The sequence below is a fragment of the Helianthus annuus genome, chromosome 16 (genome assembly GCF_002127325.2).
Source record: "Helianthus annuus cultivar XRQ/B chromosome 16, HanXRQr2.0-SUNRISE, whole genome shotgun sequence".
NCBI classification, from domain to species: Eukaryota; Viridiplantae; Streptophyta; class Magnoliopsida; order Asterales; family Asteraceae; genus Helianthus; species Helianthus annuus.
This window is the reverse complement of record NC_035448.2, coordinates 193,009,179-193,081,267: the sequence shown is the minus strand read 5'-3', so window position 1 is coordinate 193,081,267 and position 72,089 is coordinate 193,009,179. Positions and strand designations below refer to the sequence as shown.

At 39.5% G+C, this 72,089-nt stretch overlaps 3 protein-coding genes, 1 long non-coding RNA gene and 1 pseudogene across 4 annotated transcripts; 4 read left to right on the top strand and 1 right to left on the bottom strand.

Annotated features, from left to right (window-relative positions):
* Positions 1-20,039: 20,039 nt before the first annotated feature.
* LOC110920275 lies at positions 20,040-20,711 on the top strand. Its single transcript, XM_022164494.1, has one exon. It carries the CDS (start codon positions 20,040-20,042, stop codon positions 20,709-20,711), a length of 672 nt encoding a protein of 223 aa, XP_022020186.1.
* Positions 20,712-39,817: 19,106 nt separating this feature from the next.
* LOC110915061 (AP2/ERF and B3 domain-containing transcription factor RAV1-like) lies at positions 39,818-41,396 on the bottom strand. The gene is made up of 2 exons (XM_035985056.1): positions 41,022-41,396; positions 39,818-40,644 (listed from the first exon to the last, which is right to left on the bottom strand). Exons 1-2 carry the CDS (start codon positions 41,274-41,276, stop codon positions 39,853-39,855), a joined length of 1,047 nt encoding a protein of 348 aa, XP_035840949.1. The 5' UTR covers positions 41,277-41,396; the 3' UTR covers positions 39,818-39,852.
* A 3,670-nt stretch (positions 41,397-45,066) lies between these two features.
* Positions 45,067-45,669, top strand: LOC110920274 (annotated as a pseudogene).
* Positions 45,670-47,128: 1,459 nt separating this feature from the next.
* Positions 47,129-53,941, top strand: LOC110917908. Its single transcript, XM_035985697.1, has 5 exons — positions 47,129-47,377; positions 47,888-47,954; positions 49,504-50,636; positions 50,763-51,189; positions 53,299-53,941. Exons 3-5 carry the CDS (start codon positions 49,511-49,513, stop codon positions 53,939-53,941), a joined length of 2,196 nt encoding a protein of 731 aa, XP_035841590.1. The 5' UTR covers positions 47,129-47,377; positions 47,888-47,954; positions 49,504-49,510.
* A 296-nt stretch (positions 53,942-54,237) lies between these two features.
* Positions 54,238-70,187, top strand: LOC118488029. Its single transcript, XR_004883299.1, has 3 exons — positions 54,238-54,361; positions 68,911-68,977; positions 69,931-70,187. It is a non-coding gene; the product is annotated as an uncharacterized LOC118488029 (long non-coding RNA).
* The last annotated feature ends 1,902 nt before the right edge of the window (positions 70,188-72,089 follow it).

Here is a 72,089-nt window from a genome sequence, read left to right as displayed (position 1 = left end):
TCAGTGTCTGAAGCCGCAGGTATCTATCGATCTTGTTATCGCGGATATACCGATTACGTGGTAGTATCTGACACCCTTGAGGGTTTGGGTGTTATAGGTAGTGGGGCGGCTGCGGGTCCCCCCGTTGTTGGTGAGAAAAGAGGATCAGAGCAGAAGGCTGCTGGTGGTGGTGAACCAAAGCGTCGGAAACTGCAGTCCAAAAGGGCGGCTCCGGCGCAAAAGAAACCTGCGGTTGCTGCTGGTAAGTATATCTTTTTCATTGTTTTGTATGTACAATGTGTTGGATTAACAATTGTTGCTCTTTGTGTTGCAGAATCCCAAGATGCAGGGTTTTCTTTTTTTGACTTTCCTTCGTCTCCCTTGCATACCGCTGCTGCGGGTGCGGGGGTGCCGAAGGAGCCTGTTGTGCCCAAGGAGCCTGCGGCTCCTTTTATTGGGCCGGTTCGCGATCCCACCGTGGAGAAGACGGTGGAAAAGACTGCTGCCCAGATTTTCGATACTGTAGATTCCTCTGACAATCTGATCTCTCCTAATGAGGGTGATGGATTGGACTTGAGGTTTTCAGATGCTGGTAAGCAGAAGTCCGATGCTGAGGTGCGGCAGCATGATGCTGAGCCGCCTAAATCTTCTGCTGATGAGAAGGCTGCTGGTTCTACTTCTGGTGGTGCGGGTTCCGATGAGTCTCCCATTCAGCCTGGGGAGTCTAAATTGGAGTACTATTACCGCACCTACATGCAGGATCGCGGTACCGCGTATCATCGACCCCCTGGACTGTTATGCAGGGGGATGATGTTTCTAACGATCCTTCCGCGTGTAGGGAGATTCTGGGTGGTTTGGGTACCCCCTTTGAAGTCGAACGGGCCCGTGCCGCGCCTCGTGAGCTGCGCATCAACCAGCTCTCTACAATGTTAGTAGGAACTTCCATTGTGGCGAATGCCATTTTGGAAGACTACAAGGTGCTGGGTCGCCGCGAGGAAGGAGCTGCTCGCTTGCGGGCGGAAGCAGAGGAGTTGGTCAAGGCTGCTCGTGCGGGTGCGGAGCAGCTTGAGAAGGATAGAGCTGCTTTTGAGAAGCAGAAACAGACCTCGGAGTGGGCTGCCACTGCTCAGCTGAAACAGGTTCGTACTCTTGCCAAACTTCTTTCTGATGAACACAAGAGTTGGAATGAAAAGTATTCCAATGAGCGCAAGAAGTGGAATGAATCTTGGGCTAAGCAGAATGACAATCTGTTTCGAGCTCGTTAGGAGTTGACGAATGCCAAGGCAGCGAACGTTGCCTTGGGCAAAGAGAAAGCTGCAGCTGAGGCGGTTGCGGTTAAGGCGCAACAAGCAGAGGCCCTGGCTGTTAAGGCGCTGGGAGAGGCCAAGGAAACGGGGGCCCGTACTGCGAAGGCCCTTGATGAGGCCAAAGAGAGGGAAAACCGCACTTCGAAGGCTCTGGAAGAGGCGAACGCTGAGCGTACCCGCTTGGGTACGGTTGTTGCCAGCCTTCAGGTATGAATCGTTATTTCTATTGTATTTTTCTTTCTGCTTGTTTGCGAGTGTTCACTGATTTTGAGTAAACTGTTTTTTGCTCTTTGAAAGGCTGACGTTAAGGCCCGGGAGGTCGCAGTTAAAGACCTTACCGCCCGCGTATCGGTTGCGGAAGAGCGGGCTGATGCTGCTGTTGAGGCTAAGGACGCCTTGACATCTTCTTTTAACCAGCTTGAGGCTGACCGCGAGTGGATGCGGAGTCACGGTATCGCGCGTGTAACTATCCCTTGCCTTTATATTTGCTTGGATTAGTACCCGAGTCTTATCATCCTTTTATTGCAGATTGTTCAGGCTATCATGGATGCACCTGAGACCGCAACTGGTTTGGACTTGGTTAAGGAACGTGCCCGCGATGCCGGTTTTAAAGCTGGTTATAACCGCTGCATTGCTCATATGAACGTCATGTCTATAGGCGGTGTTATCGAAGAGCGATCCGGGTTTCGTGACGTGGACACCGAAGGTCGCCTGAACGCGGCTGTAGCCGCTTTTTATGATACGTCCCTCGCTTGTGTGGAGGAGTTGGACGACTGTTTAGAGGCTGCGGATTACGTTGACCGGCTGCGGATGCTGTATGCTGATGCAGAAGAGGAAGATCCCGCTGGTGGTGCTGGAGATGGTGCGGGAACCAGCGGTACAAAATAGAGTTTAGGTTGGCTAGTGTACCCCCTTTTTGCTTTCCTCTTGTATATGATAGGAACTTTATGTAAATCCCTTAAGCATCGCGTGGGTGCTTGAATTTTTTGAATATAAAGTTTATTGTTCAATTTGTACAAATGTTTTTAATTCTTGCATGTCTGAACGTATGTATGCGGGTCTCTACCCATTGTGAATGGGGTCGAGTGTACTCCATACTGTTGCGGTATGAGTATGCGTCAATTCCATTGTTTGCCTTTTTGGGCTCAGGAATTGTGTTAGGTTAACAAAAACTTGTCTATCCGGCCGGATAAACACTCAAGTCTGTTTGCCTTTTGCTGGCCTATTACAATATTTGTGTGTGGTTACCACTTTGTATGGGTATCGCGAATGAAGATTTTGCCAATCTGTTTTTGGGATACCGCAAAGTGGAACACGCATTTGTAATAGTAGTAACAAACAATAATGTATAAAATTACTTATTTATTTATTTTCCAATGGCCTGCGGCCCGATAGGTTACATAGAAAATGTAAGAACATGGCTTACATATAACAGCGTCGAAGCTGTTGTGCATTCCATGTTCGTGCGATAGGTTCGCCTTCTAACGTTTGTAATTTGTATGCGCCTTTCCCGAAGACCTCTTTGATGAGGTAGGGTCCTTCCCACTTGGGGGCAAGTTTGCCTGGGCGCTCAGCATTAGATGCTTCATTGTCGCGTAGGACGTAGTCTCCTGGATTGAAAGTACAAACGCGGACGCGCGTGTTGTAGTACTTTTCAAGTTTGGATTTATATTTGGCCTCGTTGATGGCAGCGTTTTCGCGCCTTTCTTCCAAGAGGTCCAAATCGATCCTGCGTTCTGTGATGTTGTCTAGTTTTTCAATAGCCAACATTCTAGGAGAGGGGAAACCTACTTCCGCGGGGATCACCACTTCTGAACCGTAGACTAGGCTGAAGGGTGTTTCCCCATTGCTTGTTTTTGGGCTTGTACGGTGAGCCCATAAGATACTTGGAAGTTCGTCGACCCAGCCACGCCTGGCTGTTCCCAACCGTGCCTTGATGCCTTCGACTAGACTTTTATTGATACTCTCGACTTAGCCATTCCCTTGCGGGTGTGCCACTGATGAGAATATGTGCTCAATATGTAGTTCTTTTAGCCATTTTTGGAATTCGTCGGCAGCGAAGTTGGTGCCGTTATCGGTGACAATGCACATTGGTAAACCGAAACGGCAGATGATGTGTTCCCAAATGAATTTTCTTGTTATCATAGCAGTGGTTGAGGCAAGTGGTTTTGCTTCTACCCATTTTGTGAAGTAATCAACCGCTACTATGATAAATTTGACCGCACCCGGAGCGTCAGGGAAAGGTCCCACGACGTCAATTGCCCATTTCTGAAAGGGCCATGCGGTTGTGATGGGGACTAAGTTGTTCTTTGGCCGCAAAGTTTTTGGAGCATGACGTTGACAGTCAATGCATTTGCACAACTCTTTGACGACATCCAAGTGCATGCCGGGCCAGTAATACCCGGCATTCATGATTTTGGCCACTACCATGCGTGGTCCGGCATGTATGCCACATATGCCCTCGTGTATTTCTCGGATGAGGTATGTGGCATCCTGCGGGTTGACGCATCGCAGGAGTGGCCCTAGGAATGATTTTCGGTATAAGATACCGTCTCCCATCTGATAGTGGCACGCTTTGTGTTGTAACTTGCGTGCCTCTGACTTGCTTTCGGGAGTCACACCTGATTGCAGATATGCGATAATAGGTGTCATCCATGATGCTGTACCGTATTGAATGACGTTGACTTGGCGCAGGGGTACCGAAGGATTTTGCAGAATTTCGATGCGTATCTCCTTTGCCAAGTGCTGGAAGCTGGTGGATGCGAGTTTTGATAGTGCATCCGCGAACTTGTTTTCACTTCGATTAATATGTCGGATATTGAACGAAGTGAATTTGGATGTTAGTTGCAGGGCTTGCTCGAGGTAGAGGATCATGATTTCCCCTTTTGCGGCATAGTCGCCGCGTATTTGTCCTGCAACCAACAAAGAGTCGACGTGTGCTTCCAGGTGTTGCACGCCGAGTTTGACTGCTAAACGTAGTCCCGCTAACAGGGCCTCGTATTCTGCCTCGTTGTTTGTGCTTTTGAAATCGAGGCGGATTGCATATGTAAGCTCTTGGCCGTCAGGGCTGACGAGTCGCAGACCTGCGCCCGCACCTTCCTCGTTGGAGGCACCATCGGTAAATAGTGCCCATGTTTCTGAGGAAGATGGCGTTGGCGCAGGATGTTGTGCTTCTTCGCATTCTTGGATGCGATTCACCGGTACTTCGGCGGCGAAATCAGCTAAGACTTGGCCTTTAATCGCGGGGCGCGGTTTGTAGTGTAGCGTGTGCGCGCCCAGCTCAATTGCCCATTTTGCTAATCTCTCAGAGATGTCAGGTTTGGATAGGATCGGGTCGATCCTGTAATTGGTTAGCACTGTGATGACGTGATTTGCGAAGTAGCGTCGCAACCGTCTTGAAGCATGCACCAATGCTAGCACCAACTTCTCCATTATTGAGTACCTCATCTCTAGGTCGTTGAGCATCTTGCTGATGTAATAGATGGGTGTTTGAACCCCCTCCCGTTCCACTATCAATACCGCACCCACCGCGTTGTCCGCGGCGGATAGGTATAATATGAGTGGCTCATCCTTGCGTGGTGCGGTTAAAGTTGGGAGTTGTATCAAACACTCCTTCATTTCCCGGAAAGCGCTTTCAGCCTCTGCGGTCCACTGGAATTGTTCTTTCTTTAAACAGTTCCGCAGGGTCTTGATGAAAGGATAAGACTTAGCTGCATGGTTGGCTAAGAATCTGTTGAGTGCTGCTAGCCTGCCGGCTAGTCGTTGCATCTCTTTCATCGATGAAGGCGATGGCATGCGCTCGATCGCCTGAACTTTCTCCGGGTTTACCTTGAATCCATCTTTAGTCACGATGAACCCAAGGAATTTGCCTTCTTCCATTCCAAACGAGCATTTCCCTGGATTGAGCTTTATGTTAACGCTTCGCAGAGTCTGGAATGTTCTTTCAATGTCTGTGAGCATGGTATCTTCCTCCATGCTCATGACGACTAGGTCGTCCATGTAGATTTCGACACTTTTGCTTATTTGGCCGCGGAAAGTGTCGTTCATCAGCTTTTGATAAGTTGCGCCCGCGTTACGCAACCCAAACGGCATTTTTGTATAACAGTAATTCCCGGTGGGAGTGCGGAATGCCGTTTTGTCTTCATCCTTGACTGCCATTTGTACCTGATGGTACCCTTTGTAGCAATCGAGGAAGCACTTCCATCTGAATGGTGCGAGATTGTCGACTTTTTCGTCGATTTCTGGAAGCGCATAACAATCCTTGGGGCATGCTTTGTTAAGGTCTTTGTAATCGACGCACATGCGCCAGCCTCCGGACGGTTTTTCTACCATGACTGGGTTGGATAACCAAGTCTGGTATTTAACTTCCCGCAGGATGCCTGCGAAGAGCAGTTCTTCGACCTGCTCTTGCATCGCCTGGTTTTTAGCGGATCCAAGGTGGCGTTGGCCTTGGATCACCGGCTTGATACCTGGTAAGGTATTCAAGTGATGTTGCGCAATATCACGCGGGACTCCTGTCATGTCTGCGGGTGTCCACGCGAAAATGTCTTGGTTCCTGAAGAGAAGCTGCTTCAGGTGTGCTTTGATGGTCGGGGACAAGGTGTGGCCCAATGTAACCTTTTGTTCTGGGTATCTCGCGTTGAGAACCCATTTTTCTGGTTGGTCGTTGGGAGTGGGCCTTGCGACCTTGGTCGGACGTACTTCGTCCGACATCATGACGTCCCTGCGGGCATAGATTATCGCGACCCCTGATTCGGTTGGGAAACCGACCGCAGAGTGGGGGACGGATGTAATCATATTGAAATCTCATTGGGATTCTCTCCCAAGGAGTACGTCATATCTGGAGGTGTGAGGTAAAACCATGAAGTTTACCTCTTCTGTTCTTGTGTGCCTTCCGCTGGTAAGGCGCACAGGAAAAGTGATCTGGCTCAGGGGAAAGACAGTTTCCCCTGCGAACCCGGCCAATGGGTAATCTACTGCTTGCAACCGATATTTGTCCTCCTGGTCGAACTGGTTGAAGCATTGTTCGTAGATTATATCAGAAGTACTGCCCGGGTCGATGAATAGACGCTCGGTGCAGTAATGTGCCAGTTGGCCTGAAATAACGACGGCGCGCCTATCGCGCGGTCCGCCTCGGACTTTTGGAAAGACGACTTGTTCGTCTTTCCAGTCATTGTCCGGCCTTCTCGCCGCTTTGCACGGCCTACCTTTGCCTCCGTTGATCATGTGAGTGGAAGCCACGTACATGGTTCTCTTTCCGGAGGAGGTACCTTCGCCATGAGGGGTGATGCGCTTGGTGGGTTTTTGCCCACCTGGCAGAAGGTGTTGCAGTTTCCCCTCTTTTAAGGCCCGCTCAATCTCCAACCGGAGACTGATGCAGTTGTTGGTGGTGTGGCCCGAGTCCTTGTGATACTCACAGTAGAGTGTGAGGTCCTGATTTTTCTTGGACTTCATTGGTTGGGCTGGTCGCAAGAATTGCGGGTCCGCAAGAAGGACCTCGCTTGGCGACATGGTGATCTCAGTCCAGTTGCGGTCCCGAGAATCTTTCTTTGGTGCCCGGTTGTCCCGTTGAGGACTGCGTTTCCTTGGGTCAAACGGGTTGGTCCGCGGGACGTACGATTTGGAAATATCGGTATTCCCTACGTCCCGGTTGCGTTTATTGTTACGCTTGGACCCTTGGTTGGAAGTTTCGGCCTGGTGCTCCGCCTTTGCCATATGCGGTTCGAGGGACCGCTGTGTCTGGGCATATGTCTTGACTGCGGCCATGACATCTTCCCATTTTTTAGGCAAGCCTTCTTTGCCGGAGATGGTTATAACCATCTGCTTATCGTTCACGGCCCTGATGAAATGGTTCCGTGCCATTTGATCTGCCACGTCGCCTATTTCTAGGCACTCTTTATTGTATCGGACAACGAATGCTTCTAGGGATTCGTTGTCTCTGCGCCAGATATTCATGACGTCCAACGAGTCACGCGCGTGACGTCGTTGCTGGCTGAAATGAGCGAGGAACTTTGCATGAAAGTCTTCGAATGAGGCCAGTGATCCCACTGGCAAAGAATCGAACCAAGCCCTGGCTAGACCCGTAAGGTTCTGGGGGAAAAAATTGCACCAAGTGGGTTCGTCCCACTGGCCATTGCACCCTGCGCCTATGAAAATGTTCATGTGGTCGTCCGGGTCGGATGAACACTGTATTTCCCAACGTTGAATGGGAATTTTGTTGTGGTGACATGGGCGTGGGCTATTCGCGGGGCGAATTTGGAGTTTTCGGCCGCAGCCTTTGGTCTGTAGGGTTTATTCTCAGGGCGCTTTGCAGCCCTGAGGTATGTACTGCGGGGGTGAGTGGGAGGAACATAGTTGCGTCCTCCCGGTCTGCTGCAGGTGTCATGCAAATCCCCACAATATGTACCGTCGTCCGGGTCGGTACGACCATACCCTTCGGTGTATGGTTGTGGGCCCAACCGACTTTGAATTCCAGAGCCATGTCGGGATGCGGATCGTTGCCTGTCCTCAACGTAGGGACCTAGGCGGGTATGCACTGGTCCCCTGGTGTGGGACCCGTATGCGGAATCATCCTCGTTGATTGTGTGGACCGAACAGTAAGACGATCCGCGGTCTTCACGTCGGCTTCTCGAAGCTGGACGTGAATGTGCCCTGCCTGCGTATTGTAAAATACGATCGGCGGGGGTGTGCGGTGCTGGGGTGGGCCCAGCTTGTATCTGCGCTTCCGCACAAGCGCGGTTGTATGTTGCTGTCAGCAAGGCTGCCTGCTGGTCGTACCAGGCGTGAACGTCTATGCCTGGTGGGATCGCAGATGCGTACTGTGATAAGTCATGTCCAAACGTAAGGGAGGGACCCCTTTGTGTGGACGTGCCGATGTGTCCGGGTTGTGGTGTTGAGGGATTGACCCCTACCGGACTTGGATTTGTGGGGTTTTGGTTATCCCCAATATTGTTTTGGTGATCAGTCATGATCGTGAGAGAGGGAAAAGGATGGTTTGAAAAGTGCTAAGAGTAGCGGTGGGCGCCAATGATGAAACAATGGTTAACCGGGCAGGGTTAACTCACTGGTCTCGTCAAGAAGGGTTAATCCCTTCCTCTCGAGGATCGCCGGCTGGATCACCGGTAGGTTGATCTCCTACACAAGGAAACAAACCGTGACTCGTAACAAGGAGGATGGGGTGGGGGGTGCTCCTTGTTACCACTCTCCGGCGTGAGAATCAGTAATTTGCTTGGGAAGCAAAGTAAGATAGTAGTAGTAGTGAGAGAGTTGTGAAGAGATACCTCCAACCTGGTTTGGGGTTGGTATTTATAGCCGAGGAGTGAAGGAGGAGGTGGATGGATAGACTGACGGCATGCTGCCCCTTTGCAGGTGTGTCAGACATGTCGGCCGGTGAGACGACGCCACGTCAGTCTGTCGCTTACGTAGACCTGACAGGTGACTGCCATTGGTTCCACTTGCACCGTGGTGTCAGTCCCACTTGTTCGAGCGTATAGGATGCGGTGCGAGCCGCATCGCTGCCTGCGGTAACATCTGATGTTATCGCGTCTCTTGCTTGTGATCAAGAAATACGCGAGATGCGGTGCTGGCCGCATCGTCGCCTGTGGTGACTGTTGCTGTTATCCAGCTTCCTTGTATTGATAGAAGTGTTCACTGGACGCGGTGCGAGGCCGCATCGCTGTGAATACTTCCGTTTTCATACATCAGATGTGATGCTATGTCGCATCACTCTACCGTTCTCATGTTCCAGGTAAGTCCTCCTTCATCACTAGATAGATTGGATTCAACCCTTGTGTCGACGCGTTCTCGCATGGGCACAAGTAGGTTGTTGGCTGGTGGGGGTTTTGATAAGGGTAATGGTCACTCGCGGTCGATGCTGACGCGAGATCTGGGACCATACCCCTTCAGTTTCTCTTTCATTCGACTCACCAGGAGTACTGATTATCGGTCTTAAGTTGACTGTATGGTGATTCATGTTGATTTTCAAGTTTTACTGCAAGATGCCAAATGTTGAGAATATAATATAATTACAGTAGAAAACAAAACCATTAATTGAACAAACAGGCTATGTTGAAGGACAATAAGATTGAACACAATGCACCATTATAGACTCATTAATCAATGATACCAATTACAATTTGATCCGCACAAACTTAAATCTCTCAAATTTGTTCTTTGCTCACATACATCAAAGTGAGATCGACCAACCATTTCTTTAAAATAATAAATTAGATTTTTGTTAATATTTTATTGTAATTTTTAATAGTAAGGGTAATTTTGTAATTTCACATCCACTTAACATCAAAAACTAACCTCCATCCGCACCAGAGACTATCCGGGAACGAAATTGCAAAAGTTGGGGACTATAGCTGTAATTTTAGAAAGTTAGGGACTAAAGGTGAAAAATGAGCAAACCACAGGGACTATCCGGGCACTTTTCTCTATATTTTAGGTTACAACTTCCGCAGTTTTTAAGCTAATGTTGCGCCATTCTCCTTAGATGTAACCAGAGAGAAGAACGGGTTTGAAGCTCCACACTGTGCCGGTTGGAGGATTTAGGCCAACATAAATTGGAGAATCAAGAGTCAACAACTCTATCAGGTAATTTTATAATCTGTTTGTTCCAATTTTTGAATGAGAACCAGCAAAATGTAAATTTATATGTTTATTTGATAACAAAATATTTTATGTGAGGTCTTTTAGGTTTTTGATGAAATGGTAGATGTGTTAGGAGTGAAGCCGTTGTTAAATTTGTTTTTGTTTTATGATTGTTATGTTAACCATTGACTTGGGGCTCTTTCTATGTCTTTGCCAAATGTGTAGGCATCCATGGCAGAAGAGAGAATTTGGAAATGGTCGGGTCAAAAGGGGGTTGTGGAGGAGCAATAAATGGTTTATTGTACCTAATTGAGTTATTATGTTTGCCCGGATCTAATATTTATTCTTCTTTTTTGTTTGATCCATGAAGGTCTTCTTGCATTAGTTTCTTATAATTGCTTGCTTTGAATTTATAGAACGGCGTCTGCGTAAAAAAAGCCAATGAAAAGATGTTGAAACTGATAACACAAAGAAAGTTGACAAAGGGGAAATCACAGTCGTTCTAAAACTTGACTTGCGTTGTGCCGGATGTGCCCGTACAATTTACTGAAGGTAGTAAACATAGATCAATCTGATATTCAGTTTGGTTATGTGTTGAACATCCCTCTGTATACATACATACCAGGTGCAACTAACATATCTATTTGTATGTGTGTAGGTGTGGAAACTGTGAAAGCCGATTGTGCGACCAACAAGCTGATAATAACAAGGAAAGTAGATCCCGCTCATATCAAGGAGCGAGTCGAGGTGAGGACCAAGAAAACCGTAGAAATGATACCTCCTAAACCCAAAAAGGATGAGGGGGTGTAACGAAAGACGATGAGAAGCCACCGGTTGCAAAATCTAACAACGAGAAACCCCAAAGAGGTATCATAGATCATTTGAGTAAAGGACATGGATTTTAGCTCACTATTTTTGTATTTTTAATAATTAGTATGAATTTTATTTTATTTTTTGTTATTTTTTATTTTCACATCCCTATCGTATGTATATACGTGTAACTTTGTTTTTCTAATGCCCTTCTATGAAGGGGTGTCTTTGGATATTAGCTTAAATGTATAAGTTACCTTTTATTTTTGTTGGATTGAAATGTCTTTTGTAAATCTTAAAAATTTGAGTGTCTTTGAGTGTCTTTGTGAGTTTGAAGTTGTGATCAAAGCGGGTAAACGTGGTCAACATAAGTCAACTAATAGCTTTTTTAAGTTTTTATTATTCGTAGACGAATATTAAAGAACTGGCCATCTATTATAATGGCTACAGTTGTTCCATTCCTGGTCTTTTGCATGTTCTTTCGATTATCACATGGGTTAAAACTATATGGAAAAAGAGGTTTTGTGCTACGTCAAATATTGTAGTTGTGGTGATGTTATAAGTTTTAAGGGCTGGAAGGCGTATAAGCGACACTCTTGGATTAAAAAAGCGTGCCTTAGGCGCAAACCAAAATGCCTTGTGTGACATAAGGCGCAAGGTGTACAAAAGGCGCAGGTGAGGCGCATTTTTTAGGTTAAAATTTGACCTGAGGCGCAGGTGAGGCGCGCGCCTTTTTGTACACGGGGTGTTTCTGTGCAGCTGAGTGTTGTACAACAGGCTTTTTATGCTGTACATTTCTGTTTTTTTTTTTCATTTTTAAACATATATAAAGCTTAATCTTAGCTAAATCAATGGTAGTGAATGCTAAAAACCTATCGGATATATAAAATAATTTATATAATCACTTTGCGCCTTGCGTACGAAAAGCTCACCGCTTTTGCGCTTTGCGCCTCGGTTTTAGACCGCATCGCTTTTTTGCGCTTCCCACTTTTTTAAACCAAGGCGACACTTGGTGAGCAAATATAACTATGTTAACATACAACGTCACTTTTTAATATTTTTAATTATTTATATTGAACTAATATCCTTCATATTTGCGCATTGAGACTTTAAGTAGTCTGGAAGATGCTTCCTTACAGGTTATTAGTAAAGCTAACCGTGCCCAATTTGATCAAAGCCTATCGTGACCCATTAGAACAAGCTGATCCCTCCTATTATCATGGAAATAGGACCCACAAAATGAAACGTAAGCAATATTCTAATACAATTTCTTGGTTTTTCTTATGTTGATTTTTTAAATCCATCTAATCTTTTAATAGGATGTTGATTTCTTGTAGGTTTCTAGAGTATGTGAACACTATGGTAGCCAGCCCGCGCCATTACGTATGTCTAATATTGCTACTTACAGGTGCTCCATTGAAAATTGGTTATTGCGTGTAATGAGACATTCATTGTACTTGAACAGATAATCCTATAGTGTCTATTAATTCCTTCCATTTAGTCTCAAATAGAAGAATCACAACACTCGGACCTCATAACAGTATCGTAACCTCAAACAGGATCACCGGAAGTGATTGGTGGCAACCACTTCCCATCCCAACTACTACCAAAAGGCACACCATACCCCAAATTTTGCCTATTAATTGTTGCTATTCCAACTCATGTAGTCATGTTCTTAAAGAATTAGCATAGGACATACCTCTGGGGCATAGAATAAGACAATAATGAAGCTTGCTGAGATAAACATTCACGCTTCAAACTAGAAAGCCTATGGTCATCACTTCATTTTGATGGAGAACCCCTTTTAATGACCAAGAAAGAAAAACCAGCACTAAAACACTTCAGGCGTCTCAATAGGTGTGTTCGAAAGTAGCAGTGCATGTGTTTCCCTTTATGCCCTTTTGTCCGTGTGGATAAAAAAATGAAAAAGCTTATATTTTGTTAGACTGTAAACAAACATGCAACTAATTGTACATATACTAGCACTAGAGGTGTGCATGGGTCGGTTTGGTTCGGTTTTTACTATTAACCATAACCATAATCGCTAGTTCGGTTATGGAGTTTTGGTAATCATAACCATAACCAAACTTCGGTTATGGTTAATCGGTTATGGGTCGGTTTTGGTTAATTTTGGTTAAGTAACCAAGCAAGGTTTGAAATAAATAGGGTTGTGCACGATTTGAACTTAGCTTGAGCCTATTTTATAAGATAACGGAGAGTAAATTTTTTGGTGAAACTCCCAATTTATGGTTCTTTTTAATAAGGTAATTCTCAAACAAAAACAATTATGACCATAACACCTTAGTTCTTTATCAAAATAAATGGGCATCTACATCAAGATCATTTTATTACTAACATACTTTTATCTTAGTAAAAACTCTTTGTATGGTTTTGAAAAACACAAATCCATTATATAAAATTAACATCACAAGTTCGGTTCGGTTTCGGTTATATCGGTTAACCAAAACTTCGTAACCATAACCATAACCGATTGAGCAGTTATACAAAGTTTCATAACCATAACCATTGGTTATATTGGTTATCGGTTATTAGTGGTTCGATTATGTCGGTTATGGTTCGGTTATCGGTTATGGTGGTTAATTTGCTCACCCCTAACTAGCACTATTTATGTTTGTAGAATCGACTTTTGCACACATATATATGAAATCCCGCCGCGTAGTCGTATAATAGTACAAATCGCGGTTACTTAAGTTTTCACGCTACCGTAACGCGCGGCGGGTGAAAGTTCTAGTTTACTATAATAATGTACTTTAGTTTAGTGTAATTTGCAAAACTATAATAGATAAGTAAATGTCTCGTAATTTCTTTATAAAACTAGTTAAGTTTACTGAAGATATACATATTTCTGATTTTCTTTTTTAAAACCATATCAGTTTAACAATAATCAATAATCAGAGTAGCCTGAATGGTTCTTCTCGTCGTGTTGATTGACTTTGTGCCTGTCCCAAAGCCGATTTGTTTATTCACTTTACTACCATTTGTGCTTCCATTTTCTTTTTATATTTTTGATAAGAGTATTTTATATATGATATGGATAAGAGTATTTTATATATGATATGGCAAGGATTAAGAAAATAGATAATAAAAAACGATTTTTCCCTTGAAACTCGTATTTGGTTCGCACTAAAAGCCGCTTATTAAAATAGTAGGTATCTTTTTTTTTTAATTTTGTAACGATAACAAGATAAGTATATACAAAGTTTGTGAACAGATTCTACTATAATAACATGATTTAAAGGAAAGTAGCATAAAATAATTTGTGGTAGCCACTAGGTCAATTTTATTATTATAATCTAAACTAAGGGGTGTCGGTATATATTTGTTAAAAGTTTTGGGAGTGGTAGGTGATTTTTCCTTTAAAATTTAGAAAAACAAAAAAATAAATAAGTAGGTTAGCAATTAGGCCATTCCTAATGGTTAATGACCCCTTATGAGCATTTTCCGTCACATTAAAATTATAATGTCTCTTAAAAAGTTGTGTAATGGTTAACGCCCCTTAATGCTCTAATTAAATCATTAGTTTCCAATTTTTTTTTTATTGGGCATTATACTAGAAATGTCCCTCCATCTCCATGCTCCTATAAAGCCTATAGAAAGTGGTGTTGGGGGGCATTATCTAGCCACTTCACTCATGGTCTTATAAGTATTGAGTGATTAACATGTTTGATTAGGTAAGAGACTCTGAACCAGTAAAAAAACTGAACTGGCTCGGCCTGATTAATTGGTGGTGGAGGAGGTGGTGCTGGGTTGAGGAGGTGGTATGTGAGTGGGCGGCTTACCAGCTTAGGGTTTTAAACACATATATATAAATGGATAAACGGGTTAAATTTTTATTTAGCATCATTTCAAAACTTAATAGGTTTTTATTAGTGAAGCAAACACACACTTAGAGTTCACAAAGCAACCCTAAAATGTTATATCATATATGAATACTAATATAGTATTGTATTTATATAAGAAAATAGAATAGTAAACATGCCCACTTTTATATGTTTACAAGAGGGGTTTTTTTTTTTTCATTTTAAGGAGAATAAGAAATATATAATATATAAGAGTCATATTTGCTTCAAATACAACAACAACAACCATACCCAGTAAATCCCCTAAATAGCAAACTAATGGTAGAGTTTGAGGAGGGTGGAATGTAAGCAAACCTTACCTCCATCCCTAGAGACAGAGAGGCCGCTTCTAGATAGACCCCCCGACACTAGTAACAAGAATAGAGACGACTAAATAACAGACCTAAGGTTGTGGATGGGCAAAATAGTAAGGTGGAAACATAGAGAGAAGTCATAAGACCATAAATAGCCATAGCTGTAGAAAGATAATCACATGCAAATAGGAACTCTAAGCCCCTACAAATCAATAAAATTAGGAACCCCCCCCCATCCCCCCCTCTCTCTCTCTCAAAAGTCATTAACCTTAATCTTACGTCTCCATAGACCCCTATCATGTATCATGTCCGCAGAGAGGTGCAACTCTACCAAATCCTACCTAATCCGCTCATCCCAAGTAATTTCGGGCCTACCTCTACTCCTCCCCTCCACAGTCAAGGATTCCACTGCTCTAACTGGCGCTGTCAACTGTCTCCTCTTGACATGTCCAAACCATCTCAATCTCCCCTCTTGTATCTTCTCCGATATACTAGCCACTCCTAACCTTTCCCTAAGAACTTCATTTCTTATCTAATCCAACCTTGTATGCCCACTCATCCATCTTAACATCCTCATCTCTGCTACTTCCATCTTACACGCCTGTGTCTTCTTGATGGCCCAACAGTCTGTTTCATACAACATAGCAGGTCTAACTGCAACCCTATAGAATTTCCCCTTTAATTTAGTTGGAAACCTCATGTCGCACAATACCCTAGTGGCTACTCACCATCTACACCATCCAGCTTGGATGCGATGAACTACATCACTATCTATCTCCCCATCACTTTGTACAAATGATCCTAGATATTTGAACTTAGTTGTCTGCAGAACCATTTGACCGTCAATGGTAATTTGAGTATCGTCTATGTCACCTGCTCCATTAAAATCACAATATAGATACCCAGTCTTAGAGCGACTAATCCTTAAACCCTTGCCTTCCAAAGTTGCTCGCCACTCCTCTAATCTCACATTCAAACACTATTTCCTCTCCGCCACTAATACAATATCATTTGCGTGAAGCATGCACCATGAGACAATCTCCTGAATCGATATAGACAACTCATCCAACACTACTGTAAAAAGAAACGAACTCAACGCAGATCCTTGGTGGAGTCCTACCTCCACAGGGAAAAAGCTGGTATCCCCTACTGGCGTACGTACATTAGTTTTAGTCATTAAAATACAAATCCCTGATTATGTCTATATACTTCCTAGGAACCCCCTACACTCCAAACTATCCCAAATTAGTTCACGTGACACACTGTCATATGCCTTTTCAAGGTCAATGAATACCATATTTGCTTCAAATAAATTAGGTAAATATGACATTATGAGTATTTTAAATCATATATTTAACATTAAGCTCATTAGTTGCATAAACATAGATACTATCTAAGTTTTTATTGGTAAATTATCCATTTAAGAAATTAATCTTTTGACTAAAAATTTAAAATTTATCGATGATATTTTTATTACCATATTTTCGTGACACTCATGAAAACCTAGTTACTAACAAATTTATCATGTTTCATTTTATATTAGTTACTTATTAAATTCTTTTATATCTATCTATTAAAAATTGTGTAAATTCAAAGCTACATATTGTAGGAACAATTCGCGTATAAATAAAATAAAACGATCTTATTAATTGCTTACAATACAGAAATAAATGAAAGCAGTAAAATGCAGAACAATTACAACTGAAAAACTAGAATACAAGAACATAAAGATGAAACAGAAAAAGAAGTGAATGAGGGTTGTGTTTAACACAGGGCCCTTAAAACAAATTTCGAGTCTCCCAGGAGAGCTCGTTTTGTTTCCCAGGATACAACAGCTGGAGCAGTAGTACTGTCGGAGCTGGCTCGAGGACCCGAAGAATACCTTGAAAAGAATAAGAGAAAGATCAGAAGCGTGTAGAGGGAAGTTTGCATAAGTTGCAGTTATTGCTGATGTGTTTCTGCAGTGAATATGATGTTGTATTTATACAATATCCGAGTTGAAACAGCCAAAAACGAATTAAATGAGAGAATTAAATTACATTAAACGTCTTCAATGCACTTTAATTCGTCATTTAATTTTCAATCAAAACCGTTGACTCGTCTGTTTCAAGTGCTGAAATGAAACTTCTCTCACATTAAAGTCTGGAAGCTTCTGTCGCGTGCGCGCGCGTGCAGGACATACACTCTGGTGCGCGCTCGCCACTTTGGCTTACTTTCGTGCGTGAGTAAGTCTGCACCACCCTTGCGCGCGTGCGCTAGTTTGGCTCACTTTCATGCGCGAGTAGGTCTGCACCACCCTTGAGCGCATGCGATCATGACCGGCCCTGAGGGTGGGCGGGGAGGACCACCGGCCAGGGCCCGATATTTCGAAGAGCACGGTATTTTAAAAAAATTCGATATTTATGGTATACCCATACAAACACCAACATAGGTCCACTTACAAAACTATTTTCGTGGTTTATATTAGTTATTAGCCCATTGTCATTAGGTTTAGACTAGGGATGAGCTCGGTACCGTCCGGTTCCGAACCAGTACCGGTACCAAAAATTCCCAAAAGTGGGTACCGGTACCGAATATACCCGGTTCGGTACCGGTATTTGAGGGTAAAAACCGGTAAATACCGGTACCGAACCGGTACCGTACCGCACCGGTACCGAAAATGTCAAAAGTCGGTACCGAAAAAGTATTTGGTCCGGTAAATTCGGTACCGGTACCGGTTCGGTACTGGTTCAGTACCGGTACCGGGTCAGATTTGCTCATCCCTAGTTTAGACCTTTAGTGAGCTCAATACTCAATTTCGTTAAGGTCTATGGGCACGTTTTTTGAGCTCGAACACGGTACATAAATTCTCCGGGCCGGTCCTGCGTGCGCTAGTTTGGCTCACTTTCATGCGTGCGCAGGCCAGTCACCGGTGAACCTATACGAGCACGTCACACAATCGCGCCGTATTGGCTCACTTTGGTGCGCACGCACGCGTCACTTCACTGTCCATGCACCAGTGCGCGCAGACCAACCTGGTCATGCTCCGTGTACTCGCGCGCCTGCCAACCACGTCACCTTCCAAGGTTTACCTGCCACCTGGTCCTTGCAGCCCATGTGCTTCACCACGCGCGCGGGGTAAAAAAATACAAAGGCGGCTCTCAAGCGTTGCGAAGTGCAAACTGCGTCCATCAAAGCGCCACTTTGCGCCCATCGCCCACGCGAGTGCGAGTTAGGCGAGTACACTAGTGTGTGCTTCCATGAAACATTAAGGATGGAGTATTCTCACTTAAATACCCCTTTAAGTTTCATCTCTCCTTTTACGTGGGACAAGGTACTACTTTCCTAGTATTTCAGCATTCAATGTTTCAAACACCAAACTTTGAGCATCGATATCTCATTCATTTTAGTTCCGTTTTGGATGCGATATAGTTCGTTCCGAAGCTCTTCCAACATAGAATACAAACCCACAAATAAATATATGAAATCTCCTTCGTTTCTTATATTTTAGTCTAAAAATAGGAAAAATGCATTTCCTATATTTGTGAAAATTCCTATTTTAACAAAATTTCCAAACACATATATTTGAGATTTATAAATATAAAATACAAATTATCATAACTTTATTATTCTAAAAACAGAAATATGATTATACTTCAAAGTAGACTTGTTATCACTAAAAACAGAACAGAAATATGATTATACTTCAAAGTAGACTTGTTATCACTAAAAACAGAAATATGATTATACTTCAATGTAGACTTGTTATCACTGATATGATTATGTGAATTAATAAATTGATATAATGGGTGAATTAATATATGTCCAATATTGCAAGGGGGAGGGGTGGTGATCACTCATCACTCACAACTTTTAATCAAGTTCTGCCATGTCATTAACCATTATTCCATCACTCACAACCTTTTTTAATGGAAATTGTTGGATTTTATAAAAAAAACCCTCAAATGGTCATCTTGTCAACTGAGACATCGAAATTCAACGCGTGATAAATATCACGCGTGGTAAGTTTCACGAGTGATAAACGATGGTGACGGCGGTGTGCTAAAGTTTTTCACAAGTGATGGGGGTTCCATCACTCACCACCCCGGGTCCCCTAACAAGCTAACACAATGCAAATCAATTATATATCGGATGAGTAAATGTTAGAATAATGAAAGTTGGCTGCTTGCCAACCTTTCGGGTTTAGTGAGAAAATTGTGATGAGAGCGTTGACCACGACCTTTTGAATGGTCAACCGTTGGCTTTAATTTGGTCAAACCTTGTTAAGAACATTACAAAACACAAATTGTTATTAATTAGATCTGTCATCTATTCGTAGATTATTTAATTTTTCACGCTTTAATATACAATGCATGTGGCAAGAGTACCATTCGATAAATGGTTTCAAAGGAATTAACTAAAACCTATGGTATTGAGAGATGAGATTAAATTACAGTAAACACATATTCAAACGTCTAGAAGTAACTTCCCAACAAAACAAAACACAATAAATAGTTTTTGTATTATGTTATAGCTAGATGACATGTATATTTTTATAAATATATGTTGTTTAGTAACTAAAGTATGACACCAATTGAATAATTTGAAAGCACAAAATCACTTTAAAAACAAAACACAAAAATAAATACTAAGACGAAGCTTGGTTAAGCCTTCTATATCGCTAGAAGATATTAAGAAAAATTAAATTTTCATTCTGAAATATTATTAGCGTGTTTTGACATATCTACAATGGAAGAGAAAACGTTATGACTAAGTATGCTTACAAAAGTGTCATTCAAGTCACGAATAGTCTTTTTCATGAAAATACATAAAGCAAATTGTATAAGATTTTGTTGAAGATGTTAATCAAATGAACAAATAAAAAAAACTAACCAAACAGCATGAACAAAGGCGCCGTAAGAATTACGAAAAGTCAAGTCTTTGAATAGAAAAAGACCATTGGCCCAGAGATAAGAAACCACTTCCTTCTATTGGTCAGTAGTGAGACCTTTCCTTATATAGAAATTATAATATATTATATTAAACGGTGGTTGTTCGAGGTTCCTTTATGCGAGAAATTTCCAGCCTTGTTTCTGTTGGAAAGACACAAGAATGCAACTGTAAAGGATCGGCTGGGGGTTGATGCTGAAAGTTTGGAGCTGAAGTTCATGTGGACTAGCCAACCGTCTACGTCTATGGAAATTTCGGAACTGCAAGAGCTCTCGGATGCCTTGTCGAGCTTCGCATGCGGTTTGGGTGAGGACAAGTGGAGATGGCTACTGGATCCTTCAGGCTCTTTCTCGGTGAGTAGTGTCAAAGATAAGCTTCAAAAGTTGATTTTCGTAGACTTGAAGCTGGCATTTGAGTGGAACAATTGGTCTCCCAAAAAGGTTAATTTCCTGATTTGGAGATTAGTTCAAGACAAGATTCCGACATACTCGGCATTGGCTAGGCGAAATGTTATTGTTCAAGACAATCGTTGTAAAATGTGTGGTGATGAGGCTGAAACGGCGATACATTTGTTTGTCTCGTGTTCGGTTGCGGAGCAGATTTGGGAGTTTGTATCTCGATGGTGCAGAATACATCACGTTTTCGCATTAGAGTTAAAAGATTTGGCAAATATCCATAAGAGAAACAGAGGATCACAGAGGTGGAAAAAAGTGGTTAATTTGGTGACTCAAGCGGCTATATGGGTGATTTGGAGAAGCCGGAATGGTGCGGTTTTTGAAGGAAAGCAACCTCATGTAAACAGGATGAAGGAGGAAATCAAGATGTTTGGATACATGTGGCTAAAGAGTAGAGTCAAGGGTATAAATATATCATGGGAGGATTGGTGTGAGTTCAATTTGATAAGTATTGGTGTATAATGTGATGTAGTGTTCTTGTTTGGTGTAATGTATTGGGATATCATCCGGCTAACAATTGGTTGCCCAGGTGAAAATGGAATAAAATTTTGTTGATCTTTCAAAAAAAAAAAAACTCCTTATATATTATATTTAATAGAATAGAATATATTTATAAATAGGAATAGGATCTTTGTAATTATGATTCCTTAAATTATGGGATTATAGCTTGTATATATGTTTGATCCTATCAATGAAAGAATTCAATTGAGCCATAATATTCTTCATGGTATCAAAGCCTAAGCCCTATTTTTTTTTCTTCTTCTCCTTCAAGTCGCCGCCGTCTGCCTTCCTCTTTCTTTCGGCCGGCGATGTCTACCTCTCACATTCACCCTGCTGTAACAGTCAACAACATCAAGAACTTTATTCCATTAATTCTTGATAGCCAAACAGAGCACTACAACACGTGGGCTGAGCTCTTCATTCTCCACAGCAAAGCCTACGATGTGTACGACCACCTTCAACCACGGGAAGCCGCCACATCTTCCTCCACTGCCAAAGAAACCGCTGATAAAGAAAAGGATAAAGCTCCGGTCACCAAACACACCTATCTTGAGTCGTGGGAACGGATTGATTCCATTGTTTTACAATGGATCTACGGTACCATCTCTCAAGACCTTATGCACACCATCATGATCACCAATACTACCGCGACGCATGGTGTCGTCTCAAAAACTTGTTCCTTGACAACCAAGCCGCTCGCACCATTACTACCCAAAACAAATTCTTTAACAGTCGACTTGATCAGTTTCCAAACATGGCGGAATATTGTCAACATATGAAACTTCTTCATGATCAACTCACTAGTCTTGGTTCTACCGTGTCCGAAAACCAACTAGTTCTTCCCGAGCAATATGAGAGCATATCTCTCATCCTTCAGCAAACTCAACCTCTCCCGGATTTTTACAACACACGCTCGCGCCTTTGTCAAGTTGAAGAACGGAAAACTGTCCAGGCCAAGCTAGCCGCTCAAACAGCCGGCACAGCCCTTAACACCACCACTGAGCAACCAAGCCGCCCACCCGCCGATACCCGAAACAATTACCGATCCGACAACTCCTCCGATTGTGGGCAAGGCCGAGGCCGTGGCCGCGGTCGCTCGAACTATGGCCGGGGTCGCTCGAACTACTCCCAACAGAACACCTACCCACCATACTTTTGGCCGCCTCCTCCCTGGGACGCCAACATACCTCAACACCAGCCCCCTTCTTGGGCCCATTGGTCGCCACCCCCTTGCCCATACCCATCAAACCCATCTCCCACCCAAGCAACCCAGTCACACTCATCGGCCCAAGGCATCCTTGGCCCAAAACCAAACACTCAACCATCGGCCCAAACATACACCACCGGCTACCCGTCGTTCCACTTCAGGCTATTGCGTTTATCTGGGTCAGAATCTTTTATCTTGGTCATCCAAGTGCCAGTCAACTATTTCTCGCTCCAGTGCCGAGGTAGCATATCGTGCAGTTGCCAATGTTGTGGCCGAAATTTGTTGGATCCGTAACCTACTTCTAGAGTTGCGTCAGCCCGTCTCGAAAGCCACTTTAGTATATTGTGACAATATCAGCGCCATCTACCTGTCCAGCAATCCTGTTCAACATCAACGCACGAAACACATTGAGATAGACATTCATTTCGTTCGTGAACATGTTCAACGTGGTACGATCAAAATTCTTCATACCCCCACTCGTCTTGAGATTGCTGACATCTTCACCAAGGGCCTACCACGGGTGTTATTTGATGATTTTCGCTCCAGTCTCAACATTCGCCCTCCTCTTGCTTCGACTGCGGGGTGTAATAGAATAGAATATATTTGTAAATAGGAATAGGATCTTTGTAATTAATGATTCCCTAAATTATGGGATTATAGCTTGTATTTATGTTTGATCCTATCAATGAAAGAATTCAATTGAACCATAATATTCTTCAATATTATTATGTTTCATAATATATCCATAAGTGTCGTTTAAGTGGATGGAATGGAATGGACAATGCATTGCTTTCTCATCGCAAGCAGAAAATATGATATTTAATCATAAGAAATAATAATGGCTAGTCAAAAACCATAATAGTGAATACCGATACTGTTTTTGATAATGATAGAATACTAGCAATGACATTCAGTTACAAGCATTTGGGTTCGTCACGGTACCACAACAATAACGTCACCCGCTATGGCCTACGATAACTAAAAAACTCTCACTTGTGAATACGATTCCTTTTCCAAAAAAAAGTCTACACCGGAACATTCACAAAAAGAAAACCACACATTCAGTTTTTTAAGTTAACAAACGAAAATTACTTAAAAAAAACGAGATTCTCATAATAAATATGTATAAGGCTTCATTTATTTTGATCATTAAAGATTTTGACATATTAGTCCCGACAATATTAACTTTTAACATTTAATCGCTAAAACTTTTGACAAAATAGTCACAATAATATTAACTTTTGTTATATAATTTGTGTATAACATTCAGTTATTACCGAAAGAAAAAAAACCAACGGTTAATAAACAACTTTTAAGTTACTTTCCATTGCAAAAAGAAAAGTGGGAATCGAACCAACACTCCAATGGTTAAATACTACCAAAATTCCCACCAGGACACCTGTTCTTTTCTTCTAACATTCATTTAATATATATATTGAAGGATCATGCTAATCACACACGCCAAAATAATTTTCACACCCCTAAGCGCTCCGCTTTGGCCAAAGCGCGGCGCTTAGGGCGACAAAAGGTGATACGAGGTTTCGAATGACTGACTGAGTGACAGACTGACAGACATAAAGTGTGACTAGGTTTCAGTGAGCCCGTGAACCCTAAGCGCCGCGCTATGGCCAAAGCGCGGCGCTTCGATCCCACATTCTGGCTTTAAATCACTGGCCAGACAACGGATTCATCACTCGAATTGTTTTCTGTCGATCTTCTTTGCTCTATTAGTTAAATTTTTTGAAAAAACGATGTCGTGGTTCAGTAACTATCTTTTCGGTGATTATTCTGACGAGTCGGTTGTTCCTGATTCTTACGAGGGGACCGCTATTTCTGACTCGTTTGAGAAACCGGTGTCGTCCAACTTGAGGGAGACAGAGGTTGTCTCTGGCATTCGTTATCGTGATAACACGGTGCAGCTGGATTTGAATACCCCTGTGGAGGACCCTTACGCACAACAAGGTTATTCGAATTTCGGTTACGGTGGCGAGTATAGCTTTGTACAGCAGGAGTGTTATCCAAACGAAAGTTACGGTTGTCAACAAGGTTATTCGAATTTCGGTTACGGTGGCGAGCAAAGCTTTGTACAGCAGGAGTGTTATCCAACCCAGAGTTACGGTTGTGAACAAAGCTTTGAACATCAAGTCTATTCGAATGTCGGTGACGATGGTGAGCCGGAGGATGTGTCTGTTGACGAGGAAGGTTGTTACCCGGTTACATTTTCGTTTGATACAACGCAGACCTTTTCGTCACGTAAAGAGATGGTGCGTTGGGTACAAGACACGGCAAAAGACAATGGTTACCTCATTGTGACAAAGAGGTCGAATAAAAGAGGAGAGAATTACAAGATTTGGTTTCAATGTACTTTTGGTGGGGAGCATAAGAGTGTAGCTACACAGAGGAAAACGGGTAGCAAGAAAATAGGCTGCCCGTTCGAGATGATCGGGTTTTCGGAATCATCCGGAAGTGTTTGGAGGATCGAGGTGACGAAGGCGAAGCATAACCACACTCCTATTGAAAACTTCGAGGGTCACGCGTATGCGAGAAGGCTTTCTTTGGAGGACAAAAAACTGGTTAAGGAGTTGGCAGAGCAAGATATTCGCAACCAAAGTATTTGGCGAACGCTGACAAAAAACAATCCGGCTAGAAAGCTTATTCCGAAAGATATACACAACGCTGTTCAGAAGATCAACGCCGAAAAAAATGTAGGTAACTCTCCGATGCAAAAACTTGAAAACATTCTTATCGAAAAAAATTACACTTATTACATGCGCACGAATGAGATATCGAACGAAGTTGAAGACGTCTTCTTTGTTCACGAAAAATCATTCACTATGTGGTGTGCCTTCCCGCATGTGCTAATGATTGACGCCACATACAAAACGAACATGTACAACCTGCCATTTGTTCAGGTCGTAGGCATGACGTCGACAAACAAATCGTTTACGGCTGCTTGTGCTGTAATTTCCGCCGAGAAGTCAGAGAACTACCTATGGGTGTTGCAGAGGATCAAGTCTATGCTGGCAGGAGGTATGGAACCGCGCGTGATTTTAACAGACAGGGATTTTGCGCTAATGAACGCGTGTGAACAAGTTTTTCCAAAAGCGCATAAGTATCTTTGTCGGTTCCATATTCAACAAAATATTAATAAGAACAGCAAGAGGAAATTCTCTGACAAGGAGTGGAAAGAATTCGTACGTACATTTTGGACATTGTGCGAATCTACGACCGAGGAAATTTACATGTATAACTTGGAAAACTTTGAAGCACAGCTGAAAGAGGCTGACCGTGAACGTGAGTATTTCTTACATAATTATGTTCAAATTTTATATAATAACAAAAACTGACTATTTACGTTTTTTAATTTTAGAGGTTTATGATTATATGAAGAAATCCTGGTTGGATCCGTACCATGAAAAGTTTGTATCTTGCTGGATTAACCAAACTATCAACTTTCGCCAGACTACGACCAACAGGGTTGAGAGCATGCATGCAACATTAAAAAGTCACTTTCCAAGTCATCGCAACACACTGGATAAACTTGTACTGTATGTTGATCATGTTGTTGCTAAACAATACGCCGAGATTAGAAGTACCTTTGAAACAAGCCTCCGAAAAGTGATGACGCACCACAAGAAGCAGCCCATGCTTGCATATATTCTCAGAAAGGTTTCAATATATGCGATTGAGCTTTTGAGTATCGAACTAAAGGGTAAGGAAGACGGGGCATCTTCCCCCTCACTTCACCCAAACAAACAAACACACACAAACAGTGCGATTTACACACACTCGAGCAAATTTCGTTGATTTTCAGAGCTTATCTACATTATAAAGGTTAGATCTAAAACCCTTAGTCTTCGTGTATCATTTCATTCGATTATATTGCATGATTGTTGTTGATTTGAGGTTGATCCGCTGCCATGGGGGGTTCTGTTCTTCAGAATGAAGAACCAAAGCGCCGCGCCTAGGCCATAGCGGGGCGCTTTGGTTCATGTTGATTTTTTTTTTAATTTGTTTTATTAAATAATCTGTTTAATTATTATTATTAGTTTATTAATTTTAATTATTATTTGTTGTTTAATTATTAATATTTGTTTAATAATTATTAATATTTGTTTAATTATTAATATTTGTTTAGTTATTATTATTTAATTATTATTTGTTTAATAATTATTATTTGTTTATTTATTATTATTTAATTATTATTTGTTTAATAATTATTATTTGTTTATTTATTATTAGTTTATTAATATTTGTTTAATTATTATTATTTAATTTTTATTTGTTTAATAATTAATATTTGTTTATTTATTATTATTTAATTATTATTTGTTTAATAATTATTATTTGTTTAATAATTATTATTTGTTTAATAATTATTATTTGTTAATAATTATTATTTGTTTAATAATTATTATTTGTTTATTTATTATTATTTAATTATTATTTGTTTAATTATTAATATTTGTTTAATTGATCAACGTGCAGGGATGGATTTATCCGATGAGGAGATTGAGCATATTGATGAGGGAGTGGAGGGGGGCGAGGAGGAGCCGGAGTGTCCGTATCTTCAGTTTCCGGTGGGGTCACGGGCGAGAGGGAGATGCGCTAGGTTGCGCACTATACCGATTGGGGAGCACGTAGGTATAGACTGGGAGCTGCTAGCTACCGTGGGGGAGATCGAGCGGGCGCGAGAGATAGTTGGGCTAGATACTCCTTGGTCGCGCCTATTTCAGTTGGCGATGGAGGACTCGTACCCGGAGCTTACGTACGAGTTTTGCTCTACGTTTACATACGCGCCGCATCCGGCGGATTACGTGGAGGACCCTTTATTTCCGGTACACGAGGTTACCTTCCGTCTGGCCGGTCAGCAGTTTGAGATGAGTGTGCGGGAGTTTGCTGTCCACACAGGTTTGTACACTGAGCCTGAGCTTGATACTGATTTGTATACGCAGGCTGTTACGATGATGGACAGGCAGACGCTTATTAGTTTCTGGAGGGCCATTTCCAAGGTTCCCTTTGGGAAATCCTGGCAAAAGGCCACCACCATTGTAGATCCCTTGTACCGATACCTGCACCAGGTGATTGCGTCGACTATCGTGCCGCGGGGTTCCAGCAAGGAGAAGGTCAACCTTAGTGACCTTTTCTTTCTTTACTGCCTACTACGCCGCCAGCCCTGCGATCTAGCAGCCAGCCTGGCAGAGTACTTTGCTACTGCATACCACCGGCAGCTCCGCGGGTTTCTTCACACTGGCTCGTTTATCACTGCCATTGCACGATCGCTAGGGATCGTGCCCGAGCTAGATCCGCTGCTGTCCGATCCGGTCCCGTCATCTAGGTTGGGCCGCGCGTCAGTATCCGCTATGCAGATCACCCGTACCTTTGATGTCGGTCTGCGGTTCAGGGGTGCTGACGGGCTGATTTTTCAGCCAGTGGAGTTGCCGGAGGTCATCCCGGTTGTTATCGAGGCGAGGCCTGGGATCTTAGCCCCTCCTGATGTTCAGCAGGCCGCTCGGCGGGCTCAGCGACGGGCTCTGGGCATCGATGAGCCTGAGGATCAGCCTGAGGGTCAGGCTCAGGCTCAGGCTCAGGCTCAGCCTCAGCCTCAGCCTCAGGCTCAGGATGATCCGGCGCAGGAGGACCGGGTCGAGGAGGTCCACGTACCACCAGTTGAGCCAGCTCCTGAGCCTCCACAGTACCCGCAGCACGTTTACGCTGACCTACCTCCGGTAGCGCGTGAGGTGGCTCGGGACTTCGACCGGCGCCTCAGACGTCAGGGCGCACTCATTGAGTGGATGGTCGAGACGCTCGTTGAGCTACGAGAGCTCGCTGCGTTGCCTCCACGTCCCCTCCCACCGTCCCCACCGCACGAGGATTAGTACATTTAGTTTGTTTGTTTAGTGTTTTGTTATGTATTATTATTGACTCAGTTGTACCTTTTTGTTGTGTATTGTATGTACAAACTGATATATATATATATATTGCAGTTAATCTTCTATTTACATCACGTTGGTTCTGGATTGTTTACGTTTAATGCTTTCTGTATATTTTATTTAACGTGTTCGCTTTATTTAACGCTCGTTCAACTTATTATATACACCTTCTGTAAAAATAACGACGTAACGACGTAATTATAAAACAACGTTAATTTAATAAAATAACGACATTTTAATTCAAAAAAGGCAACATTCAATCATTCAAAAACAAATTCCCATTCATAACGGCAAATATCACATAAAAATTTTTTACTTCAAAAATATCTACCATACTAATTCAACCAAAAATCCCTACAAAACTAACCAAAATCAACCCAAATAATCCCCACCCCAAGCCCCAAGCCGTTTGTCTTTTTGCAAACCCAAAGCGCCCCGCTATGGCCAAAGCGGGGCGCTTTGGCTTAGTCAACAGACAAGGACTGACAGAAGTCAGTCCTTGTCTGTTGACCAAAGCCAAAGCGCCCCGCTTTGGCCATAGCGGGGCGCTTTGGGTGTGCAAAAAGACAAACGGCGTGTGCGAATAGACCTAGCCATATTGAATCAAAGACATAAAGAAAGAAAATCAGTGGATACCATGATGTCATATGACGTTCACTGATTTGTTAACTATAACTATAACCGAACGCTGGTATAACTATGGTTATAGTTAATCAGTTGTGAAGTTGGTTATTGTTTAGTTTTGGTTAATTTTGATTAATTTACCAAGAAAGATTTAAAATAAATCGGGTTGTGCACGATTTGGATTTAGCTTGAGCGTTTTTTTCATAAGACAACCAAAACTACACTTTTTGATTAATCTTCCGATGTGGGATCCCTTTTAATAAAGTAATTCTTAATAAAAATGTTACTTAAGCCTTTGATGTGGGGCAGTGGAATATTCTAATGTTGTACGGAAGTTTATACGATCATAACACCTCAATTCTTCATCAAAATAAAAAGACATTTACATAAAGATCATTTTGTTACGAACATACTTTTTTGTTAGTAAAACACTTTTATATGGTTATTGCAAAATATAAATCCATTATATAGATTTAACATTACAAGTTCAGTTCAATTTGGTAAAATCAATTAACCAAAGTTTCATAACCATAACCATTACCGGTGAGCCGGTTAAACAAAGCTTCATACCATAACTATTGGTTATGACGTTATGTCGGTTATGCCTAGGGCTGTTCACGAGCTGATCAGACCTTTGCTCGTGCTCGGTTCGTTTACAAACCGATCCGAACCGAACCGAACGTTTTTTTCAACCGAGCCAAAGTCGAGCGAGCGTCTTTCGATCCAAGCATTTTTCAAATGAACGCCGAGCGACTATCGAGCGTCGCAAAATAAACAAGGAAAATGACGATGGGAGTGTTAGTTATTAGAATAAAGTGCAGTTTTCGTCCCTGATGTTTCATCCAATAGAACACAAGTAAAAATTTAAGGGGGGGGGGGTAGTTGCACGGACCTCCCATCCGCCGGAGTATTGCAACTCCGCAAGCTAGCTTAGCCCCATAGCTGCCTGGCGGTGATTACCCACGGTGAAGAGCCCCAACACCCCATAAGGGCATTGCCGGGAATCGAACCGGTGACCTCAAGAAGGGTCTGGGTGAGGCACAAGTAAAAATTTAACAAATAACAAGGAATACAAAAACACTCAACTAGTTCTATCGAGATTAACTAAGCGGGAAGATAAATCGTCGACCGATTGAAACATACCCTTGTTCTATCGAAAGTTTGAAATTGAATGAATCGATTGAAGCAAAACCCTGACGAGTTGGCGTCTTGGCAAGTGGCGATGGAGAAATCGGATAACGATGGCCAATGGGGGCTTTTGATTAGAGTCTTGCACTTCTGAATCAAATAGTGGGTTGAGACTTGAGTATTGATCGACGACGCTTCACATTTTAGTATTTGAAATTTTGACCCAATTACTCAAATGGACATTTAAGTATTGGATAATGGACAATTGGTATTGAATTTCAATTCTAATTACTTAAATGAGTTCTATCTGGATCTTGGACCAAACATTGTTAATGTTGGTCTCTAGTCATTTCATTAAAAATGATACACACACAAACACAAATATATATGTATATATATATATATATATATATTAAAAAATAAATCGAGCCAACCGATCCGAACCGAACTGAGTGGACCTTTGCTCGTGCTCGGTTCGTTTACAAACCGAACCGATCCGAACCGAGCATTTTTTTAATCGAGCTGAATCGAACGAGCAAATTCCGAGCGTTTTCCGAGCGAGTATCGAACGAACGTCAAGCGCCGAGCAATTTGAACAACCCTAGTTATGCCTTGATTATCGGTTATGGCAGTTAATATACCCATCCATAATATTTTTTTTTTTTTTGAAAAATAAACTTCATTAAAACAACCTCTGACTCAAACGGGCAAAAGGCCAAACACTACACGGTTCCCCCGACCCAAACAGGCAAAGGGCAAAGAAATTACAAAATATACATAGGGTATTTACACCATTCCGACCATCTAATATAAGTTTGAAACACTACGACTATAGGAAGTCAACCCACAAAACAATTAAAATAAATACATATGTAAAAGTAAAGTATGTAGAAAAATAGTAAACTGCCTTAAAGACATGCAACGTACAAGATTCTTTATGTTTTTTGCTTCATCATATCCGATGGTATGCGCATCATCAGTACATGAATGTGTCATGCTCATGCATCAATCATGAGCATCATTAGATTCCATTGAGTTAAAATCTTTCTTTTACCTTGTATACGTTTTATTCTAGAATAGGCAAAAAGAAAAAAAGAAAAGAATATACCTTTTCTTTAAATAGATACTAAAAACATTACAGAAATATTTCGAAAATAGCCACTTCTAGTTGTGTATATACTAACATACATGTATTAACTTTATTTCGCTTAGTCAGAAATGTACATAATTTGTCCTTTTATTTCGCTTATCTCCAGTGGTATGTTGTGTCTCACTGTCTCTCTATCTAAGAAGTGAAGGTTTCAATTCATGTAAAGTGTGAGTATATATGGTTTAAAAGAAGTATTTAAAATAGGTTAATTTGTCATAAAAAATCAAAATAAATACATATGTAAAGTAAACTATATATTAGGCGAAAAATAGAAACTCAAAGGAGACGACAAAAAATCGATTTACGAAAGAAATACTAAATAGGCCAATACGCTAAAATAAATTAGATACTTCGTTTTTGTAAAACCCCTTCTATGTTTAATAACGTATAAATATATAAAAGTATTATTATTATTATTATTATTATTATTATTATTATTATTATTATTATTATTATTATTTTATATGATAAAAAGGAAAGTCAATGAACAGTTATTTATTATTATTAAATTCATATATGAAAATAACGGTGATTTATTATTAAATTAAAATTAGATGGTATCGGGTATAGGTACCGGTCTCAAATTTACCAAACTGGTGTATTTTCGGTACCAGTTCTACACAGGTATTCACCGGTTTTTACCCTCAAATACCGGTGCCGTACCAGTACTGACCGGTACCGAACCGTACCATACTAGATATATTCGGTACCGATACCCACTTTTGGGGATTTCGGTAATGGTATTTTCGGTACCGGTTGGTACCGAGCTCATCAAATCCTGTAGCAACGCAGCAATGCAAGTAATTGCACCGTTTAGATTACTTTTCATACACACAGTAAATAAACTGTATTTCGTTTGAATGAGGTTTTATATACACAACAACTTGTTTCGCTTTCTTTTTTGTCTTTTTCTGTAATGAATGAATTGTAGCATGTAAAATTAACTTGGATATTTAGAATATTGATGAGCAAATCGTATCAAATCCTGTAAACGAACCGGTATCGTATCGGTACCAAATTTACTATACCAAATCATTTTCGCTACCAAATTGGTACCCACCTTTTGGTGTTTTCAAAATCGTTACTTTCGATTCGACACCGGTCTAGCAGCATACCTGTATTTATTGATTTTTATCTTCAAATACCATACCGTATTGTACCGAGCATTTTCGGTGCCGGTACCTAATTTCGATGATTTTCCGGAACCGGTACCGAGCTCATCCATATTTTAACGTGTTAGCACCGTAATAACTGAACTGAAAACAACCAAATTTCAAACGTGTAGGACGTGTGGGTCCTATTATTATATATCAGGTTATTTAAAATCGTTTTTATGACGGAGTGACTATCCTTACCACGTCATTTTATTTATGTTTTGATATTCGGTATCTGTTTGCCGTTGCTGACACGCCTTTTGTAGTCATTGGGTCCCGCCGCAACGCGCGGGCAGAAAATAACTAGTTATATTTAAAGCAACTGATGATGAACAGTATTGAACAGTATTCATAGATTTTTATAATATTTTTTTCAATTATTTTATTACCTAATAGATTTTTTAATATTGTTTTCCAGTTTTAATTATTTTATTACTTAATTATATTATTATTATACATATCATAATTGATATAAATTTTAGTATGTTCTTTTGACGTGTCTGATTTTATTTATGTTTTGATATAAAGTTTTTTTTTTCTAAAATCTTGTTTTTTTGTGAGTGGTAATGTACAAGTAATCGTTAGCACAATCGTACATATTTTTTTTTATATATTGATGTTGTTACCCTTTTCGTTATTCCAATAATATTATACATATTAAAAGCAATTGATGATGAACAGTATTGAACAGTATTCACAGATTTTTATAATATTTTTTTTTCAATTATTTTATTACCTAATAGATTTTTTAATATTGTTTTCCAGTTTTAATTATTTTATTACTTAATTATATTATTATTATACATATCATAATTTATAAAAATTTTAGTATGTTGTTTCGACGTGTCTGATTCCATTTATGTTTTAATATAAAGTTTTTTTTTTTTCTAAAACCTTGTTTTTTTGTGAGTGGTAATGTACAAGTAATCGTTAGCACAATCGCACATATTTTTTTTTATATATTGATGTTGTTACCCTTTTCGTTATTCCAATAGTACAGTGTAATCGGATTCAGAATTAACGGGGCGTGCTTATTTATCTTCGTTTCACTAAACGTTTTGTTCAAAATCGAAATATGTTTTTGTTCTTTAGTGTGATCAACCGAATTGGTACCCTGATGAAAACTTATACCTTTTTTCCTTACAATGAACTGAATCAATATTGTGCGAACAACTTCGGTAGCAATATATAGTATCTATTTTATATCGTAAACTATAGTGGGTATTGGTATCATACCAATACCGTGACGAACCGAACGTATATCGTCGCAACAATATTGGTGTTGCGTCAATTTTAGGCAAACAACACTGGTAACGGTACCAACATAATCTTTATTGGTATTCGTTTAAAATCATTACTAAAATTTGTTTTTATGGTTTTCGTCAACATAAAATATGTATCGTTGTCGTTTTGCGCATATCATGACTTTATTTTTGAGTTTTGTCTTTCGGTTGCTATATCGAGTGTCGATACCGTAGGATACCGTAATAAATTGTATCGGATTCACGCCGCAACGCGCAGTGAAATTCTACTAGTTATTATTATTATTATTATTATTATTATTATTATTATTATTATTATTATTATTATTTTCTCAAAACATTGAGGGCTATCCTAATTTTATTGTCGAAATAGAAAAGACAAACGGATGGCTAAACACTAGCAATTAGTTGGAAGACACTTTGTTCCAAAAGTTGCAACAAAATTTGATATTGGTTCGGAGTTTCTACATTAAAGCAAATTTGGTCTTTTGACATTTCATTCATAGTTTTGAGATATAATGATATTTATACTAACGAAAGTACAAAAATGTTAACCAATTTCTCGCTATTATTCTATAATCTCTTTTACGATTAGTTGGATTCATGTAAGTTTGGATTTATTGTCTCATTTTGTATGTGGTCTTTAATTAACTCACAAGTCACATGTATTTATCAGCTTGTACATCCAAAAGTGAGACAACAAATCCTTATTTCCTCATTTTTTTTAAACAACAAAGGTACCCTACTTTACGTCAATTACAGACGAGACTTTCTCTCTAAGAGGCATGTCTGATGTCTCTACTAAATGGGCTAGCTTTATGTTAACCTTTATACATATGTTTTTCGTTATTGTTTTAGAAAGTACATGTAATTTATAATAAAAATCATATATATATAAAGATTAGGAATATTATTCACCAAAAAAAATCTATTTTGTTACTCGTATCGTTATTTATTATTCAATCTACTAAATAATAGGTGAATAGGTCCAAACTGTTATCTTAAGAGTATGATGTAAGCTAGACAAATTCAAACTTATTTTTTATTATAAAGATGAACAAAAATGGTCGCTTATCAATCTTGAATCACATGCTGATATTATTAAATTGTCACTAGACACTAGCACCACTTGTTAAGAAAACGAATTTTAAAGTTATATTAACAGATATATAAAATAATGGACAATCGAATATACATGTTGAAATAGTGTGAAGCTTGTTATTATTTGATAAACCACGTACTATTATTTTCAACAACGAATTTTAAAGTTATATTAACAGACATATAAAATAATGGACAATCGAATATACATGTTGAAATAGTGTGAAGCTTGTTATTATTTGATAAACCACGTACTATCATTTCCAACAACGTTCTTATCAATAAAAAACATCAAAAAGGAAATAACAAAAGTAGTATACGGGGAAAATTTTATAATTAGTTATTAGCTATAAATGAAAATATCTAAGTTGGTAGGAATCCTAATAAAGACGGTGAATATTATTCCATATATAAATTTGCAAGTTTTTTGTGCATAGCAACTTGTACACTGTGCTTTGTGAGTTTTTCAAAAAAAAAGTTAAATTTTCACTTTAACCAAAAGGTTTTTATTTTTTTCAATTTTAACCCTACATAATTTGTTTTTTAACTTTAACCCAAAACTTTTTATTATTTGCAATTTAACTTTGTAACTTTTGTCACTTATACTTTTCATCTTTCGTAAATTTTCGTTTTGCGTATAGTTTTAAATTTTACGAGTTAATATGACGCAACGTGCATGTGGGGTTCAACGTTTTTACCTCTATTTTTCCATTTTTGATAGGTACGTCGCAACACGCATATCCTAGGTCGAGTCAGTGTTGGTGGTCGATGACGGTTGTGTGACATTAATACTATTTGACACAACGTTTTACGCCCCGCCGCAATGCGTGGTGTGCTTTGGGGGGTTTCCAAAGAAAAAATGGTTATGCATATGGTTGTCGTAACGTTGGCTTTGGGGGTTTTCCAAAAAAAAATTGATTTTTTTTACTTTTCACCCAAAAGTATTTCATAAATTACTTTTAACCCAAAACTATTTGTTTTTTTTTACTTTTAACCCAAATTTTTTTATCTTTTTTTTGTAATCTATTCTCATAACTTTTTTTACTTTCAAATTTGATCCTTTATAGTTTTCATTTTCCGCAAATTTTTCGCTTTATGCTTGGTTCTAAATTTTGTGACTTAACACATCGCAATGTGCGTCTTTGGTTTAACGTTTTTACGTTTCGTTCTAAATTTTGCGAGTTAACATGACGCAACGTGCGTGTGTGGGTGAACGTTTTTAAATCGTCTATTTTTTCCCCGTTTGACAGGTTTAACATTAAGTGCGGGTCCTAGATTGACTTAGCTATAACTAAAGAATCCCCGCATTGCGGCGGGTCACAATCCTAGTTAAACTAAAAAGTCAATAAATGCTAGCAAAACCTCAAAAATAGTTATATGTTTGAAACACTACAATGTTGTGTGTTGTCACATTAACAATGATATGGTTAAGTTGGTAAAAAGAAGCGTATGAACTTGTGGTGGCTTGATTCTAAAAATGAAAACGTTGATAAAAACATGTCATGACGGTACAAATATACGTTGCAAGGTATATATGGAATGTGTAAAAATGATACGCATAAGAAAATTTATATATAGAAAAGTAAAGAGTAAATATCACGTTGTAAGTGTATGTTTGAATACGCTGTGGAGCAAATAAACTAATTTAAAAGTAAAGCTAATAAATTCACATAAAGTAAAAACAGCACCAAACATAACTATTGTGTTTTTAATACATATATATATATATATATATATGAGTTAGGATCCTGTAAAAAAGACTAAAACTGTGAGAAGGGTAAGAAAGAATCTACACCATTAGATCTTTGATCTAATGGTTGAGATTAATAGGGACCAAATTATAAAATTTGGTTTATTTTTTGGACTGAATTGTAAATTCTAAGGGCAATAAAGTCTTTATACACATTCAAAAAATAGAAACTGTCAATCAAAAATCCCTACAATATATCTCTCTCTCTCCACAAATTCCACTTTTCGTTTTCATCGGAGATTGCCACCACCGGATCCGGCCACCACAACCCCACTGCCACCGAATCCAGCCAACGTATAACATCACCACCACCTCTGCCTCCATCCAGAGCCCCAACTCTCTGTCTCTTTTGATTTAGATCTTCTGATTTCACCCATCATCTCCTCTCCTTAGAAGCGGTTAACTAGCCACTGTCGTTTATACCCGTCGCTGCTTACCGACATCACCAACGAACAACCGTCACTACATGTCAGAATCGTTGCCGCTGTGCAAGGAAGGAACCGGCGAGCATCTCGTTTTTGCTCGGTTTGTTTCGGATCAGAAGATATAGGTGAGTTGTTAATGCGTTTTATGTCCCGGCGATTTAACGTGGGATGGGGTTGTCTTTTGATTCCACGACGACACGATGTATGGGTTCCATTTACAACCTATGTTTACCGTGTGTATGTGAATGGTGTTTTTTTGTACTGAATGGTGTTATTTTTTGTATCGAATTGTGTTATTTTGTACTGAATGATGTTATATTCTTTGTACTGAATGGTGTTATTCTTGTACTGAATGGTGTTATTTTTTACTAAATGGTGTTATTTTTGTACTGAATGATGTTATTTTGTACTGAATAGTGTTTTTTTTATTTTACTGCTGAATGGTGTTATATTCTTGTACTGAATGGTGTTTTTTTATTTACTGCTGAATGGTGTTATTTTTGTGCTGAATGGTGTTATTTTTATGCTGAATTGTGTTATATTTTCTGAATGGTGTTATATTTAAAACACCATGTATGAACATACTCTGAATAATGTTATATTTATGGACGGTTATAAGTACTTAAATCCAGGATTTTCTCTCTCCAAATCCTTAAATCAAGGATTACCATATTTAAATTTGTTAATGCATTTACAATCATACACTTTTCAATTAATTTTAATCTAATGGTTGAGATTCTTTCTTACCTTTCTCACACTTTTGGTCTTTTTTACAATAACTCCACCCTATATATATAATCTATTACAAAACAAATTTTAATATAAGATCATCTTTGTAAAATAAAATTGATTCTTTATCACATAATACAACACGGGAAAATCAATTTTATTAGCATGGTCCAATAAAGTGACGGAGTAAGAATTTAAAAAATATAAAACCGGAATATATGACTTCTTTTAAAAACCGTATATAATTATTGGGGAATGAAATGAAAAAACTTGATGGATTAATTCTTTTTGTTCTTACACTAAAAAGTATAAAATAGTAATTATATTACACAAAATCCTAAATTTAGATGTGGATCAATTAAATTAAAATACTATTCACAATCAACTTGCAAAGTATAGGGATTAGAGCATTCACATCCAAGGCATCATATTCTCAGTGTGGTGTTTTTAAAATATAAAAAGTATAAAAAGCGGTTGTGAGTGAAGGAGAGAGAAAATGTTACTGTTCATCTGTATATTTGGGGGGACACTGTTCACCCACTATAATTTTTTAATATATATTGAAAGTCGTTGTGAGTGAAGGAGAGAGAAAAATATAATGATAAAAGTATAAAAATATTATTTAATTGAAAATGAGAGAGAAAAAGTATTTGTTTTTAGTGAAAATATATTGATATAGGAGTTGTTTTTTAGTAGAATATATGTATAATTTTAGGAGATTGGATGTGAATGCTCTTACATATTTATAATAAAGGTGTGTAGCTGAAATTAAAAAGAAATTGAAGTTAGTATTCAAAGGTAAAATAAAAAAAATATCCAATGTTGTGGCCATGTCCAATTCCATCACACTTGGGGGGACCGAAAACATGACAATTTCTAGTTCTGTCTTTTAAGAACATACATTTAATGACACATAATTTTATAAAATAAGTATGCCTTCAAAATTTACATGCAAATGATATATGTGTTTAATTTGCAGAAAGGGATGGCGGCACAGTTTGTTGCTTGTCTACCTATTAGAATGAAATAAAAATGCTAATTTAATAAAAAAAACTGTTTGTTATAAAAAAAAATTTGTAAGCAAGTATTAATATTAATATTAATTTTGGCGTTTGATTGGATTAAATTGGCTTATATATGGTTAGTTTCATGTATAACATAGTAGTTTTAAACCTTATGTGTTATTAACTTATATTATAGTGTGCTTAGGATTACAAGTTAAGGCTAAATAGGAATTATTTGATTCTCGCATATGTTGATACAACTTTCCATGCTAAACCTTCTTGGTATTCATTTAGTGTTGCTAATATATTGTTGTATTTGTTTTAGGTTAAGCACCTAAACAAATTGAAGAGGAATCACGATCGTTGGAATACATCGAACGAGACTTTGTAGTTACTAGTGATCGTTTGTGAGTATATAACATCTATTGGACCACGCTTCGTTCACGAATTCTACCCCATCATGGTTGTAAATTATTATTGTAAATCTTCTTAAAAGTGTTCTCTTTTGATGTAATATTTTCATGATTTTGAGTGCATTCCAAATAACCAAATTATTACACAAATTAAGGGTTTAAAAAATGAGCCACAAAAACATCGTTCACTATCAGAAAACATGTGCTACAAACAAATACTATATGCTATCAATATTGCATTATACTATTAACCCCAGTCGCTAAATTATTAAGCTCGGAAACGCGTAAACATAATGTTAACACAAAGTAAAAAACCGCTGAAAAGATAATTAGGTTGGGTGTGTTGAAGTGGTGTTTTCATGATGACAAAGTTTAATACAAGAATGTTTGGCTAATGCACCATTTTGGATGTCGTCATTTGCTAATTCGTGACCGTTCTAATACGAACATGGGTTTGTTTAAGAGTCTAAAAGAGGGCTAGTCAACAACCCTTCGGATACGAGCACTTAAGTCAATGTAAACCTCCGTTTTATTCAAAGTGTAATAAATACACGCAACTACCATACTACACCAATCCTATGCTGTCATCATAGGATAAACTAAGGAACATTATATAAATCACCACACGAGTAACTTTACGATTCTAAAGACATTTGAGATGTTAATTGTCATCAAACTTAAAACCCACCCGGTTAAATGGCAAACTAATTAAAGTATCACATTATTATTTTCATTTAATTAGGATAAGCAAAGAAATAGGTGATACATGACTTGAGCTCACTTATATATTAAAACAATGATACACAAGTAAAAAGTGTATCACATGAATTTAAGTATCTACTCATGGAAAGAAAATGTGTGCATGAGAAAGTGGACACGTCACGACTAAGAATTGTTTGTATCACACACATGGAAAAATAGCAAGTGGCTAAATTTCCAACCATTAATTATCACTTCTAAATTTATTTCTCAATTTCAAACGAAAAAACCCTAATATTTATGTCATATCTACAGGATATGACACGTAATCACCGGGTCACTTCTGTCGTATAGCCAATACTTTTCTCCTCTAAAATAAATATATCACTTTAAACTTTTGCAACTTGCCTCATCTATTCCATGCCCACCTCTTTCCAGCTTGATCCCCACATGATCAAAACCAAAATAAGTAATAATAATATTGCACATATTTTCAAGACCATCCTTTAAATATAACAAAATGCTACAATACATCAATAACTCTTTGTTTCTTACAATCCTGAAACCCTAATAAATCTCTTTCTGTATTACCTCTCTTGCCATTGTAACTACTCACACTTGAAATATCAACTCCAAATAACCGTAACATTTGGACCGGTTCAACACGTTTCACGGGTTGAATGGACTGTGTTGGGGTTTTTGATTTCCAATCGATGTAAAACTGCTTATCCGGTCCGGTTGAGCTTTGAAAGCTGACGCTATCTCCGGCTTTTAGATTTTTTTCTTTCACGAACCGGCTCCAGCCTTTGGTTAAAACATAACTCTGGCTACTGTTCCAGTAAGAGTAACGAAATCTCCATACTTTTGACCCTTTATCTTCGAAATGTAAAAGAACTCCTTTTGAATTGCTCCCTTTTTGAACCGGGAAGTGTTTCTCCGCGTGTTGTTTTGGTATAACAAGCCGGTTCAGCTTTCCTACGTCGCTAGGGGTTACGGTTTTCTGGAAGAGATGTTCGCGTGGCTTGAGGGAGCTTGAACCGGGAGAATTGGTTAAACCAGTTCGAGAAAGGGTTTGGTGTGAGGTGCAGCTTCTTTTGCTTTGTTCTAGCTCGTCATTGTATGTGTGTTTTCTAAGCATGTCAACAATTTCTGACTTCGAATGGCGGCTTAAGAAACTTGCTTCCATCGCGGCCTCTTTATCGTCGGCATCAACCTGCTTAATGTTTGTGACCGCGTCTCGGCCACGGAAGCGTTGTACGGCAACATCGTACGCCTTTGCAGCTTCATCTTCGTCGTTGAACGTACCTAACCATACCTGTAAGAAAGAATTAGTGGGTGCGTAAGTTAGCTGTTCTTTAAAAGAATTTAAAAAAACGTAGTATATGGATTATTATCCTATTCTAAGATCCAATATAGCACAAAACATTAAACACTACTAGAAAAAGGGGAAATTTACTACAAAAGTTAAACGTGTCGAAAACTTTTTCAGAAATTTGTCTGAAAAAGTTTCCTAGAACTGTTTTCTTAAGAAATCAATTTCATTAGAAATCGTCGCTAAATACCGTTTCCTACACGTTTCCAAAGAATTTTGTTGTAGGAAACGACCCAGTTTTCCAGTAGTGGAAAACTTTAAATATTTTCAACGAATAATAAGATGTCAATTAAATTAAGTTTACATAAAATTAACAATACCCTTTGGTGTTTCTCGTAAATCTGAGCTCCCCAACGGCCATTCGGTTGTGGAACGACACCTTTGTATCGCGATGAGGGTAGCTTTCTCGACTGAGCTTCAACTTCCACGCCTCCTTCCGGGTCAAGAACCACGCTGGATCCGCTTCCAACCCGGCACAGGCTGATCTCCATGTGGTGTGTGGTGGGCACGTGTGGAGCAATAGTAGAGATCTTTTCACTAGTTGTTGTTTGGTCATCTATGCAACTTGTATCCATTTCTAGTGAGAGAATCAAGTTAAAGTGCGAATTGAAAGAGGGTTGATTGTTGTTTCTAGAGAGAGAAATATAAAGGGTGTGAAATAGGCATATGAGAAGGGAGGTGTATATATAGGGAGATATCAAATCTTCATGTGGGTGTTTGTTGTTAATATTTTAGTTTCATGTTGTCTTATAATAAATTCTACTTGATTTTTTTTAATAGCATGTATACATGGAGAAGTTAAATATATACGTAGGTAAGAGCTAGGAAGGTTCTTATACTTCTTTAATTATATTTATTATTATTACATGGTTTAATGTAACTACATTACTACTAAAATAAAACAAAAAAAATTAGTGTAGTAATAGAATATAACACTTCACAATTTTTAGTGTTAATGAATGTGATTAATAATTTAACCTACTATTTCATAATTTAGTTTAAGCCTTTGCACTTTGCGTTGAAAAATGGATGCAAAATCTTTTTTTTCCTTTTTCTTTTTAAGGACCCAATTTTACACCGTCTAAACACGGCACCAGTCAAGATATGCTCAGACTACGTTATTTTAAGCGGGCCCGCGCTGGGTTGGTCAGACTTGGTTACGGCGTTCCCCCGAAAACCGTACTGCCTCCACATGAGAAGCCTTGCTGAAGTAACAGTCGGATGAAAACCGGGGTGCGGCTCAGGATCGAACCCCCCTCGATGGGTTTGTCACCATCATTGCCCCATATCCACCCCAATGTGACATACATGAGAATTGAAATTGAGTCTCCATTGGAAATCACAAGTCTCCTACCACTAGGCCACAAGTAAGGGGATGGATGTAAAATCTTTATATACAGGTACGGGTGCAAACCAGCCGCTTAGCCGAACGGCTCGCGAGCTGCTCGAGAAAAACTCAAAACGAGTCGAGTTTTATTGAGACTGAGTCGAGTTTAAGCCTAAAATAAAGATCGTTTATTTATCAACCCCAAGCTTGAGCCTGTCATGTAAAGCTCGTCAGGCTCATCCAACCTTAATGTAATATTAGTTTTATTAATATAAAATAACATTTACTCCTTATTTAAAGTTGTATACTAAATGAGCCAAACTTGTTTATGAGCCGAGTCTGAACCTGAAAATAAGTTTTTTAGTAAACGAGCCTGAACCCAAACTTCGTCTATCAAGCTCGCGAGCCTAAACGAGACTATTATATATTTTAAAGTAATTACACTGTTAGTCCCTATGGTTTATGGAAAGTAACAAGATTAGGTATTAATAGTTTAAAAACACAATTTGAGGTTCTAACTTTTTATTTTGTAACAACATGAGGTATTCACACTAACTTTCGTTAACTTTTATGTTAAATTTGAGTGAAACTACTAAAATACCCTTTTACAACTACAGGGACCACTTTTGTAACTAACTTTATTTTACTTGAGAGGCTATTTCTGTAATTACTCTACAACTACATTATATATATATGATTCGGTTCAAATGAAAACCGGTACGAGTTGCGAGAACCGTGAGAACTTTTTGATCCGGCGCGAGTTGGGCCAAATTTTTTTTGCATAAACGTAGATGAAAACATTATAAATACATCTGTAAAAAAAGTAAAAAAAATTATCGAGGCGCTAGTTTTGACTGATGCAAGTTTTTTTTACGCGCTGCCGTAAAATTTTACAGTTGATAACTATTTTTTTATCAGGGAGTAAAAAAACTTGAATCAATCAAAACTAACACTAACGACTCGATAATTTTCTTTTTACTTTTTTACAGATATGTTTATAATGTTTTCATCTACGTTTGTGGAAAAAATTTTTAGTCCAACTCGCGCCGAATCAAAAAGTTCTCACGGTTCTCACAACTCGTAGTGGTTCTTATTTTAACTCATCCGTGTGTATATATATATATAGGATAAGGATCATGTGAGAAGTAGTAGGCTATTTGAGAAACTTGAGAAGCATTCTGGACCACACATTTTCTTTAAGCAAAATAATGCAAAAAAAAAAATTTAAAAAAATGCAATTTTTTTTTCTTTTTTTTTTTTTTTGGAAAAATCGCAGGTTTTTCTTTAATAATTTAATTTTTTAATATATATTTTTTAAATTTTTTTTTTTGAGATTTATACACATGTGTATATTGTTAATCTTTTTAACTATACATATATGTATATTGTCAATTATACATATATGTATATACATGTTTAAAATTGAAAAATAAGTGTTATTTAGGGTTCAGCATTAGTATTTAGAGTTTAGCATTAGGGTTTAGGGTTTAGCTTTATGGTTTAGGGTTTAGCATTAGGGTTTAGTAATAGTATTTAGGGTTTAGCATTAGGGTTTAGCTTCAACTTTTGTGTTTAGCTTTATCTTTAGGGTTTAGCATTAAGGGTTTAGTTTTAGCTTTAGGGTTTAGCATTAGGGTTTAGCTTTAGGGTTTAGAATTAGGGTTTAGCTTTAGGGTTTAGAATTAGGGTTTAGCTTTAGGGTTTAGGGTTTAGCATTAAGGTTTAGCTTTAGTGTTTATGGTATAAGGTTTAGGATTTATAACACATATTTTTTCAATTTTAAACATGTATATACATATATGTATAATTGTCAATATACATATATGTATAGTTAAAAGATTAACAATACACACATGTGTATAAATCCCAAAAAAGAAAATTTAAAAAAAATAAAAACTTTAATCCTTAAAGAAAAAGCTGCGTTTTTTCCAAATAAATTTTTTTTTTTTTTTTTTGCATTTTTTTCACCTTTTTTGCATTTTTTGCTTAGGGAAAATGTGTGGTCAGATTGCTTCTCAAGTTTCTCAAATAGGGTGGACTTCTCTTAGGATCCCTACCCTATATATATATATATATATATATATATATATATAGGGAGGGGCTCATGCGAGAACTCCATTTATTGTGAGAACCGCGAGAACCAATGTGAACACAACCTAAAATAGCTAAAAAAACCTAACCCCCACCCCCCCCCCCAAAAAAAACCTAAACCCCCCCCCCCCCCCAAAAAAAAAAAAAAAAAAAACCTAAACCCCCCCCCCCCCCCCAAGCTAAAATGCTAAAAACTAAACCCCCCAAAAACCTAAAAAAATCTAAAAAAATTCTAAAAAAATAAAAAAAAATCTAAATTTTTTTAATATTTTTTATTCTCAAATCGCTACTTTTAGTGGCAAAAAAATTTTTTTTTTTAAAAACATTTTTTTTTATTTTTTTGGCTTCGAAAAGTAGCGATTTTTATATAAAAAATATTAAAAGAAGAAAAAAAAATTTGTGTGATTTTTAGCTATTTTTAGGCATTTTTGGTTGTGTTCACATTGGTTCTCGCGGTTCTCGCAATAAGAGGTGGTTCTCGCATGATCTTCTCCCTATATATATATAAGGGTAAATTACACTTTTCGTCCTTTATGTTTATATCGGATTGCAATAGATAACCTTTAACTTTAATAATTACAGGCATAGTCCTTTATTAGGAAAACTCGTTACATCTTTCGTTCTTTAGCACTAACAATGTTAAAAATTTCAGTTAAATCTATTTGTACAAGGGTACTTTGGTCTTTTTACCAATCTAATTAAAATATTTTATGAATAAAACAAAAATCAATCAATAAATACACACCTGCATACTCATTTCTCCCCCTTTCACCTTCATCCCCTCACTCCAGATCTACGTCTTGATTTCTCTTCAGGTACATAAACCCACTCTCAAAGTCGAAACTTTTTCAACACCCATTTATCATTTCTCGATTTCAATCAATACTCATTTGCTAGATTTCACAATTAACCCACTTCACTTTCACATTTGCAGATCTTGAACCTCAATGGGTTACGTAACCCTAAACCCCCAAATCGCCAATGCCGATCCAAATCCCGACAATGTCAATACGAAAACACCATACAGGATCTACATAGGTTATGATCCGAGAGAAGATGTCGTGTACGAGGTTTGCCGCTACTCACTTCTCAAAAGATCTTCGATCCCCACTGAGATCATACCCATCAAACAGTCTAAGTTATGTGAGAAAAAAATATTATTGGCGGGAATGTGGGAAGTTAGAAAGCACAGAATTCTTGTTCACGTGTTTTTTGACATCGTTTTTAGCTGGGTACGAGGGTTGGGCGATGTTTGTGGATTGTGATTTTCTCTACCTTGGAGATATTAAGGAACTGTTTGATTTAACCGATGATAAGTACGATGTGATGTGTGTGCAGCATGATTACACACCAAAGGAGACTACTAAGATGGATAGGGCTGTTCAGACTGTTTACCCAGGAAGAATTGGTCGTCGATGGTGTTCTATAACTGCGGTCATCCGAAGAACAAGGTTTTGAGTCCAGAGGTTGTGAATAAGGAGTCTGGGGCGTTTGTGACCCATTTCAACTTCATCAACAAATACAACAATAAATACACACCTGTAAGGTGACGGATCCAGCCCCTCTTCCATTATCGTCGGCAAGAGAAAGGAGAAGGAAGTGGTGTTTGCTGAGGGTGAGAGAGAGAGAGAGAGGAGAAGGAAGTGGGGGGTTTGTTATAAAGAGGGAGAGGTGGTGTTTGCTGGATACGGTGGTGGTGGCGGCGACGGCGGATGGAATATGGTTATGGTGGTGGTGGTGTAGGTTGGTTGAAGAGAAAGAAGGAGAGAGATGGCTGAGAAAAAAAATATATAAGAAAGTGAAATTACCAATTTACCCTCATGTGCAAGGCACATGTCCTAACTTAACTTAAACTTTTAACCTTGTTAATGTTAAAGGATGAAAGATGTAACGAGTTTTCTAAATAAAGGATTGTGACTGTAATTATTGAAGTTAAAGGGCATCCATTGCAATTCTATACAAACATAAAGGACGAAAAATGTAATTTACCCTATATATAACCTGTTATATTTTTAGTATACCTCATCATCCTATTTGATATATGTAATCAAATATATCAAATTATTTACTATTTTACTTTAAAATCAAATTATTTACTATTTTGCTTTGATATATCAAAATTATTTACCAATCCTCTGCACTTGTGGTTCAACGCCTACTTTCTCAAAGTACACCTTTAAGAATTAAGCACACGACTCTACTTAAGTCTAGAAGTTGATCTCACATCTTTCTGTATCAATTTCTTATACATATATATTATGTGAACATGGATGAACATACAGTTAAGCAGACTATTAAAACCTTTCTTTATAGGCAAGAAGCACCAATCACATGATCAATTGCATATCTCATTCTATTGACTAAAGTAAGGTGTTGTTTGTTTTTTTTAAAGAAGAGCTTCTTGATCTTTTATGTCTGTGCGGCGCAGACCACGTGCAGACGTTTTGCTCTGCAGTCTGTTTGTTTTTTCGAAGACCTTTCATGAAAAAGGTCTACGCGTCCTCTTTTTGGTGCAGACTTTGGATGTCCTCTTCTCACCTCTTCTTGTGTTTCATTTCATCCTGAACCCAAAAAAATACACAAACCCTAGCACACCTTCTCCTCCACCACCTCTCCCTCCACCCCAGCCACCACCTCCCTCCTCCCTCCTCACCGCCGGCGCCGCCACTCCTCCCTCCTTACCGCCGGCGTCGCGCTGCTGTCCTCCTCCTTCCTTTCAGCCGCCATCGCCTCTCCTCATCCATCCTTCCTTTTAGCCGCCGCAACCTCTCCTCCTCCCTCCTTGCACAGCCGCCACCTCCTCTCCTCCTCCCTACTTCACCACCGCCGTCGATATCTAATTATTTCAGAGGTTTCCTCTGCTAAGGCTCTAAGAATTGTGTAACATCCTGAAATTTCAAAACTTTATACTAGAATTATAAAGTGTATAATAAACAAGAATAAATTAACTAGGATAAATAACCTAGTTAGTTAAGAGTCTTGTAGTAACACTTGAATGAGTTAAAAGGCCAAGAATATAAACTAAATAAGAGTGGAGGGACTAAAGTTGTTAAAATAGAAACTTAAAATACTAATATTAGTAAAATAAAACAAACCAAACACCTCAAATGAGGCCTGGTTGATCAACAGAAGGAAGGGGGCGACACCCACACTTCCAAAACCTAAAAATCTACTAAACTTTCAAATTGAAGGCCAAAATTCAGTTGAAATCGGAATCTAAACATAGAATCGTGATCTCCTCGTCAAGAAGGTCATAAGGTATGTCAATTAGGTTGTTTTGATACAACTTAAATTCTTGCATGAGATTGAAATCGAAGGTTGAGCTTGATTATGTGTTGTAAAACATGAAATTGGAAGTAATGTGAAGTCTAGGAACAAACCCTAGATGATTTCTTGTTAAAATCTTGCATGTTAGTTGTAAGAATCAAAATCACTATAGTGGGTGATTAGTAAGTTAGTAGAACTTGATAAACACTAGGATTAAGACTCTTGTTCTAGTGAAAACTGAAATTGTGAGATAATCTCTGAAATTGTTGATGTTAAAATATGTGTATATTGTCTAATTGAAGTTGATTTGAGTGATAAATTCAAGTTATGAACTTGGTTTAGATTATGTAAAAATCTGACCCGCAAGGTGTTTGATAAAACGCCTAAATGAGGATTAAAATGTTAAAGATTTCTAAAAACGCAGATTTACATATGTAATGAATGAATGCGTTAAAGCTTATGAAAAAGAGTTCTAATCTTGTTATGAATTGGACTCTTTAGGCAAGGAATCCGGAACGTCAAGTGGACACGCCGGAAGCGATACCCGCGTAAAAGGTGTGCTTTAAAGGTACGTGACTTAGTCCCGTTAACTTATGCTTAAATGCTTTGGTTTGATATGTAATTGATGTTGTAGTGTAAAGGATGCGTTTGATGCGTCGTTTAAGTGACGGAGTACACTCGACCATCAAACGGGTCAAAATAAGGACTTGGAATTTAGTTTGGCATGTCAACAAAGTGATAATTTTCACTAATTAGCCAAACGGGTCAAAAGATGCTTTTATAAAAGAATCACGAGAATAGGGACTTGAAAGTCTCATATTTCGTTAAGTGGTGGATTGTACCACGTTATTAAATTGGTTATATAAATTTTAAGACTAAGAACCCGGGATATCGGGTCAAACAATTGAAGCTCTATGGAAGTGTCGTTTGAAACGGAATGCTTGAATTCCGAAGAAACAAGTAAATAGTCCTAAGGGAACGCAAAGCCATGGAATGGCACAAATACATCAAATATATGAGCCCGGGAATTTGGGTAATTACGTCAAAAAGGTTTTAAGAATGGGGATGAGGTGCTATGCATCTTCACTAATGGGTTGGATAATTGAGACAAGGAAATTGTGAACCGATTGCCGGTATCTTGGTTTCCGCGATATAAAATTTACATGGTTGAATCCGTAATTTTATTACGGATTCATAGTGAAAAGAATCGGCTAAAACGGACAAGCGAGTAAAAAGTTATGAACCTGTAAAGTTGAAAAATAGCTAAAGGGTAAATGTGCAGAGCCCACCGTAAATTACGGTTCCACCGTAATTTACGGTGGAGCTCAAACTGTTACGGTGAGATCTTCCTGAGTTACGGCAGAACCAAAGACATTCCAGCTTCACCGTAACTTACGGTGACACCGTAAGTTACGGTGGAACCCAGAAAAATTATGTTTTGTTCGTTAATTTTTGGATGTCGGGAATTGTTATAAGTAACTTATTAAAGTCCAAACTAATGTTTTTAGTGTTTGACTTCAGGTATGAATGAGGTCCTCCCGGATGGCGATCAAGTACATGTCAAGAACCGAACACATAACTCGAAGCTTCCGCACTAAACTTAATTTTGTCTAAACTTTAAACATGTTGTATTTTCTTTTGTTGATCATGTTTTAAATCCCTCGAACTAGTGATTAGTTTACTAGCAGGGGATTACTTTTATCTAGTTATGCACTATCTTGGATGTGGTTGGTATCATCACAAGTGTGTATGGAATTAAACTCGAAAGGTTTTTGTAAACTCTGATTTTTATAAAGTTTCATGAAATATTTAGTTAAATTATGTCAAATTATTAAGGGTGTTACAAGTTGGTAATCAGAGCTTAAGGTTGTCAACAAAGTGTTCGGTTCAAGCTTGATCGATCGTCCGGTAAGAATTAACTTATTATGTTAACAAATCATGTCTTATATATGAATGAGAAGGAAATTAAAGTGCATGGGAAGAGTGTGTTAACACACTTAAACCCGGGAAGTGCACCAAATTTAAACGGTTAAAGCAAGTTGAGAACTTGACTAAACCAAAACAAAAGAAGCAATGTTATAAACGAAATGTTTAACGTTTAAATGTAAACATTTCAGTTTCAAGATGACGGATAAGGGAAATGACGAAGCGGTGCCAAGAGTCACCGAACAAATGAGAGAAGTGATTGCTGAAGAGGTAGGAAAAGCAATCGAGAACAGCTTGTCGGGTTTCATCGATAAAATCCAAAACACGGTGTTATCTGTGGTGGATGAAAGAATAAAGAAATTGGAGGATAATGCAAATTTAGCTAAGGAGAAGTTGGGAGAGCGTAAGGGTTGCTCGTACAAGGAGTTTATGGCATGTAAACCACCACTCTATCACGGAGAAGTGGATCCGATAGTGTGCCAAAGATGGTTGAGTGATCTTGAAGGGGTGTTCGAGAGAACCCATTGTGATACAAGTGACTTCGTAGCCTATGGCACGGGTCAACTGAGGGGCCAAGCAAAAGACTGGTGGGATAATAAGAAAAAGGAAATGGGTAGCGAAGAAGCGAAGGCGATGACATGGGACGAGTTTAAGGTACCCTTCCTTAAACATCACAGTCCCAAAGCGGTCATCAATCGAATCAAAGAAGAATTTATCCAGCTTAGGCAGAAGGGCGAATCCATTGATAAGATCACGGGAACCTTTCTTGACAAATTAAGGTTTTGTGATGAATTGGTGACGACCGAAGAACAAAAGGTGTATTATTATTATTATAATATGCTAAGCGCAGAGTATCGGGAGTTTATGACTCCCTCAAAATACGAAACCCTCACCGAAATCATCAATGCCGCTCGGGAAAGAGAGATAGAGTTGAAGAAACAAATAGAGAGGGGTGAAAGAAGGACGCAAGTGGTTAATCCTAGTCCTACGAAAAAGGCACGCGTAAATGACTCATCAAAGAAGCAAGAAGGAAAAAGTAGCTCGCCAAGCTGTAAAGTTTGTGGGAAAGGGCACAAGGGTGAGTGCCGGTTTAAGGACAAGCCGTGTCCTATATGCGGGAAGACAGGGCACACGGCTGCATTGTGCCCGGGGAAAGTTTCGGTATGCTACAAATGTTATCAGCCGGGTCACAAGAAATCCGAGTGCCCGGAATTGTCCGGAAAGAGGGAAGACAAGAGTGTGCACACCGAAGCACCAAAGGCAAAAGCTAGATCTTTCCAGTTAACGGCAGTGGAGGCGAAAACGGAGCCCGATGTGGTCTCAGGTATATTTGCCATAAATTCAATTCCTGCTCATGTGTTATTTGATACGGGTGCGAATAAGTCCTTTATTTCACATGGACTTATTCGACATCCTTCCTTTGTACTAACAAAATTACCTATGCCATTAGAGGTAGAAATAGGTGACAACAAAAACTTCCTTGTATGTGATATATGTCGAGATTGTAAGATAAGCATAGATGATGAGGAATACCCGATAGATTTAATTCCTATGTCCATGGGAGAGTTCCAAGTAGTGGTCGGAATGGATTGGCTATCCCGACATAATGCGAAAGTCATGTGTTTCCGCAAGGAGATAAAACTAACATCTCCAAGTGGGAAATCGATTATCATACGTGGCGAGAAGGAAGGAAAACCTGTTATGTGCTCAATGATGAAAGCTTATAAGCTCATGAAGCACGGATGTAGAGCATTCATGATATATGCAAATGAACCAAACAAAGGATCGCTAAAGATTGAAGACGTGCCGGTAGTGCGCGAATACGCCGATGTGTTCCAGGAAGACCTACCGGGAATACCGCCGGAACGGGAGATAGAGTTCGGGATCGAATTGATTCCGGGCGCGAAACCCGTGGCCAAGGCGCCGTATCGGCTTGCACCCTCAGAATTGCAAGAGTTAATGTCTCAAATTCAAGATCTCCTCGACAAAGGCTTTATTCGCCCAAGTGTGTCACCGTGGGGCGCACCGGTGTTGTTTGTTAAGAAAAAGGATGGGAGTATGCGTATGTGCATCGATTACCGCGAGTTGAACAAACTCACGGTGAAAAATCGATATCCACTTCCAAGAATTGACGACTTATTCGATCAATTGCAAGGTGCTAAATGGTTCTCCAAGATCGACCTTAGATCGGGGTACCACCAGTTGAGAGTCAAGGAGGAAGACATACCGAAGACGGCTTTCCGTACGCGGTACGGACATTACGAATTCTTGGTGATGTCCTTTGGGTTAACAAATGCGCCCGCGGCCTTCATGGACCTCATGAACCGGGTCTGCAAGTCCATGTTAGATAAGTCGGTAATAGTGTTTATTGACGACATTTTAATATACTCAAAGGACGAAGCGGAACACGCAAGACATTTGTATGAAGTCTTGGAGACGCTCAGAAAGGAAAAGTTGTATGCAAAATTTTCAAAATGCGCCTTCTGGTTGCGAGAGGTGCAATTTCTTGTGCACGTCATTAATGCAAAAGGGGTGTTAGTAGACCCGTCAAAAATAGAAGCTGTGGCGAAATGGAATCCACCGAAGAATCCTTCGGAAATCAGAAGCTTTTTGGGGCTTGCGGGTTATTATCGGAGGTTCAGACAAGATTTCTCCAAAATTGCCATGCCACTGACCAAACTAACCCGCAAGGAGGAGAAGTTTACGTGGGGTGAGAACCAAGAAAAGGCGTTTCAAACGCTTAAGGAAAAATTGACACAAGCACCGGTATTGTCATTACCGGATGGGACGGATGATATGATAGTTTACTCGGATGCCTCGCATTCGGGGCTTGGTTGCGTTCTGATGCAACGAGGCAAAGTTATAGCCTATGCCTCAAGGCAGCTGAAAACTCATGAAAAGAGATATCCTACTCATGACCTCGAGCTAGCGGCGGTGGTGTTCGCCTTGAAAATATGGAGGCATTATCTATACGGGGTAAAGTTCACTATTTTTACTGACCACAAAAGCTTAAAGTATTTCTTCGACCAGAAGGAATTAAATATGAGGCAAAGGCGGTGGTTGGAGACGGTCAAAGACTTTGATTGTGATATACATTACCATCCCGGGAAGGCTAATGTAGTAGCGGACGCGTTAAGCCGAAAGACAGATTATGCGCCTATTCGAGTCCGATCGATGCAACTAATAGTGACATCGGTATTGCTCGACCAAATTCGGAAATCTCAAAGTGAAGCAATAAAAGAAGAGAATGTGAAAAAGGAAAGAATAGTAGGGCAGTTAAAAGACTTGGAGGACGGCAACCAAGGATTAAAAACTCGATTTGGGAGAATTTGGGTTCCCAATACATGTGGAGCCAAAGAACTTTTACTTGACGAGGCCCATAAATCTCGTTATTCGATACATCCGGGGGCGACTAAGATGTATAATGATTTAAAACAAAATTATTGGTGGCCCGGAATGAAAAGAGATATCGTGAAATACGTGGAGAAGTGTTTGAATTGTTTACAAGTCAAAGCAGAGCATCAAAAACCATACGGTAAGCTGCAACCATTAGACATTCCAGTTTGGAAGTGGGAACAAATTACGATGGACCTGCTGACTAAACTGCCCAAAACTAGCCGTGGTTTTGACGCCATATGGGTAGTTGTAGATCGATTGACAAAAAGTGCACATTTTATTCCGATTCGTGAGACTTATACATCAGAGAAGATGTCAGAAGTGTATACCAATGAGATTGTGGCGCGTCACGGAGTACCGATATCCATAGTGTCCGACAGGGATACCCGGTTTACTTCGGATTTTTGGCGTGGTTTCCAAGAGCAAATGGGAACCAAGCTGTTCATTAGCACCGCTTACCATCCTCAAACGGATGGGCAAAGTGAGAGAATGATACAAACGTTGGAAGATATGTTGCGTGCTTGCATTATCGACTTTGGGGGCAGTTGGGATGTCCATTTACCTTTAGTCGAATTCTCATATAACAACAGCTATCACGCAAGTATTAAAATGGCTCCATATGAGATGTTATATGGTAGAAAGTGCCGAACCCCAGTTTGTTGGGGAGAAGTTGGTCCGCGGGGTTTAGCTCAGACTGATATAATCCGAGCTACAAATTGTAAGATCGACTTGATCCGCACTTACTTAAAAGCCGCTCAGGATCGACAAAAATCGTATGCGGATAAACGAATGAGGCTAATAGAATTTCAAGTGGGCGATAAGGTAATGTTGAAAGTATCGCCGTGGAAGGGGATAATTCGATTTAGAAAAAGAGGAAAGTTGAGCCCAAGATTTATCGGGCCATTCGAAATCGTGGAACGGGTTGGAAAGGTAGCATACCGTCTCGAGATACCTGAGGAGTTGAGTGGAGTACACAGCACATTCCACGTGTCACATCTTCGTAAATGTTTAGCGGACGAAACTGCTCGTGTCCACTACAACGATATCGAGGTGGATAACAGCCTTAACTACGCGGTAAGGCCAATTGCAATTCTAGATCGTAAAGTGAAGAGTTTGAGAAACAAAAAGATCAACCAAGTGAAGATTAAATGGGAACACCGTAAGGGTGCGGATACTACGTGGGAGTCCGAAGAAGATATGCAACGGCTCTACCCTACGTTATTCGGTACGTAATTCGGTTTCGGGGACGAAACCCTCTTTAAGGGGGGTGGACTTGTAACATCCCGAAATTTCAAAACTTTATACTAGAATTATAAAGTGTATAATAAACAAGAATAAATTAACTAGGATAAATAACCTAGTTACTTAAGAGTCTTGTAGTAACACTTGAATGAGTTAAAAGGCCAAGAATATAAACTAAATAAGAGTGGAGGGACTAAAGTTGTTAAAATAGAAACTTAAAATACTAATATTAGTAAAATAAAACAAACCAAACACCTCAAATGAGGCCTGGTCGATCAACAGAAGGAAGGGGGCGACACCCACACTTCCAAAACCTAAAAATCTACTAAACTTTCAAATTGAAGGCCAAAATTCAGTTGAAATCGGAATCTAAACATAGAATCGTGATCTCCTCGTCAAGAAGGTCATAAGGTATGTCAAATTAGGTTGTTTTGATACAACTTAAATTCTTGCATGAGATTGAAATCGAAGGTTGAGCTTGATTATGTGTTGTAAAACATGAAATTGGAAGTAATGTGAAGTCTAGGGACAAACCCTAGATGATTTCTTGTTAAAATCTTGCATGTTAGTTGTAAGAATCAAAATCACTATAGTGGGTGATTAGTAAGTTAGTAGAACTTGATAAACACTAGGATTAAGACTCTTGTTCTAGTGAAAACTGAAATTGTGAGATAATCTCTGAAATTGTTGATGTTAAAATATGTGTATATTGTCTAATTGAAGTTGATTTGAGTGATAAATTCAAGTTATGAACTTGGTTTAGATTATGTAAAAATCTGACCCGCAATGTCACACCCCGATTTCCACGTGTCTCACCGGTGGGCCCGGTGGGGGATTACCGTGACGATGTTGGCAACAATATAGTCAAACCACACAATTATATAATGCACAGCGGAAGCATAATTTAAATATATAATTTCAACCTCTGATTGTAATATCAAAATGTATTACAGAAGTTGAATATCCACAGTGGATCGTAAATACAGATAAGGTATTGTTCCATTAGATACTGCAATCAAGCTTGCGAGGCTTATCCCGACGCTAGGGAGCTAATGCCAGCCAATTACGTTTAGGTACCTGCACTTAATCTTTTTGGGGAAAATACGTCAGTTTACACTGGTAAATACATTCAACTGACACATTTGAAAATGTTTATTAAAATTGATTTGAATGCACAAGGCACAAACTCTTTTATAACTTGGGAAAATTCATAATGATCTTGTGAACGTTTTACATGTTCTTTTATGCGTTCAGTAGCCCGGGTCGTGCCGGGTTAAAGATTTATAGACACACCACGTTTGCGTAAAACCGTAGTACAGAAACCAACGGCTACGTCTTTTAGTTTTAATGTCGACACTTTATACCGGGTGTACGCCTACACCGGGATGTCGATGGTCGTGGCCATTTCGTAAAATGATGCCAAGGATATCCGGGACAACGGTCATTAAACCCCCCAAAGGCTTATAAGCAACAAAACTGTTTAAATGAGCCAATCATATTTAATCAATTAACCACCTAAGCGATGGAAGTATATAATGCTCAATCAAGCGGTATTAATATACCGTAACCCAAGCCCATATAGGGGAAATAAGTCAAAAGTATTTACCTTTGCAAGTATTAATCCTTAATTTAGATCAAGTCACCGATAGCTTTTACTGGGGCTCCTAATCTGGAACGAAGGTTTTAATTAACCTCTTAGAATCCTAACGGTCCTTGTATTAGCCGTAGCTTAAACCGGTTGATTCCGATATATAGATATGGTTAATTCGCACGAAAAGGCGAAAACCGAGAATGGAGTATGATTTGGACCCAACAAGTTCAGCGACTTGTTTTATATGGGTTTATAGTTCATACTCTGGATTTTGGGGTTCAAATAATATAATTTGACCCATATCGGCTATTGCACGAAAACTAGTTCCATGAGCCGTACCGTGTGCGCAAATAGGCGAAACGGTTAACTATGAGAGTCGTACGCTTATTTCCTAAGTCAATATGCCTTAAAAGTATTTTGGTATCAGTAGGATACCTTCCGTAATGCCCGTAACGAGTTTAAGTTAATATTATGCCCCGTAGGGGCTTTTCGGTCATTTTAAAGACTTTAAAAGGGATTTTCGAGTTCTACAGGAAATCTGAGTTTCCCGAACAGCTTATAAAGCTTAAAATACTTTATTTATTATTTAAAACCAGTAGCAACTGGAATCGGGTCAAAAGACCTTGTAGAACTCCCGTTTTGGCCAAAAAGGGCATATTCGGTATTTACCGAACCGTAGCCATAACCGCAGGTTATGAGCAAGGTAAAAATTATTAAAAATCTTTAAAATTCCCAAAATATTATTTTACCACAGTGGGTAAAAGTTTTGGTGACGAAAACTTGGGTTAGATGGGCGTTATGCTAATTGCGCCGTTAATTACAAAACTTTCTTAAAAGTGCGCCTTTTAGCATAACTCTCATTCTAGGCCTCGGATTGACGTGAAACTTTAAGGACATGCTTATAAATTAACAAGCAAGGTTTTGGTCCGTTCACGTGTCCGAAATACTCGTTTTAATTTTAAAAGGCCGTTACGGTCAACTTTTAGGCGAATGACGGAAATGCGCTAAAGACTCGGATAACTCATGAACCGACCACAGAGGCTTGTACCAACATGTGACCTGGTCCTAAGAGAGTCCTAAGGTATATTTATACCTCACTAAAACGGGTCAGAACTGAAGTCAAAGCAAAAGTCAAACTTTTGCGACTTTTGGCTCCGAACCGGTTCTATATGGTAAATGATCGATTCAAACGAGCGCAAACAGGTTTATATACTTATTATCATGTTTTATGATTGTCAAAACAGGTTCCATAACATATATATTATAGATTATGCATAAATCGCCAAAATAGCTTTCTGTTGACTTTTTAACCGCACGTTTGACTCGATATTTGACATAGTTAGAGTGGTGATCAGGGGGAACCCTTTTAGAGGTTTAATACCCACATAAATACCAACTCAAAACTACTTTTGGTTCGTCATAAGACTGAACCATCACTGAGTTATTTTAAAGTCAAACCGTACTTACGACGGTTTGGTTTTTAGCTAAATACTAAGCATAAACTGAAGTATGAATGATCAAGGCAACTTACAGAAGTTAGGACTTGAATATGGAGCAGAGAAGAACACTTGGGAGCACTTAAAATGATCAGATGGGAGTTGTTTGAGTTGTGTGAATGATATGAGCTTAAGGTGGCTATTTATAGCCAATGCCAAGCATCTTTGATCATTACAACTCTCACAATCAGACCAGAGGTGATGGTAGGTGTCCCCTAAGTGTTATGGGTCGAGCATAGGGTGCCCATGCCCCATAATTATGTGCATGATCGTTCACAAGCTCCAAAAGTCAAGAAACTACAAAGTTTCTGCATCTGGGCACTTTACGCGACCCGCATGGACATTCCATGCTTCTTTTACGCGGGTCGCCTAAAGTTCATATAACAGACGCGTTATTTAAGAGGCTCGCGGCCCGCCTCCACTAATGCTTAAACTTCACGCGGGTCGCCTAAGGTTATATTTTCTGAATTTTTCAAATCTTTTATAATGATTACAGAATCGGGCCATTAATAACGAAATCTTTCGTAATGATTTGCCTGACCTTTCGGATTTGAAGGGGTAACTTTGCGGTTTGGCCCTCGGTTATTTACCGATAGGGGCCTCGTGTTAATTACCCGCATTATTAAGTCCCCGGTTTATTTATTAATTATATTGGAAAGCCTTAACTTTCACTGTTGACGCTTTTAATTCATATATATTAATTTAGTGAGGGTATAATACCGTTACAAAGTCTTGGGAACGTTAAAGGGTCACTCAGAGGTATATTAAACATGTTGACACAGTTAACCCCTGTAGTTTGTAATCTCCCACTTTCTTCCGCGTTTTATTTTTGTACGATCCATAATTTATTCGTTTGAAGATTTAAGCATTATTTAGGGATACTATACAGTATATTTACCCTTGTTAACATTTATAACCCTCGAATTTATATACTTTCAAGGTTTGTCAAAATTAGTCCTTTATTTATTATAGATGCCACGTGTAAACAAATGACACGTGTTAACACATCATTGGACACAAAATTTCGAGGTGTTACATCCTCACCCCCTTAAAATAAATCTCGACCCGAGATTTACTCAAATAAATAGGGGTATTTTTCTTTCATTGTAGCTTCGACTTCCCACGTATATTCAGGACCTCTACGAGCATCCCATTTGACTTTTACAATCGGTACGTGCTTTCTGCGAAGCTTCTTCACCTGTCGATCCTCAATCGACAAGGGTTTTTCTATAAACTTTAAGCTCTCGTCTATATGCACATCTGTGTGTGGAATCACTAACGACTCGTCGGCGAAGCACTTTTTGAGATTGCAGATGTGGAACACATTGTGAATTCCATTGAGCTCTTCAGGCAAGTTTAGTTTATAGGCAACTGATCCGACTCGTTCAATGACCTCAAAAGGTCCTATGTATCTCGGACTCAGTTTGCCCTTCTTGCCGAAACGCATCACCCCCTTCCAGGGCGATACCTTAAGTAATACCTTTTCACCCACTTCGAAGTGAAAATCCTTACGCTTTGGATCAGCGTAGCTCTTCTGCCTATCGCGGGCAGCCTTGAGATGTTCCCGGATCTGGACAATCTTGTCCGTCGTCTGGAAAACAATCTCTGGTCCCGATAATTGGACCTCTCCTACTTCCGCCCAACAAACAGGCGATCTACATTTCCTACCATATAATGCCTCAAAAGGCGCAGCCTTTATGCTGGTGTGGTAGCTATTATTGTAGGAGAATTCGATCAGGGGTAGGTTTTTATCCCAGTTTCCACCTAAATCGATCGCGCATGCACGAAGCATGTCTTCTAGCGTTTGGATAGTACGCTCACTTTGACCGTCCGTCTGTGGATGGTAAGCCGTACTAAAGTTTAAACGCGTGCCCAAAGATTGCTGGAAACTCTTCCAGAAGTGTGATGTGTATCTAGTATCCCTGTCGGAGATAATAGACACAGGTATGCCGTGTAAGGCTACAATCTTATCAACATATAGTTGGGCTAACATATCGGAGCTATACGTCTCCTTGATGGGTAGAAAATGAGCTGATTTAGTCAGCCTATCAACTATGACCCATATTGTATCGTTTCCTTTCCTGGTTTTGGGTAACTTGGTTATGAAGTCCATAGTTACGCATTCCCACTTCCACTCGGGAAGTTCAGGCTGTTGTAGCAAGCCAGACGGCTTTTGGTGCTCGGCTTTGACTTGAGCACAAGTCAAGCACTTTGCTACATGGGCGGCTACAGACTTTTTCAAGCCTATCCACCAATAATTTGCCTTTAAGTCTTGGTACATTTTATCAGCACCAGGATGGACTGAGTATTTGGAATTATGGGCTTCCTGGAGAACAACATCTCGTAGTCCCCCATAAATCGGAACCCATATACGTCCATTCAGCCTAAGAATTCCATCCTTGCTAAGAGTCAACTGCTCCGCAGTTACTCCCAGCTTTTCATTAGGATAATTAGCTTCCAACACAGCCTCTCGCTGTGCAGCCAATATCCTTTCAATCAAATTATTTTTAACTTCAATGCTCTTGGCATTGATTCGAATGGGTTTTACCCTTTCTTTTCTGCTCAATGCATCGGCGACTACATTCGCCTTGCCGGGATGGTACCTGATTTCGCAGTCATAATCATTCAGGGTTTCCATCCAACGGCGTTGCCTCATGTTCAACTCTTTCTGGTTGAACAAGTGCTGGAGGCTCTTGTGATCAGAATAAATCACAAATTTAATACCATAAAGGTAGTGTCTCCATAACTTCAGTGCAAATACAACGGCACCCAACTCCAAATCATGGGTGGTGTAATTCTTTTCATGCACCTTTAATTGCCTTGAAGCATAGGCAATCACCTTGCCCTTCTGCATAAGCACACACCCCATGCCTGTATGTGATGCATCGCAGTAAACTACGAATTCATCTGTACCTTCCGGTAATGTCAACACAGGTGCGTTGCTTAGCTTCTGTTTCAGTATTTCAAAGGACTCTTGCTGCTTTGGGCCCCAAATGTACTTTTCTTTCTTCTTGGTCAGGGAAGTCAAGGGCGCAGCAATCCTCGAAAAATTTTCAATAAATCTCCGGTAGTATCCTGCTAATCCCAGGAAACTACGGATTTCGGTAGGCGTCTTTGGCTCTTGCCAGTTCATGACTGCCTCTACCTTAGCGGGATCCACTTGGATACCACGCTCACTCACAACGTGTCCTAAAAACTGAACTTCTCGTAGCCAGAACTCACATTTCGAGAATTTGGCGTAGAGTTTCTCACGCTGTAGTAATTCGAGAATGCAACGGAGGTGCTTCTCGTGGTCATCTTGGCTTTTAGAATAGATCAGGATATCGTCTATGAAGACTATGACGAATTTATCTAAATACGGCTTGCAAACGCGATTCATGAGATCCATGAACGCAGCCGGTGCATTTGTGAGCCCAAAAGGCATCACTAGGAACTCGTAATGACCATAGCGAGTCCTAAATGCAGTCTTGTGTACATCTTCATCTCTGACCCTTAGTTGATGATAACCCGACCTTAAGTCGATCTTTGAGAAGTAGCTTGCTCCTTGCAGCTGATCGAATAGATCATCGATCCTTGGTAAAGGATATCTATTCTTTATGGTAACTTTATTCAGCTCTCTATAGTCGATGCACAACCGCATTGATCCGTCCTTCTTCTTTACAAATAGGACAGGAGCTCCCCAGGGAGATGAACTAGGTCTGATAAAGCCCTTTGCCAGCAGTTCATCCAACTGGGTCCTCAGTTCTTTCATTTCCGTTGGCGCTAATCTGTAAGGTGCTCTTGCTATCGGAGCTGCTCCAGGAATGATGTCAATTCTGAACTCCACTTGTCTATCTGGTGGCAAACCAGGTAGTTCTTCAGGAAAAACCTCAGGGTATTCAGAAATGACGGGAAGATCCTCGATCTTCGGCTTTGGTTCTTCAATTATCACTTGAGCCATGTAAATTACACAGCCTCTGTTCAAACACCTTGAAGCTTTCAGCATAGATACGTCTTCGGGCAATCCGTAATGCGTATCCCCTCGGATGGTAAGAGATTCACCACTCGGAGTCTTTAAAACTATTTGTCTCTTGCCACAAATGATTTGGGCCTGGTTATGGGATAACCAGTCCATGCCTAGCACGAAGTCAAAACCCGCCAGTTTGAAAGGAAGTAGAGATAAAGGAAAAGAATGGTTCCTAATGGATATTTCACATCCTTCTAGAACAGTAGAGACGGTTTCTATCGTGCCGTCTGCTAACTCTACTTCGTATTTCACGTCAAGGGTTTTGATTGGCATATTTAGTAGTTGGCAAAATTTCTGGTCTACAAAGGACTTGTCAGCGCCAGAATCGAACAGTACTCTTGCAAATATATTATTTACGAGAAAAGTACCTGTAAGCACATTGTCGTCCTTGACCGCTTCCTTTGCATCCAAGCGAAAAATTCTCGCATTTGATTTATTAGTCTCCTCCGCCTTCTTGGCATACTTCGGGCAATTACTCTTTATGTGCCCCTTCTCATTACAATTATAGCAGGTTGCGTCCTTTATCTTTTTGCACTCCACTGTCTTATGCTCCTTGGACTTGCATAGTCCACAGGGTGGAGTCCTTTGTTGTGACTGCGAACCAGACGCAAACCTACACTTCCCGGAGTGAGGTTTCTTGCAGACCTTGCAGTGGGGTCTTCCATCAGATTGCCCCTCCTTCCTTGCCTCCGACCCTTTCTTGCCCTCACCGTTTCCACGGTGCTTTTTACCGGACTTTCGTGAGGTATCATCCTCACGTTTTCGCTTTTCAGCCTCCTTGCTCCTTTGCGCCCTCAGACGGACAGCATCAAGTGTAAGAGACAAGGAGAGGTCAGTAACTGACCTGAAGGTCGTCGGCCTAGAGGCCTTTACACTGGCCTTGATTGCCGGCTCTAAGCCCCCAATGAAACGGGCAATTCTTCTGGGTTCTGGTGTCACAAGATATGGCACCAGGCGTGACATAGTGTTAAAACTTGTCAGATATGCTTGACAATCCAGGTTTGTCATCACTAGTGAGACAAAATCTGCCTCAATCTTCTCAACCTCGTGCTGAGGGCAGTAGTTTTCTTTTATGAGGGTAATAAACTCCCTCCATGACATTTTGTACAAGGCAGACTTACCTGAAGCCTGCACCAGAGCTCTCCACCACGCCAGGGCCTCGCCCTTGAATGACTGGGACACAAACTTAACCACGTCCCTCTCAGCGCACCCGCTGATGTCCACAATCGTGTCCATCTCGTCCAGCCAGGTGATACAATCCACCGCACCTTTCTCCCCTGTAAATTCACGGGGCTTACATGATACAAAGTATTTGTAGGTGCAACCCTTAGCACTGGACGCCTCGGTATATTCTCTATCGCGGTGAACGCTGTGCTCAGTAGACGAATGCTTGTCGTCATCTTTCTTGGGTTCAGAGGGTGGTTTGGAGTGTGTCTTTGGTTTAGAGGGTGGCTTTGACACAGTTCTGCCTTGAGACTCAGTATTTTGACGATCAATAGCTGCCTGGACAGCATTGTTGATCAGAGCCTTTAGCTGTGCGCCTGTCAAATGTACTGACGCATTGTCATAGTCATCTTCATTCGTGTGGCTGTTCTCTCCATTGGGATCCGCCATTGTAACTTGAATCTGTTACAGAAGATAACAAAATTTTAATTTAGGAGTTTATTATATGATTGTCTTTTATGACAATTTGTCAACCATGGTACAGAGACCATATCTGGTTAACTTATTAATTCATTATATATTAGGATCTGAATATATCCTACTTCAACTATATAAATAGTATTGGCGGCATAAAGCCTAATCATGATGATGTTTTATAATATCAGCCGAGATTCCAGAGAATCAAAGGCATAGAGAATTGAACCGTAGTTCTTTTATCTCTTTCTGACAGAGAGTCATAGACTACCACTGCCTTTTGTCCTTATAAGACAATTATTATGGCCCATAGGCACTACACCTCTAATGGATGTTTCAATATGATTAGCCCGTAGGCACTACATCTCAAATGGATGTTTTTAATATGGTTGGCCCGTAGGCACTACGTCTCTAATGGATGTTTTTAATAATATTGGCCCGTAGGCAACGCATCACTAATGGATGTCTTTATAATACTGGCCCGTAGGCACTACATCACTAATGGATGTTTTAATAATTCTGGCCCGTAGGCACTGCATCACTAATGGATGTTTTAATATGTTGGCCCGTAGGCAATGCATCACTAATGGATGTCTTTATAATACTGGCCCGTAGGCACTACATCACTAATGGATGTTTTAATAATTCTGGCCCGTAGGCACTGCATCACTAATGGATGTTTTAATATGTTGGCCCGTAGGCAATGCATCACTAATGGATGTCTTTATAATACTGGCCCGTAGGCACTACATCACTAATGGATGTTTTTAGTATTGATCACCTTCATTGGTGATTTAACCCATGATTTATAAATCATTTAGTTGGGTTTTGAAATCCTTAAAGGATTATTGTATAAGAATGACGTGCGTGATTTTAACGAATCACATCTGCCATGAATGTTAACATGCGTACAGAGGTTAACAGGGAATCAGAATCTTTTCAGTTAGGTCGTACCATCTTGACTAGATCTTAAAAGACCCCAAGCTAGGTTTCACCTTTTAAGATTCTTTATTTAGGCAGATCAATATAAAAGGAATGGTTTTGATTTATTTTTATATATATATTAAAACAAAACTCATAACATACATTCCGAAATTTCAAATACAATTACATATTGCCCTAGACGGGTCTTTCAAATAATACATACCTCCATAGAGGCGTTAAAATAAGTGACAAGTCCACGCAGGGACTAATATAAGATAGGTGTCCGTGCAAGGACGAAAGATAAGTCCACATAGGGACTGAAATACGATAAGTTGTCCACGTAGGGACTTATTTCAAGTAGAAATTACATTAGTACAGCTATTAAGGGCTAGTGGTCACGTTTCTTCTTTTTGCCCTTTAGTAAATTCGCCAAGCCTTTGAGAAATCCTCGGTGGCTTTTCTTTTCTTCCTCGAATTCTCTCTCCACACGATCTAGTCGATGGAGTATTTCTTCCTGTTCAGGAGGAGAGAATCGTGGTTGCGGCGCTTGATGCGGAACTGGAGGTCTGGGAGGTATTGGATACCCATGAGCTGAGTAATCCGGTGGTCCCATGTTTCCATGTGCTCCGTCAGGGTAGCGCGCATTATATCTTGCCGACACCACATATGGGTCGCGCTCATAGCCGTAGTTGTATTGGGGTTGTGAGGGTTCAAACGGGTTGTAAGCCGTTGGACCTGTATAAGCAGGTATGGGTTGGTCATACCCAAATGGTGGCGAATTTCGTGCAGTAGGTGCGGAGTTCGCCTCCTGTATAGGACTTGAAGGTCCTTCTTCATGTAGTGGCGGATAGTGGCTACTACTAGAATGTCGAGGAGTGCTGAAGTGGTTACCCCCTCCTCCTCGTGTAGACATACGAGCATTGGTCCTCCTACGCCTCGGCGGATCAGGTATTACTGGTTGTGCCGGTGGCGAAGGTGGTGGCGTAACTGCCTCAAAGCGTGAATCCTCAGAGGGATCCTGTGGATGTCTCGGTTGTTGTGTCTGATGAGATGGTGTGTTGTACCACTCATGTCGGTCAAACAAGGCCATAAAGCTATCTGGGCCTTGATACTGCGGACCATGATATGAAGATCCATCAGATACTTCTATCGGATGCGTGGGCGTACCACGAGCTGGTTCAGTTGGATCCTCATCTTCCTCCATGGGATCTTCAGAAAAATGGTCTTGTGGCCCTAGTGGAACAAAACCTGAAGGTTCCTGTATGTAGTCAGCCGGATTAAACTGAGCTACGTAGTATGGACTAGGGTCGTCGTAGTTTCGGTGCGATACCGAACGTTGTAGAGGTATGAAGGAAGGTTGTGGGCTGTTGGGATTATTTTCTGAATCTGGCCCAAAGGAGTGCCGGTAGGATGGCGTCGAGCTGTGCGAAGTGGAATGCCTCGCTGGTTCGTAAAGATCTCTTCGTCGTTGTGGCTCTTCGCTTCGTGTCATCGAAGGATGTCTTGTACCAGATGGTCCAGCTTCTTGATCGTGATGTGTCACGATTTCTCCTCGGCCTCTTCGTCCCCTTCCTCTTCCTCGGAATATAACAGGTGGCATTTTCCTGCTCCAAAACTTATTAAAAATCAATCGAAAATAAAGACAAAAAGGAGTAATAATCCGAATTTGTCCTAAGTTATTGTCTAGACTCAAGTATGTGCAATTGTGTCATTGAGATTAATCACATTAGGATAGTGTTTAATTCACTCAATGTTGGCTCTGATACCAACCTGTCACACCCCGATTTCCACGTGTCTCACCGGTGGGCCCGGTGGGGGATTACCGTGACGATGTTGGCAACAATATAGTCAAACCACACAATTATATAATGCACAGCGGAAGCATAATTTAAATATATAATTTCAACCTCTAATTGTAATATCAAAATGTATTACAGAAGTTGAATATCCACAGTGGATCGTAAATACAGATAAGGTATTGTTCCATTAGATACTGCAATCAAGCTTGCGAGGCTTATCCCGACGCTAGGGAGCTAATGCCAGCCAATTACGTTTAGGTACCTGCACTTAATCTTTTTGGGGAAAATACGTCAGTTTACACTGGTAAATACATTCAACTGACACATTTGAAAATGTTTATTAAAATTGATTTGAATGCACAAGGCACAAACTCTTTTATAACTTGGGAAAATTCATAATGATCTTGTGAACGTTTTACATGTTCTTTTATGCGTTCAGTAGCCCGGGTCGTGCCGGGTTAAAGATTTATAGACACACCACGTTTGCGTAAAACCGTAGTACAGAAACCAACGGCTACGTCTTTTAGTTTTAATGTCGACACTTTATACCGGGTGTACGCCTACACCAGGATGTCGATGGTCGTGGCCATTTCGTAAAATGATGCCAAGGATATCCGGGACAACGGTCATTAAACCCCCCAAAGGCTTATAAGCAACAAAACTGTTTAAATGAGCCAATCATATTTAATCAATTAACCACCTAAGCGATGGAAGTATATAATGCTCAATCAAGCGGTATTAATATACCGTAACCCAAGCCCATATAGGGGAAATAAGTCAAAAGTATTTACCTTTGCAAGTATTAATCCTTAATTTAGATCAAGTCACCGATAGCTTTTACTGGGGCTCCTAATCTGGAACGAAGGTTTTAATTAACCTCTTAGAATCCTAACGGTCCTTGTATTAGCCGTAGCTTAAACCGGTTGATTCCGATATATAGATATGGTTAATTCGCACGAAAAGGCGAAAACCGAGAATGGAGTATGATTTGGACCCAACAAGTTCAGCGACTTGTTTTATATGGGTTTATAGTTCATACTCTGGATTTTGGGGTTCAAATAATATAATTTGACCCATATCGGCTATTGCACGAAAACTAGTTCCATGAGCCGTACCGTGTGCGCAAATAGGCGAAACGGTTAACTATGAGAGTCGTACGCTTATTTCCTAAGTCAATATGCCTTAAAAGTATTTTGGTATCAGTAGGATACCTTCCGTAATGCCCGTAACGAGTTTAAGTTAATATTATGCCCCGTAGGGGCTTTTCGGTCATTTTAAAGACTTTAAAAGGGATTTTCGAGTTCTACAGGAAATCTGAGTTTCCCGAACAGCTTATAAAGCTTAAAATACTTTATTTATTATTTAAAACCAGTAGCAACTGGAATCGGGTCAAAAGACCTTGTAGAACTCCCGTTTTGGCCAAAAAGGGCATATTCGGTATTTACCGAACCGTAGCCATAACCGCAGGTTATGAGCAAGGTAAAAATTATTAAAAATCTTTAAAATTCCCAAAATATTATTTTACCACAGTGGGTAAAAGTTTTGGTGACGAAAACTTGGGTTAGATGGGCGTTATGCTAATTGCGCCGTTAATTACAAAACTTTCTTAAAAGTGCGCCTTTTAGCATAACTCTCATTCTAGGCCTCGGATTGACGTGAAACTTTAAGGACATGCTTATAAATTAACAAGCAAGGTTTTGGTCCGTTCACGTGTCCGAAATACTCGTTTTAATTTTAAAAGGCCGTTACGGTCAACTTTTAGGCGAATGACGGAAATGCGCTAAAGACTCGGATAACTCATGAACCGACCACAGAGGCTTGTACCAACATGTGACCTGGTCCTAAGAGAGTCCTAAGGTATATTTATACCTCACTAAAACGGGTCAGAACTGAAGTCAAAGCAAAAGTCAAACTTTTGCGACTTTTGGCTCCGAACCGGTTCTATATGGTAAATGATCGATTCAAACGAGCGCAAACAGGTTTATATACTTATTATCATGTTTTATGATTGTCAAAACAGGTTCCATAACATATATATTATAGATTATGCATAAATCGCCAAAATAGCTTTCTGTTGACTTTTTAACCGCACGTTTGACTCGATATTTGACATAGTTAGAGTGGTGATCAGGGGGAACCCTTTTAGAGGTTTAATACCCACATAAATACCAACTCAAAACTACTTTTGGTTCGTCATAAGACTGAACCATCACTGAGTTATTTTAAAGTCAAACCGTACTTACGACGGTTTGGTTTTTAGCTAAATACTAAGCATAAACTGAAGTATGAATGATCAAGGCAACTTACAGAAGTTAGGACTTGAATATGGAGCAGAGAAGAACACTTGGGAGCACTTAAAATGATCAGATGGGAGTTGTTTGAGTTGTGTGAATGATATGAGCTTAAGGTGGCTATTTATAGCCAATGCCAAGCATCTTTGATCATTACAACTCTCACAATCAGACCAGAGGTGATGGTAGGTGTCCCCTAAGTGTTATGGGTCGAGCATAGGGTGCCCATGCCCCATAATTATGTGCATGATCGTTCACAAGCTCCAAAAGTCAAGAAACTACAAAGTTTCTGCATCTGGGCACTTTACGCGACCCGCATGGACATTCCATGCTTCTTTTACGCGGGTCGCCTAAAGTTCATATAACAGACGCGTTATTTAAGAGGCTCGCGGCCCGCCTCCACTAATGCTTAAACTTCACGCGGGTCGCCTAAGGTTATATTTTCTGAATTTTTCAAATCTTTTATAATGATTACAGAATCGGGCCATTAATAACGAAATCTTTCGTAATGATTTGCCTGACCTTTCGGATTTGAAGGGATAACTTTGCGGTTTGGCCCTCGGTTATTTACCGATAGGGGCCTCGTGTTAATTACCCGCATTATTAAGTCCCCGGTTTATTTATTAATTATATTGGAAAGCCTTAACTTTCACTGTTGACGCTTTTAACCCTTCTTCTACGAATTCGATCGTAACTTTCTTGTTTCATATTGAAACTTCGCGAAATTCATATATATTAATTTAGTGAGGGTATAATACCGTTACAAAGTCTTGGGAACGTTAAAGGGTCACTCAGAGGTATATTAAACATGTTGACACAGTTAACCCCTGTAGTTTGTAATCTCCCACTTTCTTCCGCGTTTTATTTTTGTACGATCCATAATTTATTCGTTTGAAGGTTTAAGCATTATTTAGGGATACTATACAGTATATTTACCCTTGTTAACATTTATAACCCTCGAATTTATATACTTTCAAGGTTTGTCAAAATTAGTCCTTTATTTATTATAGATGCCACGTGTAAACAAATGACACGTGTTAACACATCATTGGACACAAAATTTCGAGGTGTTACACGCAAGGTGTTTGATAAAACGCCTAAATGAGGATTAAAATGTTAAAGATTTCTAAAAACGCAGATTTACATATGTAATGAATGAATGCGTTAAAGCTTATGAAAAAGAGTTCTAATCTTGTTATGAATTGGACTCTTTAGGCAAGGAATCCGGAACGTCAAGTGGACACGCCGGAAGCGATACCCGCGGAAAAGGTGTGCTTTAAAGGTACGTGACTTAGTCCCGTTAACTTATGCTTAAATGCTTTGGTTTGATATGTAATTGATGTTGTAGTGTAAAGGATGCGTTTGATGCGTCGTTTAAGTGACGGAGTACACTCGACCATCAAACGGGTCAAAATAAGGACTTGGAATTTAGTTTGGCATGTCAACAAAGTGATAATTTTCACTAATTAGCCAAACTGGTCAAAAGATGCTTTTATAAAAGAATCACGAGAATAGGGACTTGAAAGTCTCATATTTCGTTAAGTGGTGGATTGTACCACGTTATTAAATTGGTTATATAAATTTTAAGACTAAGAACCCGGGATATCGGGTCAAACAATTGAAGCTCTATGGAAGTGTCGTTTGAAACGGAATGCTTGAATTCCGAAGAAACAAGTAAATAGTCCTAAGGGAACGCAAAGCCATGGAATGGCACAAATACATCAAATATATGAGCCCGGGAATTTGGGTAATTACGTCAAAAAGGTTTTAAGAATGGGGATGAGGTGCTATGCATCTTCACTAATGGGTTGGATAATTGAGACAAGGAAATTGTGAACCGATTGCCGGTATCTTGGTTTCCGCGATATAAAATTTACATGGTTGAATCCGTAATTTTATTACGGATTCATAGTGAAAAGAATCGGCTAAAACGGACAAGCGAGTAAAAAGTTATGAACCTGTAAAGTTGAAAAATAGCTAAAGGGTAAATGTGCAGAGCCCACCGTAAATTACGGTTCCACCGTAATTTACGGTGGAGCTCAAACTGTTACGGTGAGATCTTCCTGAGTTACGGCAGAACCAAAGACATTCCAGCTTCACCGTAACTTACGGTGACACCGTAAGTTACGGTGGAACCCAGAAAAATTATGTTTTGTTCGTTAATTTTTGGATGTCGGGAATTGTTATAAGTAACTTATTAAAGTCCAAACTAATGTTTTTAGTGTTTGACTTCAGGTATGAATGAGGTCCTCCCGGATGGCGATCAAGTACATGTCAAGAACCGAACACATAACTCGAAGCTTCCGCACTAAACTTAATTTTGTCTAAACTTTAAACATGTTGTATTTTCTTTTGTTGATCATGTTTTAAATCCCTCGAACTAGTGATTAGTTTACTAGCAGGGGATTACTTTTATCTAGTTATGCACTATCTTGGATGTGGTTGGTATCATCACAAGTGTGTATGGAATTAAACTCGAAAGGTTTTTGTAAACTCTGATTTTTATAAAGTTTCATGAAATATTTAGTTAAATTATGTCAAATTATTAAGGGTGTTACAAATTGCAAAGGAATATGATGGAGAATGTACGTTCACTATTGATTCTGATTATTGGCCTGTCAATCTCACTTTTTATATACTAGTTCAAAGTTTTGTGATCTTTTAGTTTGGATGTTTAAGCTGTAAATATGTTATGTATTTTTAACTATAGGTACAAGAACGATTGGTGTTATTAGCAAAGTTGACCAAGCATCTGCAGATCCAAAAGTTGTTGCTTCTTGACAAACAGTTCTTTTGGGTCAAGGACCACGGAGTGCAGCTGAGATTCCATGTTAGTTTTTTTAAGTTATGATTTTAATTTTGCATTGTTAATTTTTGATTGTTTGATGTTAATTGTTCAGATTGTTTGATGTTAATTGTTGTGGTTGTTTGATGTTAATTTTTCCGATGATTTAGCACTTGTATAACTATTATTGTGTTTTTATGAATGTTGGAAAACTCTTTTAAGTTTAATAAATAAGTTTATTTATATTTTAGTTTAATTCAGCAACTTGCAGAAGTTAAAAACAAACAATCTTCTTCTTGCAGACTACAAACGTTTTACCTCTGAAAAAACAAGCAGCACCTAAAACTTGATCTGATATGTAATATGTTGACCTAACACCCTGTTAAGTGTTAACCACTAGTAATTGCCATCCCCCAAATAAAAAACCCCAAATCGAATGAATGGTCTCGTCTACCCCAAATCAACAACCGCTGCCTCATCCAAACATCTCCTTCTCTCTAGATTTCGTTTTTTTGATGAAGAACCCTTCGATCGGTTCTCTATATTCAAGGGGGCTAAAGTGACATTTCTCCTCGTAAACCCTAGAACCCAAATCGACATCTTGACTGTTCCCCTCTCCCTCTGGTCTGTGTTTTTTACATATAAAAGAGTAAATTTAGTTCCGTTAGTTTACATAATGGTCCCTTCACTTTATAAAAGAGTAAAATTAGCCCCTAGATTAGAAAAGACTGAAATACCCATGAGCTTAACAAAAAACTTAATAGAAGGTAGTGTTCATACCCAAACACGTTACCAAATGAAAGTTGGTACCTCAAAATGTGACTTTAAACTAATGATACATGATCTTGTTACTTTCTATAAATCACATGGTCTAACGATGTAATTAACTCTATATTTTATATTATTTTTTTGTCAATATATTAATCGATAGATAATAAATAAGCCGAGTTCGAACTGAGCTCGAGCTTTCGAAACTACCAACGAGCCGAACTCGAGCTCAACTCGGCTCGTTTGTACCCAATATACAAGTGTTTATGAAGTTACGATTGCATTCTACTTTATGTAACAATGGCACGTCACCATTAGGCAATGGTACTATGATATGCATATCAAGTAATATTGATCTACACATAGTAGTACATGATCGATGTCGAAAGGTTGGTCAAAAACAAATTTAAAAATTGGTCCTATGTAGCAATGGTAAGTACGGTCATCTACACGGGGAATTTGTGGTTAGTGTTGATTGTAGAAACCCAGATTAACTAAAAACTAAGAAAAACTATTGCTTTGATTGAATTTTGAAAGTATTGATGGATTATGATTAAGAAAGTTATCAATTTTTAAAGAAAAGTAACCCCTTTCAGATTTTCAGTTGAATGATTCACCCAAACCTGTTTAATTAGATAGATACCAAAGGTATTGTTAATGGTTTAATTCTGTGGTAATCAAAGACAAGCTTTTAATAATAACTTATGCAATTCAATGACCAAATTATAAGTGCCAAAAACCCACCCAATAACCAAACTACTCACAATGCAAGAAAACCAAATACGAATGGTAAAAGATGAATAATTGCAACACAATTTTTTTAAACAAAACTAAACCACAA

Bases quoted from the DNA above. Each gene is read 5' to 3' on its own strand.
- LOC110915061 (XM_035985056.1), bottom strand. From the start codon at position 41,276: ATGGATACAAGTTGCATAGATGACCAAACAACAACTAGTGAAAAGATC. The intron at 40,645-41,021 runs GTATTGTTAATT...TCTTTCTTACAG, and splicing joins TTTACGAGAAACACCAAAGG to GTATGGTTAGGTACGTTCAA.
- LOC110920275 (XM_022164494.1), top strand. From the start codon at position 20,040: ATGGAAATTTCGGAACTGCAAGAGCTCTCGGATGCCTTGTCGAGCTTC.
- LOC110917908 (XM_035985697.1), top strand. From the start codon at position 49,511: ATGACGGATAAGGGAAATGACGAAGCGGTGCCAAGAGTCACCGAACAA. The intron at 50,637-50,762 runs GTATATTTGCCA...CTATGCCATTAG, and splicing joins GGAGCCCGATGTGGTCTCAG to AGGTAGAAATAGGTGACAAC. The intron at 51,190-53,298 runs GTTCGGGATCGA...ATATAACAACAG, and splicing joins CCGCCGGAACGGGAGATAGA to CTATCACGCAAGTATTAAAA.